This window comes from Cibotium barometz, chromosome 43, assembly GCF_041138505.1.
Source record: "Cibotium barometz isolate CiBa-2024 chromosome 43, ASM4113850v1, whole genome shotgun sequence".
NCBI lineage: Eukaryota > Viridiplantae > Streptophyta > Polypodiopsida > Cyatheales > Cibotiaceae > Cibotium > Cibotium barometz.
The window spans coordinates 25339869-25409868 of record NC_141088.1 but is presented as its reverse complement, the minus strand read 5'-3'; the positions used below and the strand labels follow the sequence as shown (position 1 = coordinate 25409868).

The 70000-nt window shown below is 40.0% G+C and overlaps 1 protein-coding gene and 1 pseudogene across 2 annotated transcripts; both read right to left on the bottom strand.

Moving 5' to 3' along the window:
* Positions 1 to 15523: 15523 nt before the first annotated feature.
* On the bottom strand, positions 15524 to 18677 carry LOC147613722 (uncharacterized). The gene is made up of 6 exons (XM_086781688.1): positions 18405 to 18677; positions 17734 to 18328; positions 17381 to 17451; positions 16378 to 16483; positions 16143 to 16275; positions 15524 to 15871 (listed from the first exon to the last, which is right to left on the bottom strand). Exons 2-6 carry the CDS (start codon positions 17955 to 17957, stop codon positions 15695 to 15697), a joined length of 711 nt encoding a protein of 236 aa, XP_086637814.1. The 5' UTR covers positions 17958 to 18328; positions 18405 to 18677; the 3' UTR covers positions 15524 to 15694.
* Positions 18678 to 39781: 21104 nt separating this feature from the next.
* LOC147613721 (aquaporin NIP1-1-like) lies at positions 39782 to 56742 on the bottom strand (annotated as a pseudogene). The gene is made up of 5 exons (XR_015263175.1): positions 56616 to 56742; positions 43619 to 43833; positions 42756 to 42942; positions 42009 to 42070; positions 39782 to 41030 (listed from the first exon to the last, which is right to left on the bottom strand). The product of XR_015263175.1 is annotated as an aquaporin NIP1-1-like (transcript).
* Positions 56743 to 70000: the final 13258 nt, after the last annotated feature.

Sequence of the window (70000 nt, the reverse complement as noted above, 5' to 3'; positions counted from 1 at the left end):
AGCACTCATGTATAGGGAAGTGTCTAGCTATGTGGACGAATCCACAAAAGGGAGTAAGCCCAAAGCTTTGCGAAAAGCTTCGAACTTCTCACGAGGCAGAGCCTTTGTGAAAAGGTCTGCAAGGTTATCCTGTGTTGGCACATAAGCCAAACTGATCTCTCCTGCAGAGAGTCTCTCCCTGACATAATGGTAGTGCACCTCAATGTGCTTCGTACGAGCATGGAACACTGGGTTCCGCGCAACTGCCAATGCGCTCTGACTGTCAGTGAAGATGGTGGTGGCAGATGGCTGCCCAACACCCAAATCAGCCATAAGGCGTCTGAGCCACACACACTCAACCGTAGCTGTGAAAGCTGCCCTGTACTCAGCTTCACAACTAGAAGTGGCCACAGTAGGCTGCTTCTTGCTCAACCATGATATGCATGAGCTTCCAAGCATGAAGCAAAAACCACTCGTGGACACGCGTGTGTCATAACAACCAGCCCAGTCAGAATCTGAAAAAGCATGTAAATCTGGCGGCAATGATCCCCCCTTGGGATAAAACAACCCAAGATGCCGAGTACCACTCAAATAGCGAAAGATACGCTTCACTGCCTGCCAATGCTTAATTCCTGGGCTATGCATAAATCTGCTCACCTGTGAGACTGCAAACTGAATGTCTGGCCTTGTAATGCATACATAAATGAGGCAACCAACAGCTGTCTGATAGAGTGTGACATCAAAGTGATCTCCAGCATCATGAAGACTCAACTTCAAACCTGTCTCCATTGGAGTAGCAATAGGCTTGCAGTCTTCAAGGCCAAATCTCCGCAACAATGTTTCAATATACTTTGTCTGACACAAAGCAATACCTCCATCACACTGCTTAAATTGTATCCCCAAATAATGATGCAAATGCCCCAAATCTGACATCTCAAAAGAGGCATTCAAATCAGCCTTAAAATCAGCAATATGACTCTCATTTGGTCCTGTGAGCAGCATGTCATCGACATAGAGAGCAATGATTAGATGTACACCATCCACACGTTTAACATACAAAGTGCTTTCTGTTGGACTATTCTGAAACCCATGTGCAGTCAAATATGCATGTATTTTTTCATACCAAGCTCGTGGAGCTTGCTTTAAACCATATAAAGCTTTTTTTAACCTGCACACTTTGTTTTCCTGCCCTCTTTGAACAAAACCACGAGGCTGCGATACATACACCTCCTCATGCAAATCTCCATTTAAGAACGCAGTCTTTATGTCCAGCTGATGTACATTCCAACCATTATGAGCTGCTAATGCACAGATGCTACGAACAGTGGTCATACGACATGTGGGAGCAAAAGTCTCATCAAAATCAATGCCCTTCTCTTGAGCATAACCTTTTGCAACAAGCCTAGCCTTATGGCGATCCACTGTGCCATCAGGCTTACGCTTCAATTTGTATACCCACTTAGTGCCAATGGCCTTCTTGCCAGGGGGCAAGTCACATAAAGACCATGTACCATTCTTCATAATAGCATCGTATTCTGCTTGCATAGCAGCCATCCAATTTTCTGAACTTTGTGCCTCATCAAATGAAACAGGCTCACTTTCATCGCACATACTAGAAACAGCCAATGCATAACAATCTGACGCATAAGAGGCACCATGAGAGCCAGAACGAGTGCGACTAGACAAAGGGGCATCCAACTTGCTGTCACGCAAAGTCTGCACCAGCCATCTAGGCATATTCTTAGAGCCCTCAATCTCTTGTCTCTCATCCTCAAGTGCATCATGCACATCTGCATCAGATATAGGCTGATCTGTGCCATCATTAAAAACCTGCATAGGCTGAAAAACTGCCTCATGAGGTATTGCACTTGACTGTGCACCACTGAAAAGAGGCAACAATGTATCATAGACATCACGTGAGCTGATATCTGTCTCCTTAGTACATGAAACCAAGGGCTGAACTGCATCTTCCACAAATACAACATCACGGCTAACCAAAATGCGCTTTGTCTGTGGATGATACAAACGATAGCCTTTGCTCTCAGCACTATATCCAACAAAAATACATTTGACAGCTTTGTCATCCAATTTTCTGCGATGTTGCACAGGCACTAATGCATATGCCAGGCAACCAAAAACACGTAAATGGCCAACAGATGGCTTGCGGCCATGCCAAGCCTCATATGGAGTGACAACCTGTAATGCTTTGGTGGGACATCTGTTTAGTACATAAGTGGCACACATGACAGCCTCAAGCCAAAAACCATGTGGTAGACTTTGACTCTTAACCATACATCTTGCCATTTCCATGAGAGACCTGTTTTTTCTCTCAGCCACACCATTTTGCTGTGGTGTATACGGCACTGTACATTGGTGTTTTATCCCACGCTCAGCCAGAAATGCATTAAATTCTGAAGACATATACTCCCCCCCTCGATCTGAACGGAGGGTGCCCATCTTACTTTCTGACACATTTTCAGCCATAACCAAAAACTGTTTGAAGCACAAAAACACTTCGGACTTTGCCTTCAAAGGATATACCCATGCATGCCTGGTAAAATCATCAATGAAAGTCACGAAGTAAAGGTAGTTTCCAAATGATGGAGTTTGCATGGGACCACAAACATCACTGTGAACAAGCTGCAATCTGCGTTCAGCTCTCACTGATCCATCTTTGGGAAAGGAAGCACGCTGCATTTTACCCAATATGCAGCCCTCACAAACATGCTTGACAGGTGCCTCAAGCTTAGGCAAAGAAGACACCATTTCAGATTTCTGCAGGCGCAGCAAACTTGCAAAATTCAGATGACCAAAACGTGCATGCCACAGTTTTGCATTTGAAATAGCCTGCGTATCCATAATAGCACATGCTGAATCCTCTACACATTTGCCATCCATATTGAGCTTATACAGCCCTCGACATAGTGAACCAGATGCTACAATGATGTCACCACAAGAGAGATCATGAACAGTACATCTGTCATCCACAAATTTTACAACCAAACCTGTTTTGGCAAATGCGGAGACTGACAGCAGATTCTTTTTGATCCCTGGCACATACAATGCATCAAAAAGTGTAAAGGTGTTGCCATTTGCAACATTCAGCACAATCTGTCCAACTCTTTTAACGGGATAAGAGGAGTTATTGGCACAAGTGACAGTATTCCCTGTGGGAGCAGACTCAAGGAAAGTGAATAAACTGCGCTGCGAGGTGATATGCTTAGTGGCACCACTGTCAAAGTACCATACATCTGAATCTACTGCAGACATACATGTGTCATGCAAAGATGGGTCATAACTGCACTGCGCATTGAATGCCCATTCTGTATCTAGCACAACATTAGCAGATTCATTGTTAGAAGGAGAGGCATCTGCAACAGCCATACCAGCCTCTTTCTTCTTAGCCTCTTTCGCAGCCAGCTTAGGACACGCTTTGATGACATGATCATTTCCCTTACAGTACTTGCAAAATGTCTTCTGTTTGTCACCCTTCTTCTCATCTTTGTCTTCCTTCTTTGGTTGCGCAGCAGTTGCAGATTTCTGCTTACTAGAAGAAAAGCCAGCTTTACCTTTCCCGCTTCTCTGATTAGCAACGAAAGCTTGATCTGCGACACGCATAATATTCCTGTTTTGCCTTGACTGGTCTTCTTGCAGCAAAACAGAAACTAACTCCTCAAATGATAAGGCATTGGGATTGCCTTTCATCATCAAGCGAAGAGTGGAAGCAAAACCCTGATAAGAATCTGGTAGACCATTCAAGACAGTCTGCACAAGTGAACTGTCTGACAGGATTTCATCTGCAGAAATGAGCTGCTCTTTGAAATCCTTGATCTTTGTCAAAAAGCTATCCATAGAATCACCTTCGTTCATATGCTCACTCTCCAACTGTTTTCGGAGGTAAGCAACACGAGCCTCATTTCTTGCCTGATACAATGTGGCAAGTACATCCCAAGCATCCTTAGAAGTCCTGCAGGAGCGAATATGTGGGATAATGGTACGTTTGACAGACAGCGCAATCAAGGCATGAGCCTGCGCATCTCTACCATCCCAACGAATCTGCTCTGCTGAAAGTGGTGGTTCTCGAACAGCTGCTACAGCACTTGTGCCTGCACCATCATCAACAGTACCTGTTTCTGATGTGTTTGCAGCATTCCCAGCCACAATAGGACGTGCATCAATACCCTGCACAATGTTCCATAACCCCTTTGCTACCAATACATGTCGCATCATATATGCCCACAATGGATAGTTGGTGCCATCCAACTTATCCTCAGCAGCCAACATGCGGAATACATCATTGTTGTCAGCCATGGCCAATGACTGTACTACTAGATGTAAATGCTGTCTGTAAGAGGTAAACCTGTATAAAATCGACCTGTGCTATGCAGCACAGCCCAAAACAGACGAATGGGCACCTGTCCTGCAGATTTCAATCTTGACAGAAAATCTGCACAGTAGGACGATATTGCCTGCGCAGTACTTGGAATGCAAAAACGGAGGGCGAAATGACCTCAGATCAAAATTCTGAAATGACCGAGCCCTACGGGCTCGCCCAAAGCAGATACTAACCTGCAGACGCTCGTGAAACCTCGTCGCAATCGGAGGAGATGAAGCGGCAGGTGCCGGTGATGCTGCCCGGGAGGAGGAAGCCTGCTCTGATACCAATTGTTGGAATTAGGGTTGCAGGAATGCACACACAACTTCAAGAAGATGAGGAAGCTTGAGCACAACACAGTAGTGTATTATGAGTGCCAAAAATGAAAGATAACAAGCCCTAGAAGATAATGGGCGTATATACAATGCACGGGGGAAAAAACCTCCTAGTGAGGGAAAAAGTGCCCCGGCGGTCCTAAGTGTGTTCACACACATCACTACTATAATATGGTAACATTCTGCACCCAACAAGTCTTGATATTTGTGCAGATCCCATACTTCAAACTGCACGTTTAGACCTCAGAAATGGTTTCCTTCGACCTGCAGCAACAACTAGTTTGGGTTAGGTTGGAATCTGATTATACTATCACTCAATGTTTAATGAAACCAGACATTATCCTACCCATAAGCTCAAGTAAGCCTTTTGTAGCCTTGATATGTATGCTTTTGTTGCAACTCCACTTATGAGATGACCACGATCATATCCCAAGCGAGTAGCATAAGCAATAGCGTGTTGATCACTCAAAATCCTTCTTTTGTAACACACTTTTAACAAGCTTAGCTGGTCTTTGGATAGTAATGGTACTCCAGCTTTGGATGCCAACATTGCTAGATCCTTGCTTATAGATTCTACTTCTCTTTTTTCCCCTCTTGATTGGACATACTTTAGCTTATCACCATATAATGGTAAGTGTGAAGATGCAGAAGATGAGTTTTCCACTTCTTCTCGCAAAAATAGGGAGGTGAATTGGAGCCATTCTTCCAGTACATCTTGAAAATCGATAAACATATTATGGCCATGTGTGATAGGAGATTGACCTAGCCGATTAAGCAAAATAATAGACCTAATGTCATTTGTATTATTTAGATTTAAAAGGTAGGGTAGAAGGTCATTGCACAGTACGTAGTCGTGCCCTCCTTGAAAACTTTCAGGGAAGAGACAGTTGTCTTTTGGATTAACACATCCCTTGAAAGGGCTATCATCAATAAGCAATGTATTCTTCTTATTGCAAATATCTTGGAACTGATTCCAAACCTTGAGTAAAGGTTTAAACATAGCCTCAACAGTAGGCTTATCTGGCCTATACACTTTTCAAAGATTATGGATATAACATTCTTCTTGTCCCCACACCATAAAGAAATGATATTTCTTATGTGCATACTGTTCAAGAGTGTTTACATAGGCACAAACATTCTTGTGTAGCATGGTGGACCAAATACCAACATGAAAGTACTGGCAAATCTCATCTAAAAATTCAAAACACCCGGGGCGAATAACAACTGTGGTGCGATCAATATCAATTCGAATACAATTTGTTTGTGGATGCCTCTTCTCTTCCTTGTTGAGTAAAACTCCATTAAGATCAAGTATAAGTGCATGTTTCTTTATGGTGATTGCACGAGGAATATTTTCTGCATACAATACAGAAGAATGATAACACTTTAATGTGTTTATATACTTAACAATATTAAAACAAGTGATCCTATATTATCAATGAGAGCTAATTACAACAAAACATCCACAAGTTTACTTTCGTTTCATGCTCCCATACTCATCTATGACGATGGCTCCTAGACTTGATTGCATTTCCCTATTGATTGGTGAAGATTGAAATACTAATCTATCTCCATCTCTCTCAAAAGAATATAAACTTCATAGAGGCCTACTCTTTTGTGTATCGGAACGTAGCTCCTCAACACGTTGCTCTATTTCTTGCGTACTTAACTTGTGATTGTTAGAAGTAGCTATACCTGCAAAAATAACTCTCGCTGAGAAACATACTTTTTAATACAAAATTGCTGAATAAATCATCTTAAATAACATCCTATTGAAAAAGATATACCTTTAGGTTTCTTGGCACCCTCTGCCACCACAGAGTCCTTGATTTCAACTATTCTCTCTTTATTCGTAGCATATGTAGCCTCATCAATTTCTTCAACACCCTCTGCCACAGAGTCCTTGATTTCAACTATTTTCCCTTTATTTGTAGCATATGTAGCCTCATCCATTTGTTCAACAATCTCTTCTTGTCTCTCCTTGGTTGCAGAAGTCTCTTGAAGCTCTTCATTAACTTTATCTTTATTCTCACTAACCTCAACATTAACTTGCAAATTAGGAATGTCCTTAGTCTCTTTAGTCCTATCACTTGAAGGCCTTGAAGATGTTTGCAAAGCTGAATCATCGATGTGATCTACCTCCACCATGTTGTCTTCATTATTTCTAGCATTTAAATCATGAGAGTTGATCTCTCTAGTAGGGCTTTCATGATGATGTTCTAGTTGAGCAATGTTATCTTTGTCTTTCCCTTCTTTATATATATCTGTAAGATTAAAATAAAATGCTATTACTTTTAGGATTTAAATAATACACCAAGGCTAATACAATACTAGTCATTTTTATATCTACACATATATTTTGTATCCAAACTTAGATTACTAAACTTCGACTGATGTACCATAATGAATTAGGAACCATAACATAAGAGTCAAACTTGAGTTTGAGCCTCACTTACAAGGGCAATGTAAAGATCGCTCAACTTGAGATTGTGCCTTGTGTTGGAAGACATCCCCAAGGTTGGACATAAGTGGGAGGTACGGTTGAAACTTAAGTTTGAGCCTCACCGCTACACTAGGATATGGAGTAAGTGTAATTTCTTAATAGTAAGTGTGCGTCATCATTTGTATTAGGCTCAAACTTAATTTTGAGCCTCACTGCTACACTAGGATATGGAGTAATTTCTTAATAGTAAGTGTGCATCATCATTTGTACTAGACGTTGGCATGAAATAAAGGATAAATAGAATAGAAATATTCACTTTAATAGAAAAATGTTAAAAGTGAATCCAAAAAAGCCAATGTATTAATCAAAAGACAAATAATTATTTCAACAAATCCACACTTTGAACAAAACCTATGCTAATATTAGTTGTTGATAAGCTCCTTTCAATGATCACCATTCGTTGTACATTCATAATAAGCACTATCAATGCACTTTTCTACCTTTCTTTGGTTGAGAGCTTGATGGGCTATGAGCATGGAAAGCCTTGTTGACATCTGTATCCCCAATCTTCTCAATGGCCATAGCAACCCCAACATTTGTAGCTTCCATGGCTTTTGCAGAATCCAATATATCATCACCATTCCCACCTTCATCATCATTTTCATGCCTTCCAATATCTTCAAAATTGTCTTCGGCATCCTCATTGAATAGAGCATCATTCCCTTGGTCCTCTTCATTCCTTTTCCCTGCATCTTCAAAGTCTATAGCATCCCCAACTTCTTTATCATCATCTGTGTCATTTTTGTTGTCAATATCATCACCTTCCTCTTCGTCCTCTGTACTTGGTGGATCATGTGAAGATTTTGAAGGTTCTCTTTTTCTGCATCATCTAGTGTTTGCTTTTTTGTGCCGCCACTTGCACCACACCACTCTTGCAAGGACGGGTGACCATCTAAAAGAGCAGAGCACTTTGATTCTAATGACATCGCTTCCAAATCATCTTTGCATAAAGCAATACATCGTCTCTTCTTTAGCAAGCTCTCCTCTAGCACAACTCCACCACAATATATCTCTACAACATAGCTCTGTTCAGGACAAAACCCTGTGATGAGACCATCAATAAAGCCTTTGTCGATGAATTCTCTATTTTGGCCACTAGATCCTGAGATGAATACATTTTTTGTGAGAACCTTATCAATGGCCTCAAACTCGTCAACCTTGCTGATGAAAAGAATAACAGTTGCAATCTCAACTGTTCCAGATGTCCAGGCATCATCTTTTTGTGTGTGGATCACACCAAATTCATAGTGCACCTTTGTTGACTGGCTAGAAATCCCTTCGATAAGCATTCCAATGGTGATGAAATCAACAAAACACACAAGAATATATTCATATTGTGAGTTTAGTGTGTTCAAAGCAAGTGCCAACTTGGAGAAAAATTCTGACGAGAGCTGCTCCTTTGTACCATGTAGGTCCATGATTGCCAGCTGAAATGGTACATGCTCTTCACTACAAAAGGCTATAATCTTTGTCATATCAAAACCCACCCCCCTAATTTTCCAAGGAATAGACTCTTGTTGAGATACAATACCCATAGGTGCTCTATATAGGTGATTCAGTAAAGTTACTACACTTTTTGGAAGTGAAGGATTTTTTTTGAACGATTGAGAGCATCCCTAACAAAGGACTGGCTGTAACTCCTCAATTGATTATACTCATACTCCCCTAGCTTATATGTCTCACACACCTGTTCCCAAGTCATCTTTTCCCTTGTCAGATCAAAATAGAAGGCAGTTATTGCATCTTTGAGAACTCGATCTGTTTTTAGCTTCCAAGCCATCTCCTCCATATCCATTCTTTGATGGGTTTGCTTTCCCTTTTTAAGCAATATTCTCTCGTTAAGAAGTGATGTTTGAATGTCCAAAACTTCACTCTTCTGAAGGCCTAAAATGCACCTAAACAACGTTGGGCCTAGTTGGACTGTTCCTGGTGCCTGCTGAATTTGCCCACTCTTCAAAGTTGGAAGTCTGGGATTTTGATCAAGACCTTTAGTTTGGGTTTCTCCCTTTGTATTTGGTAGCAAGCCTTTTGCATAAAGCCTCATGATCTTAACCCAGTTCTGCCATACATCATCATCACATAGAAGCAAGTGTAAATCATTTTTGACAAAGTTCTTATGTAATGTGTGCTCCGTGGTCTCCACAAAGGCCTGCAAAGTTGCAAAGTAAGAAGTTAGCCCCCTCACTATAGATATCACAAAATATTAGGAGGAATTATGCATCTATGGGTTTTCAATCATTTGGAGCTTATGCTCAAACTTGAGTTTGAGCCTCACTTGCAGTGCTAAACTAGTATATAATGGTGATGCTCGATCTTAGGTTTGAGCATCACCTCCGTATGCAAATCTAGCACTTGCAAGTGAGGCTCCAACTTAAGTTCGAGCCATAATTAGATATGCAAGTGCTACACCATCACAGAGAGGTGAGGCTTGAAGTTCAATTTCAAACCAAACTATTAAGTTTATGTAGTTTGAGAAGAAGCCTTACATGCATCTTTCTTATGCTACTGCTATACTTAAAACTATAGATCTATGAAGAAGTAAAGAAGAAGTAATGTAGGTCTATGATTTACCAAGATATAGCAAAGAATCAAAAGAGTACCTTCCAAGACTCGTCCATCTTGGGTTGATTGACACCAGGCAAAGGTTTACTAGGATGACCGTTTGCATGCCATTGTGCTCGAGCTTGTAGAAGTTGATCGAGGAATGGCTCCTTTTCATTGACTTTGCAACAGATAAATTCGCATCCTTAGAAATGTCACGAGAAATCTTGGGCGGGCAATTTACAATTATCTTAGATCTCCTGAACCTGAATTGCTGACGCAGTGGAGGGGTCACTTTAGCCATATTTAGAGCTTGCAAGCTTTTTGCAGCACTAATGGAGTGTTGACCAGAGATAATCCAATATTCAACTTTATGAATATCTTCTTTTGCGAGTTTATCAAGGGGTTGTTTTGTAGCATGATTACAGGGCATCAAAATTGCAAGTATCTCCTCTTGCTTTGGGTCCTCAATAAAGTCTTGGGTCAAAATACGAACCCAATCCTTATTTAACCTTCTATACACATAGTTTAAAGGAGCAGGATAACATTTCATCACATCAATGCTGAAGACCTCATTTAGACCAAAGGGATAATATCCCTTCTTTATTTCTAATGAGATAATTGCTTTGCTACCCTTGTTTAGAGTCTCAACCTCCATTAGCTCGTCATCGGACGCATCTATCTCCTTTGAACCACTTGCTGGTTTTGTCCTTTGAATCTTTAAAGAGATTTCTTGAACCTTTGTAGAGTGCTTTGCCTTTCTCTTCTTTGCAAGTGCTTGCTCCTCTTCTTGCACCTGAGAGCCTGCCATGTCTTCAGCTGCTATTGTGCTTGCATCTAGGGCTTTTATTTTGTCACCCTCCTTTTTATGTTTTGAGAAGTTGCACCAGCATTTGTAGATGCTTCAAGTGCACTCTTCACTATGGCCCTGCCTTTTTTCTCCACAATTTTCCTAACTTGAGTGGTTGTCTCCTTTTCAGGTATGGACTTTTTTCGTGAATCCAAAGCCTTCTTTGCATGCCTCACTGCTTTCACCAGGTCCTCCACATTATCCACCCCTGAGTCTTCTTGATTGGAAAAGTCAATGATCTTCAATCCTAACTTTACAATACAATTGTCCTTTCCTAGTTTACTGCCAGTCATGTCTGCTGGGTGAAAAGTTTCCAATGATAAGCAAAACTTATTTGCTTTTGTAGTTTCTCCTTCTGGCAATACAGTGCATGTGAAGCATGGGTTTGCTCTTGCATCCACATCATCCTTAGCGCCTACCACAATCCCCATATCTCCATATGATGTATCACCTTGAGACAAAAACAAATGGAGGACTCCTTTGAAGTTTGCACTAGCATTGTAGCTATCCACAAACCATTTTACTCCTTCTTTGTTACTCAATTCGAAGGTTTTATCCACCTTAATTCTAGGAGTGACACTTTTAGCTTGAGTTGTTGTTTCGAGAGCATCCAGAGTAAAGATTGGTGCACCATGTGGTTGCGAGGTAGCGGGCGCTCTGCTAGCTTCCATTCCTGTGAAGCAAAAAAAAGTTTCAAAACCTTAGAAAAAAATGGATTTAAATGCTACATATCAAATCAAAACCTATCAAACTTAAGAAACTTAATGCATGCTACAAAAAGTTTTCTTGAATAGCAAGAGCCTCACTTGCATTTACTTAATCTATACAGAAGCTCGACTTAAGGTGGAGCCTAGATCCAAGTTGTGCACTAATATGCTAGGGGTACGCTAGCATAGAGAGACAAGGCTCAAACTCAAGTTTGAGCCTTAAGGCGAAGTTCCATGTATGGGAGGCTTGAACTTAAGTTGGAGTCTTAAGAGGCCAGAGTACACTAGCATGGAGAACAAAGGCTCAATCTGAAGTTCAAGCCTTAAGGCCAGTGTACACTAGCATCGAGAGCCAAGGCTCCAACTCTAGTTCGAGCCTTAAGGCCGAGGTGTACACTAGCATCGAGAGCCAAGTCTCCAACTCTAGTTCAAGCCTTAAGGCCAGTGTACACTAGCATGGAGAACAAAGGCTCCAACTCAAGTTCGAGCCTTAAGGCCGAGGTGCACTAGCATGGAGAGCAAAGGCTCAAACTTAAGTTCAAGCCTTAAGGGGCCGGGGTGCATTAGCATGGAGAGCAAAGGCTCAATCTGAAGTTCGAGCCTTAAGGGACCGAGATGCACTAGCATGGAGAGCAAAGGCTCAAACTGGAGTTCGAGCCTTAAGGAGCCGGGGTGCACTAGCATGGAGATGAAAGGCTCAATCTGAAGTTCAAGCCTTAAGGGACTGGGATGCACTATCATGGAGAGCAAAGGCTCAAACTGGAGTTCGAGCCTTAAGGGACCGGGATGCACTAGCATGGAGAGCAAAGGCTCAAACTGGAGTTCGAGCCTTAAGGGACCGGGATGCACTAGCATGGAGAGCAAAGGCTCAATCTGAAGTTCGAGCCTTAAGGGGCCGGGGTGCACTAGCATGGAGAGCAAAGGCTCAAACTCAAGTTCGAGCCTTAAAGCTAGAGTACACTAGCATGGAGAACAAAGGCTCAATCTGAAGTTCGAGCTTTAAGGCCAGTGTACACTAGCATCGAGAGCCAAGGCTCCAACTCAAGTTCGGACCTTAAGGCCCGTGTACACTAGCATCGAGAGCCAAGGCTCCAACTCAAGTTCGAGCCTTAAGACCGCTGTGTACACTAGCATGGAGAACAAAGGCTCAACCTCAAGTTCGAGCCTTAAGGGGCCAGGGTGCACTAGCATGGAGAGCAAAGGCTCAATCTGAAGTTCGAGCCTTAAAGGACCGGGATGTACTAGCATGGAGAGCAAAGGCTCAAACTGGAGTTCGAGCCTTAAGGAGCCGGGGTGCACTAGCATGGAGATCAAAGGCTCAATCTGAAGTTCGAGCCTTAAGGGACCGGGATGCACTAGCATGGAGAGCAAAGGCTCAAACTGGAGTTCGAGCCTTAAGGGATCGGGAATCACTAGCATGGAGAGCAAAGGCTCAATCTGAAGTTCGAGCCTTAAGGGGCCGGGGTGCACTAGCATGGAGAGCAAAGGCTCAAACTCAAGTTCGAGCCTTAAGGGGCCAGGGTGCACTAGCATGGAGAGCAAAGGCTCAATCTGAAGTTCGAGCCTTAAAGGACCGGGATGCACTAGCATGGAGAGCAAAGGCTCAAACTGGAGTTCGAGCCTTAAGGAGCCGGGGTGCACTAGCATGGAGATCAAAGGCTCAATCTGAAGTTCGAGCCTTAAGGGACCGGGATGCACTAGCATGGAGAGCAAAGGCTCAAACTGGAGTTCGAGCCTTAAGGGACTGGGATGCACTAGCATGGAGAGCAAAGGCTCAATCTGAAGTTCGAGCCTTAAGGGGCCGGGGTGCACTAGCATGGAGAGCAAAGGCTCAAACTCAAGTTCGAGCCTTAAAGCCAGAGTACACTAGCATGGAGAACAAAGGCTCAATCTGAAGTTCGAGCCTTAAGGCCAGTGTACACTAGCATCGAGTGAGTTCTATGTTTGACTCCTTTCAAATTTTCCAAACCACTTGGACCTTCTCGAGGAGCGACGATGCGAGGAGGAACATTCTCCTTGTTCGATTCAGACACGTCGCTAATAGAAGGTAGGGGAGGTCTATGAGGTGAGCCGGTTGCAAGAGGTTTAGCTCTTCTATGACTGGGCTGACATTGCCTTGCACAACCAGATGGCTAAGACATGGTGAAAATGATATGCAAACAAGACATTTGAGACTATATGTTGGAATTCAGCTCTATGTTATATGTGTGAAGCATGCTTAGGATTCCTCTTAAGTGATAAGGCAACCCCTCTTGTATAAAGCCTCTAGCTTGAGTGGAGTGAAGCATGGGCAGGAGAAGTGAATCGAAATAGTCAGTTATGAGAGATTAGTTGAAAGACTAATTTGAGAAAGTGCAACGATTGACACGTCTCTCAAGAAAATTCATGAGGAATATCCAGAGTCCCTCCAGGACTCTTCTACTGAAGTTCCTGAGAAGTCTCTTTAAGGGTTCTGATGAGTCTCCCAATAAGGTTCTACAGGAATCCCTCGGCAAGCCTTTGGGGAAATTTCTCTTAACCAACCTTTCACTCCCAAATCCACATCTCCCTCTTATCCTTTTCTCTTCCATCACCCCTCCATAGCTCATTTAGGGATCATGGGACTACATTAATCTTCTGAGAGAGCCCAAAACTCCCAAATCCACATCTCCCTCTTATCCTTTTCTCTTCCATCACCCCTCCATAGCTCATTTAGGGATCATGGGATTACATTAATCTCCTAAGATAGCCCAAAACTATATGAAAGCATGAGCACTTGTGCAAAAAGATTCATGTGGAGGGACAAGGAGTATTTAAACTAGTGGTAAAATCACCAACTCTGTTCTAGGCGACTATTGAAAGAGAGGAAAGGGTAGGCCCAATGGACCTCCTTAGGCTTTGTCTAGCCTTACCACAACAGGGTAGCCATACACAGGACTAGTGACAACAATTCCTAGGAAAGACGTGTGTTCATAATAACCAAGTTAACAATAAGGGAGATCTACATACAAATTAGTGACCAGAGAAAAACATGGAAAATATATTGCACGTATAAAAAAAATTCAAGGAACTTACCCTTAGTGGATGCAATCGCAGATGCATACCTAATATTGAAATCCTCGAAAGAATTATGTTGAATCAGTGGAGATGGAAAGACATATTGCAAGTGATTAGAGAAGGCTTGTACAAAATCATCCAGAAGTCCCAATGGTCACATGCATGGACAGAATCTACCTTGATACTGGTGGCAAGGGAAAGAATATGGCATGAGCGTTTGGACACACCAACTTAAATCTTCTCAGCAAGCTTCACCACCACCAATTGGTAAGTGACTTTAATGACACCAATAAAAACGCACATCATACGTTCAATAAGGTGAGGCATACAATCACAAAGAAAGCTAGAAATATTGCATGTGGATCTCTGTGGACCAAAACAGACTTCACTAGGGGGAGCAGACTACCAATTTCTAATCAGTGAAGACTTCTAGGTGCACAAGGATGCTTTGACGATGACGGAAGGGGTGTCAAGCTTAACAAAGATAAGAATCCACCAAAGGGAGGGTTCTGATTTGAGCACACTTCAAGCCTTTCTGCAATGATCCCACCCTACACAACTGGACAGGGTCCCACAGGAAAAACAGAGGATCAGAGTATAACATAATCTTATAGAAACACCATTTGAATTCCAACATCGCCTCACTTGCAAGCAGACACCCCCAACCCAAATGAACAAGCAGCCATGGGTATAGATCATCAATCATAGGGTGCCTAATGCACACGAGCTTTCATACTCACTTTGACAGAATCAACGCCATAAGCACTGTCAAGCATCCTTAAAAAACCAACAAGATGGTTCCATTCAAAGCAAGGATCCGAGAACAGTGCATTAGCCAGCAAATGTCTTCACTACAAGATGAAATCCAAATAGCAGGTGTGATATCAATGAAAAGGAACTTCTGTGCATTTCCATGAGTGGCATTCTTATGTACCCATGTAGCCTAGTAATGGTGGTGATGATGGAGCTTTGCTGAGAAGGGCACAACCTCAGTAGCATAAGAGATGGTACTGTTGCATGAAATGGTGCACTGGGGGTGATACTGCAGATGGCAACACAATGACAACCCTTGGTTGCCCTATATGCCACCTTGTAAAGTCAATTCGCTCTTTTATGTTTTTTGTGGTGAATTTTAATCCATAACTTAGCACTCAAACATAGCAAAAACATCAAATAAATGATTCCATATAAAACAAGCTGAGATTTCAAAAAAAAAAAAGTTATTGCTTTATAACCTTTCTTATACAAAGGTTGTCACCCATTTTCTTTAGAAGGGTCTGTCAATGACCCAGAGGTACATAGAATCAGCTAAAGCTAACCTACCCAGTGGAGCCTAGAATCGGATACAGTTTTCACTAGTGGTTTGCACTAACATGTTTGGCAAGGTAACCTCTCCTGCTTGATGTAAACAATACCACTAACTGGTAGCTGCGGTTGCACCAAAGGAGCTGTGCCAAACCTTCCTATCAAATACTGAAATAGTGGAAAAAAGATGACAAAAAAGAAGACAATGCAAATAGGAGCAAAGATGGACCATCCTATGACCTGCATCACATCAAGAAATGGTTATACTAAAGAGCATACAGCTGTATATTCATTACATGTCAGCTGTAAATTATACATGTATACATACATAGGTGCACATAACACACACACACACACACACACACACACACACACATACACCAAATACACTAGCACACGGGTGGTGTGCGTGGGTGCGCGTATGGACATGTGAGTGCACATGTACACATGCGTGTGGATGGAAGGGGTGTGTATGTTAAAGGTGGGCATGTTTTTTGGGTGGGGGACTTACTGCATGTAAAATTCCAAACAGCAACGCACGAGAACCACGACCTCTTATCACATCCCATAATGATTTAGAAGTGAGTGAGAAATGACGTCCACCAGTTACCAACTCCCCAACTCGCAAAAACACGACCACCAGACTGCTTTTCAAAAAGATTTATAAAGAAAAATCTATAAGCAAATATCTCCAAACACACCATACATTATTTCAATTTAAATCACAGAAAATGATTGCGACATACCCCAACTGAAACGGTGTTACTACGAAATTTGCTAGCATGAGGGTTGGCCAATGGCACTTTGACCGCAAAAGCACAGCAGCAATTGCGCAAAATCCAACAGTTACGCCTGGAGGGGGGGAATGAGTTTGTACAATAAGCAGCTTCTTCACAAACAAGTGAGCAGCACGAATAGCAAAACTAGAAGGTATGTACATAGACAATTTAGGCTGGATCTAGCATGCGGGACTCCAATGCTTGTATTGATTGATTTGAAGTTTACAAGGCAAAATGCTTTTATGGGCGAAATGCCAGATCTTTCTCAACACTCTATTCACTGGGGCAGTGACACTTGTCTATAACCCTCGCTTGCTTCATACACTTCAAACTCCCCGGTCTAACATAATTTGTAAGACTCTCCAAAAAAGCACATTTCAGGGCTGCTAATCTCAGCACCCAATCTCAACCAACCATGCACTGCACGTTTTACACTGTTCCCAAGACTTGAACTACTCACACTGGAAAGCTTATGGCTGTTGCTATGCTCAATCACTTTTTGTTTATGCTTCCCAACGCTTAGTCATGTGTAAGGGTTCGTAACTATAATTGAGATAAGGGCAGTAAAATCCACAGAAACAAATGGCTAGGAATCCATTTGCATTTAACAAGCACCTTGATAATAGGGTAAAGACATCAAGGAGGGACCAAGCCATCTTGGATAAGCATCTAGAGAATATATTTCAATTGGAATGAACCTGTAAGCTTACACACTCCCAACTCGAGCTCCCTAGCCCATGAAAAAAAATTAAAAAGATGTTGTATGCATGACTACTTATGTCTAGCCTTCAGATGGATTAAAAAGAGGCACTTCTTTAAGTTAACTTGAATGCTGATCATGGAAGGAATCTCCTATACATTTAGGACTTGCTAACAAACAAAAAAGACTCAGGATTTCTATGTGTAGCTAGCTTTGAACGTTGTGCAGTAACAGCGCATTTAGAACCTTAAAGAAAACATTAATTCTTACCGCACACAGGAAAAACTCCAATCGTTAATCCAAGACCTGCTGACAGGGAAAGCAGCTTCGGTTCTAAGCCCCTACAAGAGAAACATAAGAACTCTTAGAACCTTCAACATGGAGAAAAAACAAAGGTTTAAGGCATGCATCCTGGTTATAGAAAAAAGCCATCACATACATGCACCATCACTAGCATCTTGATACCTACACTCATAAACCCAGAGAACATGGGGCCATTTGGTCATCTAAAATGATAATTCTTGTCCATGTAGAGAAAAATCTATATTTATGAATGCAAAAATGGCTTTACACATTATGTCCCATACATGATAGGCAAAGAGAGATAAAAGAAAAAAATGCACCTTTTGAGGATGACAATGAAGGGATCCAGAACTCTTCTTCTACCCCATTGCACAATCCAGGTCCGGTGCCAGAGTCTTTCATTGACAATGACAAGCTCGGTCTTGGATTCCAAATCACATTGTGTATTCACAAGCCCCCTTTCCTTCGTGTGGAAGTCAAAAGAGCACTTGGAAAGAAGTTCACATTGCTGCTTCTTTGTGAGAAGCAGGCTCTCAGAAGACATGATTTACCTTTATTAATGCATACTAAGGGGGAGGCATTCCTTTTATTTGATTAAGCTTAAACACATGGAAAAATCAAGTTTCTTCCACCTGGTTGGGTGGAGTAAGCACCCCTTACTAGCTACTCTAGGGCATATATAAAAATTGAGAAAACTCAGAAAAACCCACATCACATTTAGAAGAATCAAAACCCACAACACATTTCAAAGGATGTATAACCCTGGGAAAAAACCGCAACAGAGCCACAGACTTCTTGCAAGTTATATAGCCTTAAAGGAGATTTCTGCAAAGCCCACACATTTCAAAGGGTGTAACCTTAGGAAAACCGACAGCAGATTTTCTGAGGATAAAGAAAGCCTTAGAAAGGCAAATCCTGCACAACACACATCACATTTCAAAGGATGTAACCTTAGGGAGCGAACCCACACATGTCGGTAGAGAACGCATACCGAATTTCACAGGATAAAGGCTGACGGAGATGCGAGAAAAACCTACTTCAAGGCATATAGAGAGCCTCACAAAGGGGGAAAAAAAAACACACACAGACACACACACCAGACCCAAAGCACAGGGTCCTGTGAAGAAGGAAAAGCAGAAAACGTAAGAAAAATGGAAACACTTGGGCCTCACGTACACGCTAAAGCAAAGCAATGAAAAGCGACAGCCCAACAAGAACGTGCGTGACGATATTCACAGTGCCATACATTATACTGTTTAAATATGCTCAAATGGCAATACCTCTCGATTTTGAAATTTGAAATTCGAAAGCTTGTTTGCAATGTGCATGAGCCCAGATCTTATTAATGAGAGATTTAAGCCCAATTTAGGGCAAATTAAAGGGTTCAGGCTTCAACTTTCAAGCCTCTTAAAGAGCACTAGCGGCTAGTGAACACAAGTTTTCAGGTTTACAATACCTGTAACTTAGCTAGGGTTTTCAATTTCGAGCTCTGAATCCCCTGATGTCGCCATCTCTGTTGTTTTTTCTATCTTCCGTTCTTGCCTCGCTGCCTACGGTCTACCCCCATGAATGTGGGTAAGTGAAAGAAATCGGTCCATACCTAGGTCCCATGGATTCTTCTTTTCAAGTCATAAAATCTGGATTTGGTGTGGGGTTGTTACAACAACCACTTTTGACAGTTGGACAGCCTGAAAACAAGCATCTTCACAACTTAAAGGTTCAATCTCTCATGGTTACATTTGGAATTTCATGGCATAGTGTTTGGGATATATCATACATATATATATAGTGGTTATTCAAATGGTGTCCCCTGATGAGAAATCCAAGTTTTTTAGGGCCTGTTTCATTGCACAGTAGTTTCATTGTTTGCACTGCCCAACTTCCTTTATTATTACAACATATGTCATACATAAAATGCTTAGTACTTCTGTATCCAAAGTCCAATGATCATCCCAATTTGTACATGAAAAGAACCCATTGCATAGATCTGGATTGTTGAAAATTTTAAATAGCCTGAAAAAATGGTGATGTTGAAAATTTTAGGGTTGGTTTGGAAAAATGTTGATGCTGAAAATTTTAGGGTTGATCCCCCCCTTGAAAAAAATTTCCAACTGGTTGTGAATTAAATGGGATAAAGAGAAAACTACGATCCATTAGCACTCCGCACCTAATCTCTCATCACTCAATCTCCGTAATGGAAAAGGGCTATTCGCCTCACAACAACTGGTCGCTTCCCTAACACAACCATCTCTTAAGTGGAACCAACCCTTAGGCTAAGGGCACTTTTTCACACTTTGAAAAACTCAAAATCGGATTTTGAGCTAGATTTGTTGCTAAAGAAGTTGTAAGATTGGTTGTTAAAGAAGCCTTTACTTTTTTTGACATTTACAACTAGCATTAAGGGCTTCTTTCCACGCTTCCTAAACTTTCCAATTGATTACGAATTAAGATGAAGACAAAATAGGCCACACAACTAGTGGTTGGTTGCAAGGCTCGAAAAAAAATGGCATTCTAGTGTACTTGTACCAGCTAGAATTAAGAAAAATCGACTGAGATTTTAAGTAGCCTTATTTTAAGAAATGATTTTTTATATATTCTAGTTATAAAACCGCTCAGATTTTTCCTTATTCGATTGGTTGAAAAATATGTTTTTTTCGAGCACTGGTTGGTTATAAACTCGATAGATAGGGTTTTGATATAAACTCGTTGTTCCCCCCACATAATCATGACCAACATGAAACTAGGCCTAAAAGTTTTGCCATTACTTTGACCTCTTGAAGTCTCTTGGCTCATGTTGGGTGGTTGCTAACTAAGTGGAGTGAGCTTAACTACTCAACTAACAACCAAGATGAAAATTTAAAATTTTCACCTCCATAAAGTGGAAACGAGAATCTTTCCATGGAAACCAAAAAGTGGGAACCAAATCTTTCCATGGAAATCAAAAATTGGTTTTTAATTCACGTGCGGTTGATTCAAGGGATGCAACCGCCACATACATGAAAGCAAGCCCTAAACCTAAGGCCAAATTCCTATGCAAATGATAGTTACTGTGGCCATCTCTAAGCTCGATACTTGTTAAGCTTGTATGCATTCATGCACGTCTTTAACTAAAAATCAGATCATTTTCTTGATTTAAAAAATCTTAAGGCTTGTTTACATGCTAACAAGTTATGCGAAGCAATTATAGTCACCTTTTAAAGACAACTAGTCTAGCAACCAAAGGTGCATCAATGTGCATTAAGTTTTGATGATGAGTTGTAAAATATAGATTCTTCTTAAGCTAAAAGCTCTTTTAACACTAAATCCCCCCCCATAAAGATTGTAATCATTTTGGCCACAAAGTTTTGCAGAGAAGACAAAAAGGCAAGCTTTGTTTCTAGTATTGGTAGCAATGGTAGATCTAAAAAACCATTGTTATAATCTCAATAATAAGGTTTCCATAGCCCATGGATGTTTACAGCTCATCACCTCAAGTTTTCATTCCACTCCTAGAAGAGAGTAACTACATGCTGTCGACTTCAGCCCCCTTGCTCGAGCCATTGTCTACTCTAGCCCATCAGCTTCAGCTTTGCTACAACCCACCCGAAGCAATAAGATGTGGCCTAAGTTATATTATTTGTCTTGACTAAATTTTTTATGCAAACTAGATTATGGTATCTCCATATTTCACGAATAGTTAGTCGTATAACAAATTTTATTCAATTGTTTCATATGAAAGCTTTTTATACAAAACAAGTTTTCATACGAAAGTCCTTCGTTCGAACGCTTTTCATACGAAGACATTGCATACAAAAAAGATACTCTTTATAAGAAATGATTGCTCAAAAGCCTTTCATTTGATTTCTTTTTCGATAAAGTGAGAGATAGTGAGAGAGATAGAGTGATTGAGAGAGAGAGAGAGAGAGAGAGAGGAGGTCGATTGCGGCCGTTTACGTAAATTTTCAGCCTACATAGTGTTTGTGTTTGCCCTAATTTCGCAGTGGGTGAGAGAGAAGCAATTCCAACAGCTGTGTTGCTGTGTTGAGGTTTTACTCCCCTTTCAGAGCCATTTGTGTAGAAAGATTTTCCATCCGGGCAATGAGAATTCGTGATTGTGGTGGCCACACACAGATTTACAACCCGTACAATGTTTGTGTTTGCTCTAATTTCTCTGTGGGTGAGCCTAAAGTGGTTCCACTAACTGTGTTGTGGTTTTACCCCCCTTTTGGAGCCATTCGTGTGCAGACAGATTTTCCATCCAGACAATGGATCATCTTCTCTTTGTTTGGAGGGCTAAAACATAACTCTTCTCCTTCTTTTGATGGAAGCATTAATTTTCAGTGTTTAGTAGTGGAAATGAGTCAGGGAACCATAGATATGGATTTTGTAGAGGCACATGTTTCAATAGAAGATGCAGAGAAGTTTGAGGGTGAAGGGCCTGAGCTTGAGCCTGAGCCTGAGCCTTAAGATTAGGCTAAAAGGTAGAGATTGATCGGAGGTGAATATGCAGGGAAGGAGGCTGGTCGGATGCTTCAGGATACCTTGCTTCTTGATGCACCTCAGGGAAGAGAACCATGAGGTGTCTTTTGACTTTCGAGTTGCACAAGCTAATTAGATTTTGTAGGAGCTTTCTCAAACGTATTGAGAAGGCTCATAACATAGGAATTGGGGATGAGGTATGCCCCAGGTGCTAGTCCTGAAACTATCCCACACCTATTTATCTCCTACTCTTGCAACTCCGAGGCTCTCAAACTCCTAGCCACTTTATTGGCCCCTACCCACCCTAAGGAACTTAACTAGAAATAGCTGTTGTTAGGAGAAACTAATGGCATGTCTTCTGAATTATGGAATGTTATTAGGGCTGCCCTATGGACAGTTTGGGTTGGCAAGAACTTGTGGGTCTTTCAAAATATACAAGAAGGTGATGTGGTGCTTGGCCTAAAACAATGTGTAACTGTGTGGATGAGGAGTGCTTTGAAGAACTCCAAGATCAAACTGATGAAGGAGATTGCTGACCTTGAAGTTATTCAAGTGGAAAAGATGGAATTGGGCCTAATCAACATAACCAATGATGCAGTTAAAGTAGAAAAGGATTTAGAGCTCAAAAAAAAAAAGACGGCATGGCCTTGAGCATAAGGGACAATAAGTCGATTCAATACATCCTAGAACTTGTTGAAATGCAAGCATCATTGTAACTGCCAACTTAGGATTGCATTCAGTCTAACCGCCGCACCACCTACTGCTGCCAACCTAGCTAACTCTCCAATCCAGAACAAAAACAACATAACATAATCAATTTTTAATAGCATAATTAACCAAGCTAATCCTTATTCTTTCACATTACAATCTCCTTCAATCAAGAAATGAACCAATCTAAATCAAAATTATTTATTGACCGATACATTTCCATTTACAATATGTCCACACACTAATAAAGCCAATAGTACTCCTCATCTTCTAATCTCCAAATACGAGGCAGCATGAATCAAATAAACATGAAAAAAAGAATGATTATTATGTTAATTAACATTAGACTCTCTATCAAAAAAGCAATGCAAATTAAAAAAACAACACACGCACGTGACATCCCCTCCTATTGAGCTTGATGATGAGAATCCAACTTTTTCTGCCTTTAACTTTGGATGACTGTCATTATCCCTTTATTGCTCTGGGATTCTAACTTTTTCATACTTCTTCCCTGATAACTTAACTGAATCTCCTGTTTAGCCTCAAATTCCACTCCTCCATGACTATGCATCTATTCCACTATTGTCCCCTTGCATGCATACCCTTTTCCCTAAATGCACTAACTTATGATTGTTGACGACTCAGATCGATCAAGGCGGCACCTAACTGAGGTTGTCCTCCTTTTCTCGAGAAGCCATTGAGGTACTCCTTTGAGGACCTAACTTCCATGGGCTAAATGCTGAGGATTCGCCTGATGCCATTCCTAACCTTCCTAATGTTGCTTTCCTTTACCTTGCTTGGACCTGTACACCCCTTATGACAATGCCCTTGAGAACTGTGAACAATGCTCTTATGGTGCGAGTATGATGCCCCTAGGGTGGAGGTTGGTCCTCGCACGATGAAGGTAGGGTGGGTATGCTTACTAGTCCTTGTAAGACTACTAGTTCGGATATGATAACTTTATCTATTATGATGTAGTCATTACCTTGTTAGCTCTTCTCTTCTCTTTCTTGCATGTTTACTAGTGGATTCTTGCATGCTAGATGATTGTCCTACTTGAACAGACTTTCTAGAAGGTTTCTCCCTCTCATTAGCAACTTCTTTCTCAATCTTGATAAACAATCCTAAAATGGGATTGATCATGGTGGTGAAGGACATAGATTAAGCAACATAATTAGGGTGGATTAAACCACACTAAGAACTCCATAAGAGAGAGAGAGAGAGAGAGAGAGAGAGAGAGAGAGAGAGAGATTGCACACTCAACACTCAATTCTATTGCATATCTCAAGTGAACCATATAATGATATAGGCTTTCTAGCCTTATCCCACTTTACATATCATCATCGATGTGGCAACTCCTTTTCCAATCTTTTGGTCAACACTCACACACCATACAATATTATATGTGGCATTCTTATCTTGCACCTCTAGGGTGCGTTCACATACTCAACCATAACCCATTCATTTTACATTGCACATTTCAACACCCCTCCTCAATGTAAACTTGGGTGTGTTCATAACATCTCTCCAATTAATTTTATCACTCACCTCTCACCCCCAACAAATTTGGCATTGCCAATCTCACCACTCCCCTCAATGCAAATTGGAGTGTTCAACAAGTGTGTGTGCATGTGTCTACCATCCTAGACACGAAGTCCATTTTGAGCCGACTCGCTCATAGTGGAACCGCTTAGTTGGGAACCAACCCATGAAGTGCATTGCCTATGCGTGCACAACCACATTACAAACCATTTTGGGCACCCATGGGCTCGGGCAAGGGACCCTCATAAAATCTGAGTGAGAGAAAATACAACCATTTTATGCGTGCAAGCAAGGGAAGGGTACCCACAAAATCCAAGTGATCAAAAATACCAAGGCTTTTGTAAAGCCAATATTTTCCTGATATTTTGAGGCTAGAGAGAAAAAACAAATGTAGTAACATGCACTTTCACATTTTCCAACTTTCAAGTGGCCATTGTGGTGTGAAATTGATAAGGGTTTAACACCTTATTCTTATCTCCTCTTTTTTTTATGTGAGGTGTCCATTTTGTTGCCAACAGCAGGTGAGCTCCTCCAATCTCTCATCACTGCTTGCCAACGACTGGGAATCCCTACAACATGTGCTGTTGCATATCTGCCTTGCTTCTTGAAAATATCGGCCCTTTTTGCCATTGGACTTGAAGTGTCAGCCATGGGAGCTTGCCATTCCCGCCTCTCTTTGCCCCTCTGCTATGGGAGAATGAACGCCTTGTTGAGCTGAGCCTTCATAATGCCCACCACGCTTCTGTTGTGCTTTCTGGTTTTGCTCAAGGCCCCTTGTTGAGTGTGGCCTAACCTTCTTCAAGTCTTTCACCAAATGTGTGCTCGCTGCCTACCATTCGCTCTACAGTAAAGGTTTGCTGCTCTCTGATGTGCTTGCTTTTTCTCTAGCAAATGGCCTTTGTGCTAGTGGAGCTTCCTTGCAACTTCCATGAGCTACTCATGGCTACCTTGTTGCTTCTTTCTTCCTCGTACTCAAGCTTGCTATGCACTCCTTCTCTGGTATGACCTTCCTCCTTGTTGTGGGATTTTTGCCATAGCTAAAGCTCTAAGACATGCTTGTGCTCTCTTTCCCATGCTCTATAAATCTGCTACCCATGTGCTCTATTCTCTACTCATCTAGCTTAGTCTTGAGCAACTATTGCTACTAGATCATCATAAGGTCGCAACCTTCTTTATCTTCCTCACGTGATCATGAATTTATAGCTTCCATATCTGATGGTTCTCCTTTCTATGCCATTTTCAAGGCTCTCAATAGCTTTGCTCCTTTTCTCAGATGCCAAATAATTTTAGCCACAAGCCTTTCTTTGCCTTCTATGTTGTTGACTGCATAGACTCATTCCAATTTGTCTCATATGTCTTGCTTGAATCTCTTTCAAGCCCTTCTTTCCAAGGTTCCAACAGCCATCACTATGACCATTGTGAGCTCCCAAATGACCTCCATAACCTTGCATGCTCTCCTCTTTGTATGTTGAACCTTCAAGGGTGCTTTTCACATGGTCTATCAAATCAAAAAACGGGTGCAAAACCATTATGAAAGTCTCCATTTCTTCCACACAAGTTTACTCATATTCCTTAAGCAAACTCAACTAGCACAACCCTCTCTTTGGTGTGCATAAACATGGGCCCCATTCTCAACCCACCACTTATCCCTTATTTGGATAAGCCTGCACCTTCATAGTCTTTGCCCATTTTGCAAAGAATCCATGGGAGCTCTCATCCCATAAATCAGCAACCCTTCTTTACACTGAGCATTTTTCCATGCTCAAACCAAAAAATCAATGAGGCAAAATCCAAAATACCTTCACAAATCTTTTCTTGACAGCTTCCTTGTTGACACCAAAGACTCCATAGCCTTCATACTTGCTGAAATCTCCATTTTTAGCTTCTTTGGATAGCACCATAAACCAAAATCTCCATGGGCATAATCTCTCTCCAAATGCAATACTAATGACAATGAGTGTGCTAATTTTTTTCATAATAGACCTAAAATAATACTTAATCAAATAAACACATAACCAATAAATCTTTACATAAATATTCACCATGACCAAGAGCCCACCCAAGCTCTGATACCATGTTAAACAATCCTAAAATTGGATTGATCATGGTGAAGGACATAGATTAAGCAACATAATTAGGGTGGATTAAACCACACTAAGAACTCCATAAGAGAGAGAGAGAGAGAGAGAGAGAGAGAGAGAGAGAGAGAGATTACACACTTAACACTCAATTCTATTGCATATCTCAAGTGAACCATAAAATGATATAGGCTTTCTAGCCTTATCCCACTTTACACATCATCATCCATGTGGCAACTCCTTTTCCACTCTTTTGGTCAACACTCACACACCACATTTTACATTGCACATTTCAACAAATTTTCTATGAGAGAGAACCACCACGATTGCCATCTCTTTTTTCCTACATCTAAGCATAGAGAGCTCTACCTTCACCCTCCTATAAAAGAAACATTCTAGTGTGACAACAGCATGAGAGTATGATGGATGGGATAGTGCACCTACAATTCAATAGTCGCATTGCTGATCGAAGGAAATACCCAACAAAATATAATTCGACAAGACTAAGACAAGCTCTTCACACACACACACACACACACATGTGTGTGTGTGTGTGTACTTATATATGTATGTATATATGTATATGTTGATTGAGAGAGAGAGAGATGCATTCACAACAAGGGCTTTGAGTTTGAAACCATGGGTTGCTTAGGTGGGTGGGTGGGTGATTTTATGGTTAAGAGTGTGAGATTTGACACGAGTCCATATTTTCAAAAAAAGATACTAATACTTTTGATATGTTCAAGAACAAAGCGGTCATATTTCAAAATATTTTGACCTCTGTACAATGGTAAGTCACATTTAAGGATAACTTTGAAGGCCCATAGCGTGTGTGTATTGTATACTAAGGAGGACCCCACAAACTTCCACAAACAAGTAACACTTTGTTATTTAATATGGTTTGAATGGAGAAAAAGGGTTATCTAACACTTTTTCATTTCACAAACAAGCAAAATTGGACCCACCAAAAGTGCATCATGGATAATTTCTCCAAAAACGTTTGGGATAACCCACCATGTGACAAGGAGTGAACATCCCTCCCACTGGGCCCAAGAAGGTACCTTCCAAGTTTCAACAAAAAAGTTGTTTCCTTCAACACAAAGAACCTTGAAATGACTAGCTGTTCACCAAATGCATGGAAGGCATGTGTAATTTTTTGCCAAGAAAAGAGAATGACTTTCTTTTTTGAGGTGATAGTTGTCTAGAAATGTTTGTAAGCCCCCCCTTAGGAGGTCACACTCATGCTAAGTGACAGAGTAGCCAATTAAATTTTCATATATTATGATTTGCTAACCTATCCTTACCATGTATTTAATGCATAGAGAAGGAAATCTTTCTTAGTGCATATTGTGTGTAATTAGAATTCATGTGGTGAAGACAAACTTCATATTCAATCTAAAAATCTTGTAGACTCGTCATCTCAAAAACATATGCGTAATTACATATTTGGTGATGAAGGTATTAATTTAAGGATGAGAAAGCATGATATCGTAACTTGATGACATTACAAAGATGAGGATAAACTTTGCGCGGTGACGATGAGTCAATCCCAATATCATTGGTAAAGAAGTTAATGATTATCGTGTTAAATGTGGCATATGTATGGTTGGAGAGATTAAAGTAAGGTAATGATATATATGAAGAATTATAAGGCATTTGAAGCCCATGAGTGGATGCGGGAAGCCTTTGAAGAGAGTGATATTTGAAAAGTAAGGAGGATAAAATTACGTGGAAAATAATAAACAAGGTAGTTAAGCAAGTGAAGGTTAATAAAATGTTTGAGTTAAGCGAGCAGTAGTGTGGTTATTTAACTAGATAAGGGAAAGAGTAATTTATGAGTGTGGTTATTTAACTAGATAAGAAGTAAGGGAAAGAGTAATTTATGAGTGATGATATATAAAGGAAAAAGTAGTTGTGTGATTTAATTAACTAGGTAAGAAGTAGGGGAAAGAGTAATGTTATGGGTGATGATATATGAAGAGTAGGAGGCTTAGTTTAAGTTAAATTAAAACTTTTATCCACCACCACGGCCAGAGCCTCTCAAGGATTTGTTGTGGGAGAAAACGGGATGCTTGAAATTCTCTAAGAATTTTGATCAAGTTGTAGGATCAGGCCCCTAAAAGGCAGCCTACAATGGGGCCCACTATGTACACCACAAGCTCTTTAAATTGTAGGTTGGCCCGATCGACCTCGCCGAATTCATTGATGCGCCGCTTATTGGCCTGCCAATAAAAATAAAATCCCCAATTACATGTTCATTCCTCCTTTTACAAAAACCGTTCGAAAAAACAAAATCAAAAATATCTTCTTCTTTTTTAATCAGAACAAGAGATAATGTGTTATTAAAAAGACTCTATCATATCATATACATCAAGCTTTTTAGAGAAGCTTAACTCAGTTCCTGGATAGTGTTTTTCAGATTAGTTAAAGCCATAATGGCTTGTGCAAGTTCTTCTTCTTCAACCGATAGTTGATTCCCCACCTCATTCCATTCTTGTTCTTGGCTAGCCTGGTTTGCTTTGATGCCATTGATTTTCTCTTCATATTCCTCCCAGGCTTCATTTATTGCAAGTATCTCTTTGACTTCGATCCGAGATTTTTGGGCTCGGCAAACAGTCCTATCCACTTTTAAAATCATCTTCATCTACACATACAGAGCACTCTTCAGGCCAAGGCATTTGAGTGATACTGCATTTTGAAACACTGCATAGTTTCTCATATTCCACACACACCAAAGATATTCAGCTCTTATTACATTCCATATCCTTGATGAACATCCAATAAAATCACCAAGAAGAATTTGCTTCCATGTTAACTGAATGACATTGACCAAGGAGAGGCATTAGTGAATCAAATCCAAAAGACTTTTATTAAATTTGCAAGAGACAAACAAATGAGGGATGCTCTCTTCTTCTTGTCTGCATCAGGGGCATAATCCGTCGCCGATTCCCAAATTTTTTTTGGCTCTAGAGCATGTCAAGATACCTTTATGCATGATGAGCCAAAGTAAGATTGATTTTTTTTGGGGAATAGTTTTTGACCAGATTTTTGAGTGAAAAGTGGAATTCCCACTGTTTTCTATCCCAAAGGATGTTCCATTTATAGTTTAATCTCACATGCATGAGCATTCCATGGAAGTGCAGGGGGGGATGGGTAGCAATGAGTTAGAATGTCCCCAATTAAGTGCATCTAGGGTGAGGGGGTTTCTGTACTGTATGAGCATTGCCTTGTCAGGATCCCAGTGGTTTATCCTCGATTGAATGAACAAGAGATCCTCTCAGTTAATTTTGTATAGCATCCTTAGTTTTTTTGCTGCATACCATGTTTGAGTTGTGAAATCCCAAATATCCTCCCAGCATTGAACTCCCTTTTTTGAAAGTTTGTTGGATTTCCTCAAACTATCAGTGTCCACACTATTATGTAGACAAATGGAGAACCAAATAGAATCCTTACAAAAGAAGCCAACTGCTTTCTTGGTGTTCTTTGAAAGGCAGAAGAGACCTTTTACTCTGTTCCATGAGGACCAAAAGCTCCTCACCAACTCCAATCCAAAGGGTTTGATCATAATGCTACTTAGGAACAGAGGCACAAATGGAATGTTTCTCCATTGTGGTCTCTTCGTCATCTTATGTGAGCACTCAAATTCCTGTGAATAAGTATTGACTAGTCTGAATTTGGTTGGGACAAGCTTCTTATAATCCATTTAGCCTGCCAAGTGAGTGGCAAGGTCTTCTATATTTGGGATCCCAAGTCCTCCTTTATGTTTAGGTTGTGTACAATAATTCCAAGCCACCTTAGGGATTTTATACATGTTCGCATCTCCTGACCAGTAGAAGTTCCTACATAATGACTGTAGCTCTTTGATATTTCTCTTGGATGGTGTCCAACACGATAGGAAGTAGATGGTTGTAGGTATAAGAATGTGCTTGAGCACCAGGAATCTTCCTGCTAAGTTCTGTTGGTATCCCTTCCATCTATCAAACTTTGCTTTAACTTTTTCCCCAACCCACTACCACTGCTATTTTGATGAGACTCTGAAGCCCATTGGAATGCCTAGCAGCCAAAAAATATGACCCTCTTTTAAGATTTGACATCCCTATTGAACAATCCAATCTGGAAGGTCATTGATCATTGTTTTGATCCCTATTTTTTGATGATTGATTCGGGACCCGGAGGCCATGCAGAAGATCTGAAGGCATTCCTAGAAAGTTCTGATAGATTTGTCATCATTATGAATTAATCCATTGGTTTCATTTGCAAAAATATTTAGGCACATTTGACCCTTGTTGTGAGGCAATTCAATACCTTTCATATCCCCTTTCTGCATTGCATCTTGTACAAGCCAGCCTAGAGCATCTGCAGCTATCGCAAAAAGGAGAGAGGCTAGAGGGAACCCCTGTCTTGTTGGAATTAGGGTTGCAGGAATGCACACACAACTTCAAGAAGATGAGGAAGCTTGAGCACAACACAGTAGTATATTATGAGTGCCAAAAATGAAAGATAACAAGCCCTAGAAGATAATGGGCGTATATACAATGCACGGGGGAAAAAACCTCCTAGTGAGGGAAAAAGTGCCCCGGCGGTCCTAAGTGTGTTCACACACATCACTACTATAATATGGTAACAAATCCCCCCTGGAGTGATGCGGTGAACAAGAGCTAGCACTCATGTATAGGGAAGTGTCTAGCTATGTGGACGAATCCACAAAAGGGAGTAAGCCCAAAGCTTTGCGAAAAGCTTCGAACTTCTCACGAGGCAGAGCCTTTGTGAAAAGGTCTGCAAGGTTATCCTGTGTTGGCACATAAGCCAAACTGATCTCTCCTGCAGAGAGTCTCTCCCTGACATAATGGTAGTGCACCTCAATGTGCTTCGTACGAGCATGGAACACTGGGTTCCGCGCAACTGCCAATGCGCTCTGACTGTCAGTGAAGATGGTGGTGGCAGATGGCTGCCCAACACCCAAATCAGCCATAAGGCGTCTGAGCCACACACACTCAACCGTAGCTGTGAAAGCTGCCCTGTACTCAGCTTCACAACTAGAAGTGGCCACAGTAGGCTGCTTCTTGCTCAACCATGATATGCATGAGCTTCCAAGCATGAAGCAAAAACCACTCGTGGATACGCGTGTGTCATAACAACCAGCCCAGTCAGAATCTGAAAAAGCATGTAAATCTGGCGACAATGATCCCCCCTTGGGATAAAACAACCCAAGATGCCGAGTACCACTCAAATAGCGAAAGATACGCTTCACTGCCTGCCAATGCTTAATGCCTGGGCTATGCATAAATCTGCTCACCTGTGAGACTGCAAACTGAATGTCTGGCCTCGTAATGCATACATAAATGAGGCAACCAACAGCTGTCTGATAGAGTGTGACATCAAAGTGATCTCCAGCATCATGAAGACTCAACTTCAAACCTGTCTCCATTGGAGTAGCAATAGGCTTGCAGTCTTCAAGGCCAAATCTCCGCAACAATGTTTCAATATACTTTGTCTGACACAAAGCAATACCTCCATCACACTGCTTAAATTGTATCCCCAAATAATGATGCAAATGCCCCAAATCTGACATCTCAAAAGAGGCATTCAAATCAGCCTTAAAATCAGCAATATGACTCTCATTTGGTCCTGTGAGCAGCATGTCATCGACATAGAGAGCAATGATTAGATGTACACCATCCACACGTTTAGCATACAAAGTGCTTTCTGTTGGACTATTCTGAAACCCATGTGCAGTCAAATATGCATGTATTTTTTCATACCAAGCTCGTGGAGCTTGCTTTAAACCATATAAAGCCTTTTTTAACCTGCACACTTTGTTTTCCTGCCCTCTTTGAACAAAACCACGAGGCTGCGATACATACACCTCCTCATGCAAATCTCCATTTAAGAACGCAGTCTTTATGTCCAGCTGATGTACATTCCAACCATTATGAGCTGCTAATGCACAGATGCTACGAACAGTGGTCATACGACATGTGGGAGCAAAAGTCTCATCAAAATCAATGCCCTTCTCTTGAGCATAACCTTTTGCAACAAGCCTAGCCTTATGGCGATCCACTGTGCCATCAGGCTTACGCTTCAATTTGTATACCCACTTAGTGCCAATGGCCTTCTTGCCAGGGGGCAAGTCACATAAAGACCATGTACCATTCTTCATAATAGCATCGTATTCTGCTTGCATAGCAGCCATCCAATTTTCTGAACTTTGTGCCTCATCAAATGAAACAGGCTCACTTTCATCGCACATACTAGAAACAGCCAATGCATAACAATCTGACGCATAAGAGGCACCATGAGAGCCAGAACGAGTGCGACTAGACAAAGGGGCATCCAACTTGCTGTCACGCAAAGTCTGCACCAGCCATCTAGGCATGTTTTTAGAGCCCTCAATCTCTTGTCTCTCATCCTCAAGTGCATCATGCACATCTGCATCAGATATAGGCTGATCTGTGCCATCATTTAAAACCTGCATAGGCTGAAAAACTGCCTCATGAGGTATTGCACTTGACTGTGCACCACTGAAAAGAGGCAACAATGTATCATAGACATCACGTGAGCTGATATCTGTCTCCTTAGTACATGAAACCAAGGGCTGAACTGCATCTTCCACAAATACAACATCACGGCTAACCAAAATGCGCTTTGTCTGTGGATGATACAAACGATAGCCTTTGCTCTCAGCACTATATCCAACAAAAATACATTTGACAGCTTTGTCATCCAATTTTCTGCGATGTTGCACAGGCACTAATGCATATGCCAGGCAACCAAAAACACGTAAATGGCCAACAGATGGCTTGCGGCCATGCCAAGCCTCATATGGAGTGACAACCTGTAATGCTTTGGTGGGACACCTGTTTAGTACATAAGTGGCACACATGACAGCCTCAAGCCAAAAACCATGTGGTAGACTTTGACTCTTAACCATACATCTTGCCATTTCCATGAGAGACCTGTTTTTTCTCTCAGCCACACCATTTTGCTGTGGTGTATACGGCACTGTACATTGGTGTTTTATCCCACGCTCAGCCAGAAATGCATTAAATTCTGAAGACATATACTCCCCCCCTCGATCTGAACGGAGGGTGCCCATCTTACTTTGTGACACATTTTCAGCCATAACCAAAAACTGTTTGAAGCACAAAAACACTTCGGACTTTGCCTTCAAAGGATATACCCATGCATGCCTGGTAAAATCATCAATGAAAGTCACGAAGTAAAGGTAGTTTCCAAATGATGGAGTTTGCATGGGACCACAAACATCACTGTGAACAAGCTGCAATCTGCGTTCAGCTCTCACTGATCCATCTTTGGGAAAGGAAGCACGCTGCATTTTACCCAATATGCAGCCCTCACAAACATGCTTGACAGGTGCCTCAAGCTTAGGCAAAGAAGACACCATTTCAGATTTCTGCAGGCGCAGCAAACTTGCAAAATTCAGATGACCAAAACGTGCATGCCACAGTTTTGCATTTGAAATAGCCTGCGTATCCATAATAGCACATGCTGAATCCTCTACACATTTGCCATCCATATTGAGCTTATACAGCCCTCGACATAGTGAACCAGATGCTACAATGATGTCACCACAAGAGAGATCATGAACAGTACATCTGTCATCCACAAATTTTATAACCAAACCTGTTTTGGCAAATGCGGAGACTGACAACAGATTCTTTTTGATCCCTGGCACATACAATGCATCAAAAAGTGTAAAGGTGTTGCCATTTGCAACATTCAGCACAATCTGTCCAACTCCTTCAACGGGATAAGAGGAGTTATTGGCACAAGTGACAGTATTCCCTGTGGGAGCAGACTCAAGGAAGGTGAATAAACTGCGCTGCGAGGTGATATGCTTAGTGGCACCACTGTCAAAGTACCATACATCTGAATCTACTGCAGACATACATGTGTCATGCAAAGATGGGTCATAACTGCACTGCGCATTGAATGCCCATTCTGTATCTAGCACAACATTAGCAGATTCATTGTTAGAAGGAGAGGCATCTGCAACAACAGCCATACCAGCCTCTTTCTTCTTAGCCTCTTTCGCAGCCAGCTTAGGACACGCTTTGATGACATGATCATTTCCCTTACAGTACTTGCAAAATGTCTTCTGTTTGTCACCCTTCTTCTCATCTTTGTCTTCCTTCTTTGGTTGCGCAGCATTTGCAGATTTCTGCTTACTAGAAGAAAAGCCAGCTTTACCTTTCCCGCTTCTCTGACTAGCAACAAAAGCTTGATCTGCGACACGCATAATATTCCTGTTTTGCCTTGACTGGTCTTCTTGCAGCAAAACAGAAACTAACTCCTCAAATGATAAGGCATTGGGATTGCCTTTCATCATCAAGCGAAGAGTGGAAGCAAAACCCTGATAAGAATCTGGTAAACCATTCAAAACAGTCTGCACAAGTGAACTGTCTGACAGGATTTCATCTGCAGAAATGAGCTGCTCTTTGAAATCCTTGATCTTTGTCAAAAAGCTATCCATAGAATCACCTTCGTTCATATGCTCACTCTCCAACTGTTTTCGGAGGTAAGCAACACGAGCCTCATTTCTTGCCTGATACAATGTGGCAAGTACATCCCAAGCATCCTTAGAAGTCCTGCAAGAGCGAATATGTGGGATAATGGTACGTTTGACAGACAGCGCAATCAAGGCATGAGCCTGCGCATCTCTACCATCCCACCGAATCTGCTCTGCTGAAAGTGGTGGTTCTCGAACAGTTGCTACAGCACTTGTGCCTGCACCATCATCAACAGTACCTGTTTCTGATGTGTTTGCAGCATTCCCAGCCACAATAGGACGTGCATCAATACCCTGCACAATATTCCATAACCCCTTTGCTACCAATACATGTCGCATCATATATGCCCACAATGGATAGTTGGTGCCATCCAACTTATCCTCAGCAGCCAACATGCGGAATACATCATTGTTGTCAGCCATGGCCAATGACTGTACTACTAGATGTAAATGCTGTCTGTAAGAGGTAAACCTGTATAAAATCGACCTGTGCTATGTAGCACAGCCCAAAACAGACGAATGGGCACCTGTCCTGCAGATTTTAATCTTGACAGAAAATCTGCACAGTAGGACGATTTTGCCTGCGCAGTACTTGGAATGCAAATAACGGAGGGCGAAATGACCTCAGATCAAAATTCTGAAATGACCAAGCCCTGCGGGCTCTCCCACGGCATATACTAACCTGCAGACACTCGTGAAACCTCGTCGCAATCGGAGGAGATGAAGCGGCAGGTGCCGGTGATGCTGCCCGGGAGGAGGAAGCCTGCTCTGATACCAATTGTTGGAATTAGGGTTGCAGGAATGCACACACAACTTCAAGAAGATGAGGAAGCTTGAGCACAACACAGTAGTATATTATGAGTGCCAAAAATGAAAGATAACAAGCCCTAGAAGATAATGGGCGTATATACAATGCACGGGGGAAAAAACCTCCTAGTGAGGGAAAAAGTGCCCCGGCGGTCCTAAGTGTGTTCACACACATCACTACTATAATATGGTAACATGTCTTATAGATTTCTTAAGCTCAAAAGGTGCAGATAATTTGCCATTAATCACTACTCTTTCTCAAGAATTCCCAAATATGTTTGCAACCTTTTGGATGAACCGAGGACCTAACCCCATATCCTTTAAGGATTGGAGGATGAAGTCCCATTCAAGCCTGTCAATCATAGGCTTTATCAAAATCAAATTTGAAGAAGGCAGCATGGAAATTGGTCTCTAGTTGGAAAGGTCTTCTTTTGCTCCCCTTTTGTGAATCAATTTAATAATCCCTTCATTCAGGGATATTGGAAGAGCTCCATATTCGACGCTCTCTTGCCACACCCGAAGAAGAGGTGGGGTAGGCACCTGCTTCCTTGAACTGTTAAAGAATTTGGTCGGGAGCCCATCAATGCCTAGGATTTTTCCATTCTCTAGCCCATCAATGCCAAGGATTTTTCCATTCTCTAGCCCACCTCTCCCTAATGAATATTTTCAAATATTGGCTTTGAATTCTTCTCTGAGAACATTAATTTCACAACTCACGTCATCCTGAGATGTGGACATTCGGCTCTCAAGCTCCTTAAGACGGGAGTATTTGTTGTTCCTTCTATGAGCACGAGCTTTGGTCACCTCTTTTTTAACAAATACTAAAAAGTTTTGAGATTCCCTCACTGCTTGTGACCAAGCTCTAGCCAAAGCACGAATGGAGGAAAAGGAATCCTCCCAAATGTGTTTGATTCCTTCCTGAACTGAAGGCATTTGGAACAATTTTGGGTCTGTATGGAACCATCCAAATTTTATCCTTACACATGATGATTTGATAATTGCAACAATGGGGTAGTGATCTGAAAGAACAATGTTCTTCATGACTTTTACAGTTGAGCTCAGATATTTCTTACTAAGGGCATCTATGAAATAGTGTCTATTCAATCGAGCCTTCCTTGTTAGTAGCTCTGATCTACCATTGCTCCAAGTGAAGTCATTTGAGGATGCCAAATCATGAAGGGAATGAAACAATTTGCATTCTTCCTAGCTTTTCTTTTCTTGGCCTGTGATAGTGTGCCCCATTTGTTTGTATTTGTCTGTTTGAGCTTCCACCATGTTAAAGTCTCCAAGAAAGAGAATTGGTGGTTGTATTACCATCAAGGATGTCCACAACTCCGATTTGGACCCTGTAGGGCTCGAGTCATAAACTAACACAACAGTAAACATGTCTTCCCCTATATCAATTCGTACAACAATCCACATGTGTTTGGGCTCAATGTTAACCTATTTAATGCATATAGCTAGAGATTCAACTATGCCCATGGCTGTTCCTCCACTACCTTGCTTATGATCTGTCACAAACCAACGGTTGTTCTTGGGCACTGTCAAAAGATTCCTCTACAATATGTCTCCCACAACCTTAATTTCTTGAAGGCATATAATGGCAGGCTTTAAATGTGACTGCCATAACCAGTCTTTTATCACTCTCGGTCTAATTTCATAAGTGAGTCCTTTAGTATTAAAGGGCAAAGCTGTTAAGTTGTCTAGCATCATGTTCTGGGGGTTTTGGAAGGAGGTTACCTAGAGGGCTTAGGGGTCTTCTCATTGGGGTCTGGGGAATGCATTCCTCCCACTTGAGATTGCCTTCTTTTGGAGGTTCCTATGTCACTAAGGTTACTATTCTTATCCCTTGTTTAATTGTAGCTAAAGAGGGATTTTTGGTTCCTTCCCCAGGACTCTTCATTTGCTTACAAGGGGAGGAGTTGCTTTGTATGGAACTCTTCCTGGAAGTCCATATCATCCACTTCCTTAGCAAATGTACCTTGTCTATTTGCTGCCTGAGAACTCAGAACAAATTCCTCCACATCACTTGATGACTCTTCCTCAAGGTGGGAAGGATCAGCAAGGTCCATGAGAAGGGGGAAAATCTATTATTATGTTTAACTTTGGAATTACCCTTGGGATGCCAGCTCCTACTACTGAAGGATTTGTTCCTCCTTCCTACATTCTGAAATCCTTGATTATCCGGCTCTAGGGTCATTTACTCTTCTGGCTTAGAAGAAGGAGGAGGGGGAAATTTAATAGGACAGTTTCTAATATAATGATCCTTAGCTCCACAATGGAAGCATGTATTAGGGATATTTCTTATGTATTATCGGATGGTCTATTGAGTATCCATTACTTGCAAAAATGGATAAGCTCACTGGAAGTTCTTGAGTAATATCTATCTCAATTAAAGCCTGGGGTGCCATCTCGGGTTGAGGTCATCAATAGGTCTTATCCCTAGCAACCTTCCCAACGGGTTAACAATAAGCTTCAACAATGGATAAAGATGCAACTGCAGATTCGGGAGCTCTACCCAAATAGGAACTATCGAGGGTTTGGGACCCAAGGGAGAGAAGTCCGAAGACCATTTAAAAACAGACAATGGAGAATTTCTGATTATCCATTGTCCTGCACCAAGTACGTTGAGAGCCATTTGTTCATTTTTAAAAAGAACAATAGTAATTATTGGGAAAAATTTGAGTTTTCTCGACTTCCCAACCCCTTATTGTCCAGTTATTCCTAATCCATGTACGAAGAAATTCTACTGGTGGTGGACAAGGGCCAAAACATAGACCCACAACTGCCCATGCCTGGTAAGAAGAACTCCATTCATTAACCAGATTTTCAGGTAATAAAATGGGGATACTCTTACCAATTCTAGATTGCTTATCTTGGACTCTATCATGTTGGTCGCCTCCTGTTTTGTCGTTCTTGGCTGGAGTCTCAGAACCTTGCCTTTGGTCACTCTGGAGAGGGCCTCATTAATTTGACGAATCTCATCCATATCCACCGTCATTGTTTCTTCGCTCCGCAAGGACGATCCCGATGGCTCCTCCGTCTCCCGACTCCATTTCCACCTTGGGGGTGATCCCCATAGAATCCATATTCAGGGTTGATGGTTGTGAGCGAAAGTCAGGCTGCAGGTTAGGTTGAAAATGGCCAAATGTAAGGTTATCTATCCCAAGAAATAGGGCCATGTGTTGGCCATGTAGTGGAGGAGGTGTCTGCATGATTTCCCTCTATTTTTCGACTGCAGTTTGCCAGACCCCCTGCATGCCTTGCAATGATGTGGCCTCCTGAAAAGACGAGCCTAGAGCATGCACGTCCTATGTTGATGGCCTATTTTGGGACATGCGCCTTCCGAATGAAGGGAAACTTGAGGTGTTTGTTTCGAGGCTGACGGACCCCCTAGTTTCGACATGGGGGTGCCCGAGCTGACGGACCCCCTGGTTTCGACATGGGGGAGAACCCCAGTGCGTGGGAATTAGGTGGCCGTACAGTTAGGCAAACCCTAGCTCTCCCATTGCTGTTGCCTTCCACTCTATTTTTTTTTCAAGTGTTGCATTCACTAGTGGATTCTTGCATGCTAGATGATTGTCCTACTTGAACAGACTTTCTAGAAGGTTGCTCCCTCTCATTAGCAACTTCTTTCTCAATCTTCTATGAGAGAGAACCATCACGATTGCCATCTCTTTTTTCCTACATAAGCATAGAGAGCTCTACCTTCACCCTCCTACAAAAGGAGCATTCTAGTGTGACAATAGCGTGAGAGTATGATGGATGTGCTAGTGCACCTACAATTGAATAGTCGCATTGCTAATCGAAGGAAATACCCAACAAAATATAATTCGACAAGACTAAGACAAGCTCTTGACACCACACATACACACATATGTGTGTGTGTGTGTGTGTGTACTTTTATATGTATGTATATATGTATATGTTGATTGAGAGAGAGACACATTCATAGCAAGGGCTTTGAGTTTGAAACCATGGGTTGCTTAGGTGGGTGGGTGGGTCATTTTATGGTTGAGAAAAGAGCGTGAGATTTGACATGAGTCCATATTTTCAAAAGAAAGATACTAATAATTTTGATATGTTTAAGAACAAAGTGGTCATATTTTAAAATATTTTGACCTTTTGTATGATGGTAAGTCACATTTAAGGATAGCTTTGAAGACCCATAGCGTGTGTGTATTGTATACTAAGGAGGACCCCACAAACTTCCACAAACAAGTAACACTTTAATGGTTTGAATGGAGAAAAAGGGTTATCCATTTCACAAACAACCTAAATTGGACCCACCAAAAGTGCATCATGGACAATTTCTCCAAAAAAGTTTGGCGACAACGCACCGTAGGACAAGGAGTGAACATCCCTCCCATTGGGCCCAAGTAGGTACGTTCCAAGTTCCAACAAAAAAGTTGTTTCCTTCAACACAAAGAACCTTGTATTGACTAGTTGTTCACCAAATGCATGGAAGGCATGTGTAAGTTTTTGCCTGGAAAAGAGAAGGGCTTTCCTTTTTGAGGTGATAGTTGTCTACAAATGTTTGTAAGCCCCCCCTTAGGAGGTCAAAATCATGCTAAGTGACAGAGTAGCCAATTAAATTTTCATATATTATGACTTGCTAACCTATCCTTACCATGTATTTAATGCATAGGGAAGGCAATCTTTCTTGGTGCATATTGTGTGTAATAAGAATTCATGTGGTGAAGACAAACTTAGGCTCATATTCAATCCAAAAAGCTTGTAGACTCATCATCTCAAAAACATATGCATAATTATATATTTGGTGATGAAGGTGTCAATTTAAGGATGAGAAAGCATGATATCGTAACTTGATGACATTACAAAGATGAGGATAAACTTTGCGACGACGATGAGTCAATCCCAGTATCATTGGTAAAGAAGTTCGATTGTCGCGTTAAATGTGGCATATGTATGATTGGAGAGGTTAAAGTAAGGTAGTGATATGTATGAGGAATTATAAGGCATTTGAAACCCATGGGGAAGGAGAAGTGGATGCGGGAAGCCTTTGAAGACAGTGGTAGCGTGGAAATAATAAACGAGGTAGTGAAGCAAGTGAAGGTTGATAAAATGTTTGAGTTAAGCGAGCGGTAGTGTGGATACTTAACTAGATAAGAAGTAAGGGAAAGAGAAATTTATGAGTGATGGATGATATAAAAAGGGGAAAGTAGCAATGTGATTTAATTAACTAGGGGAAAGACTAATGTTATGGGAGATGATATATGAAGGGTAGGAGGCTTAGTTTAAATTAAATTAAAACTTTTATCCACCACCACGGCGAGAGCCTCTCAAGGATTTGCTGTGGGAGAAAACGGGATGCTCGGAATTCTCGGGGAATTTGATCAAGTTGTAGGACCAGGCCCCTAAAAGGCAGCCTACAATGGGGCCCGCTATGTACACCCACAAGCTCTTAAAATCGTGGCTCGCCACCGCTGGCCCGATTGACCTCGCCGGATTCATTGACGCGCCGCTTATTGGCCTGCCAAAATAAAAAATAAATTCCCCAATTACATACATATTCATTCCTCCTTTACAAAAACCGTTCGAAAAAACAAAATCAATGATATCGAGAAATATCGTTTAAAAAAATCTTTAATATCGGGAAATATTTTTTATCTTTATTTTTTATCTTTAATATCGAGAAATATCTTATCGGCCTGCCAAAATAAAAAATAAATTCCCCAATTTACTCCCAAAAAAAAACCCGTTCGAAAAAACAAAATCAAAAATATCTCCCGCATCAATTCTTGCCAATTACAAAAATTGTTTTTTTTCCCTTTTTCAAAGCCGAGCAAGGGAAAAAAAACCCCACATCATAGCAATCCCAGAAAAAAAAAAGAAACGTTTTTTTTCCAGTGAGAGAATGCAATGATTTACAAGACCAAAGAACCTTTGGAAAAAAAAAACCATTTTTCCACGACTTTAATGCACACGGGAAAATACGTGAATTCCCGAATCCCTTTATTAAAAAGTTCAAAGCCACTTAAGACTTTATTAAAAGTTCATCCCCACCCCTTGCCTTCTTTATAGAAAGCTTTCATGTACAGCAACTCTCTTAAGATACTTTCAGTTTTACCCCAAAAAAACCACCATCCATTAGGCACTAATTTTAGATAGATAACTTAAACTACAACTAGATTTAATATTTTTTTACATACATAGGATTTAGTTATTTTTTTTACATACATACAATCACGCTTTAAATTCACAACCCTGCCCTAGACTTCAAAATTTTCAAAATTGAAAACATCGGTGCTATCTTGGCCTTCATTTGAAACCTGCTATTAAGGAAAATATGTTTTTATGGCCTTTATTTGCAAGCTTCTTTTTAGTGGGAGCCTTCATTGCAACCTTCAAGTTTCAAGCCTACATAAAATCCTATGTTTTAATGCATTTTTAATCGATTAGAAATTTTGATTCATCTACTTTCTTTTAATAAAAAATATTATTGCTTTACCCCATGAAGATTGCATCGAGTCCAACCGCTGCGCCTATTGCCAACCCAGCTAACTCTCCAATCTAGAACAAAAACATTACATGATCAATTTTTAACATCATAATTAACCAAGCTAACCCTTATGCTTTGACATTACAATCTCCTTCAATCAAGAAATGAACCAATCTTATTATTGACCAATGCATTTCAATTTACTATGTGTCCACACTATTAAAGCGAAAAGTAATCCTCATTCTAATCTCCATATACAAGGCAACATGAATCAGTTAAACATGAAAAAAGAATGATTATTATGTTAATTAACATTAGAATCTCCATCATAGGGACCCACAAAGAGTAAAAAGAAATTTAATTAATTAATGAGAGGAATTCTTTTTAATTAATTAATGAGAGGACGAGGGAGACTATTAAATTGATCAAACCAAGGTTAAGAAACGAGGACTCGAGGCCAGAAGGAAGGATCAACAAAGGATGATAATTTATGCACCTGTGAAAATCACAGCTCTCACAATCGAATGCATCAATGAAAAATCCTCTCCATAGAAGTTAAAAAAAAAACAAGCAAGCAATGCAGATTTTTAAAAAAGCAACACAAAAACATTACACATAAAAGTTATGGGAGTGGAGGTAGCTAGTTTGGGTATAAACAAAAAAATAATGGGAACTAAGGCTTGGATTAGTGGGGTTAATAATGGAAAGCAGCAAAAAATATGGGTTTTTTTTTGTTTTGTTTTGTGAAGAGCTTACAGCACGAGTATCAATTGCAACAGCTGAGACAACAAACATGAGGATGAAGGAGGCGATGGCTTCAAGTGCAAAGGACTGGACATCAGATCCCGCAGGCAATGTGGCCCCAATCTTGGCCACTGGCCCCACGCAGCGAAAACCCTGCACAAATTGATGCCACCACTTGAGCCCCCACATAACTAGGCACCTGCAAAAACACACATATTCAAAATTATAAATTATAAAAATATCTCAATAATTCAAACTATGGCATTTTTACATTTACCTTTATTACATAAGAACCTCCCCCCCCCCAAAAAAAAAGAAAAAACAATCCCACATTCTCTTTGATTAGGCTCAATATATATATGGCCCAAATTACACATTAAAAGTATAGTCTCTTTGATTAACCCAAATTCACGAATGGAGGTACTTGTAAAAATATTACATTACATTTTTTTTTGTGGAAGATGCGTTTTTTTAATAATTTGTGTAAATACGTACATCCGTGAAAGGCATATTTACCGATCAAACTTTGTTGAAGATATAAACGAACATTAATTGCTCATTGATATTTTAAATTTCATTTTATTAAATCAACCACATAATAGAGGGTGATTTAGTATAATATAACAGCATAGATTTAGGGGAGTGTTGGGGATAAATGTTGGACAGGGGAATGGCTAACGGTGATGGGTCAAATTAAAAATTTTAATTAGAGGGGGCTGAGGGTGAATTAAAAAAAAACTAGCTGCAAAAATAAAACTCAAAAAAAAAAACCAAACGCGCAGTCGCTCACACACTCTCTCTCTCCTCTCTGTCTCTCTCTCTCTCACACACACACACACCTCTCTCTCTCACACGCACACACACACAGAACTAACATGGCTCCATGGGAAATGGCGAACTGTGGCAAAGGCGAGCGTGACTGCAGGGTTCATATGAGCCCCTGAGATGTGGCCAACTGAGTAGATCATTATCATCACCACAAGCCCAAACGAGGCGGACACCCCTACGTGTGCAATCTCGCCGTTGCTCTTCATATTCACCATAATTGCCCCACACCCAGCAAACACGTAGATATAAGCTCCGCCCCCACCTGCACATAATCACAACTCATAAACACATTAAAAAATTAATTCATTACGGCATAATTACTAATAACCTCATGCGGTATGTTCAAGAACAAAGCTTTTAAAAATCTTTTCATGTGCCAAATGCTGTTGATGTTTATATGGAGAGGACCCAAAGTGCTTCAATAGTAAGGGCCAAGCTAGTGTTGTTGATGTTTATATGGAATAGTAAGGGCCAAGCTAATGAAATTTTAGGGGGTTACCTCATGTGTACTCAAAAGGAACCCCTCAAACTATGAAGCTTGGAACTATTAATAAATAGCCCCTTTTTCTCCATAAAACTTACAATACATAAAATACATCTTATGCTTAAAATAATCTAGTTATCACTACCGTACACATTTTTTATGGACCCTTGAGGGAGAAAGAGATACACATCAAATAAAAAAAAGTACGAAGATCTTCCTCTTTTTTCATTTCTACATATGTGAGAGAGGAAGAAATGGGAAAAAAAAAAGCTTCATTGATAAAATATAAAATGGCCCAATTTTTTTCAATAAGGCTAAACACCTTGAGTAATATTGTCACATTAAGATATGTTGTCAAGTGTGCTAAAGGGAAGGGTGTTGAAAGAAAATGTTGGAAATAGAAGAAAAATATGTAAATAGAACTTAAAATTACTGGAAAGATATCAAAAGTCCCAACAATAATTTCAAAACACATTGCTATTGATGATACCATACGTTGAATAAATGAATTGAATAAACAAAGAATGAGCCTCAAAAGCCTAGCGCATTCATTATGCAATGACTTTGGCTCAAAATGCATTAGCCTTAAACTGTAATACTCCAACAAGTAGCTATCATTGAAGACAAAGGCACAAGGTACCTTTTTGAAAAAAAGGCTAAAGTTTAGAACTTCACAATGCAAATGCTTGAACTCAATGATAAAGATAAATTCTACCCTTTGCATTAAAATTCAATGAGATTTGAACTTTACTCTAGGAGTGCAACAAACAATTTTCAAGGTCTAGAGGACATTACCAAGTATTTTTTTAAGAAGATTTCAAGCTATTGTGGTTAAGGTGTTACAAAGATTAGACAACTTCTACCTTCATGCCCAAACAAAGAGAGGTCATTACCAAGTATTATTTTTAGAAGATTGGAAGCTGTAATTGTGGTTAAAGTGTTATAAATATTAGACAACTTCTACCTACATGCCCAAATGAAGAGAGAACTCATGGCCTTCACACCCTTCCCTAAGTGGTTTACTAAATGATCTACTAGATTCTATTCAGAAAAAAAGGAACTCTAATTCATATGGGATTGACCTTAAAGCTTTTTAGCCGTTTTAAAAATAGTAAGAACTATTATAGAACTACCTCGGCATAGAACTATTATAGAACTACCTTAGCATATCTAAGCAAGCCCTTACAAGTTATCGCTACTCATTTCTACTAAGGTTAACTCCATCAAGCCACACCTTGGCTTGTAATTTCACATGTTATGCATGCCATGAAAGAGAAACCTTGAAAAACAATGGGTAGTGTGTAAATAATGTCTAAATATATTGTATTACAAAATCAAGGAGATTGTAAGCCTAAATGAGAGCACCCCAAGATTCCAAGCTTCCAAGCCTATTAATGACTCCTACTTTGGTCAAGCTAGTCTTCCAAAAGTTAGAATGCTGCAACCACCATGTCCATATACAAGAACAAGTAGGAAAAGGTCATTCTACCTTCCAAGGCTAGCATAAATGTTAATTATATCCCAAGAAAGCAATCTTACTATAGATTTGCTAATAAAATAATGAGAACCAAGAATATAAAGTGTGAATTATCATTTAAGAACCACAATGCAATCTTACTGTTGTAGATTTGTTCACAAGAAAGTGATCCTACCTTCCAAGGCTAGCATAATGTTAATTTTATCCCAAGAAAGCAATCTTACTGTAGATTTGTTCACAAAATAATGAGAACCAAGAATATAAAGTGTGAATTATCATTTAACAACCATAATGTGTAAAAGTGGTGTGATAATTTTATCATCTATTCAAAAATGATAATTTAGAACATTAAAGAGTGTAATATTAGTGTTTTATTAAAATTTATATATGCTTATTAAATATCAACTTGATTTACCCTATTAAGCATCCAATTCCCCAAAAACAAAATAGCATATACTCTATGTTTATAATTTGCAAGAGTCGATTAAAAAGCTTGTGTGTGCAACATATTGGTGGGGTTTTTTCTCAACTCTTGTAAGAAGGGTGGGCAAGCAATGTGACTAAGGTGTAGTAAAAATCAAATACCCTACCCTTAGATTAAGGTATAGACTCAGGTATATCCTCATGCCATTACTACTAATTATTAGCAAGAATAAAAAGGAACGATTTGAGGCTATCAAAATTAATTAACTAGAATATATGAAACAATTAATGTATTATAATAATAAATAAGTAAATGATTCAAAGTGTTAGAATACACTTGCTTACAATGCTAGAAATCATTGTAGCAGAGTGTTTTCTAGCACTTTCTACAACATATTTTGGTTCTACAATGAATTCTTTGTCTCTTACTTGACAACGTTTTAGAAAACAATAGTGGTGGTGTTTTAACTGCAAATGGAAAATCTTTTAGGTGTAGAAATGTACGATCTATCCTTAGTCTTCCTTAGTTTCTTATATATATACTTAGTCCCATTACACCAATTGCAGTCCTGGGCAGTGGGCAGTAGAAACCCATCCTTTTTGTACCTCTTCCAAAACAATTCTAACTAATTGTCCTTCCCTATGGTTCAGATTGAAATCAAGCTGTTCAGGTTTTCTGCTGGTTTATATATATATATGTATATATATATATATATATGTATATATATATACATATATATATATATATGTATATATATGTATATATATATATATATATAATTGTTGATTAAAAAAAATTATAAGATCTATTTTTTATTTTATTATATCCTAAATAACCGATGGGTGTTAGTTCAAAATTTATTGTGTAGAAATGTAAGATTTATTTTTCTTTTATTACCTCCTACATATGTGTTACGTACCTCATAGCAGCTACGGGGAGAGCGCTTTGCTTTGTTGCGCAAGCAAAAATGGCGAGAGCTTTGCTTTGTTGCGTATAACAAGGACAAGGCGCAGTGTTGTCAACAAGAAGATGGAGGCTGCCCCCAAGCTTATGCCTCCCAGCAAGAGAGTTTGCTCTGTTTTTTGCTATGGCCGCCTTCTTGCTCCTCCACACAGTCGTGATCTCCTCAAGCTACAGATCCAATTTGGATAAGATTTTCTTTTTTTTGAAAAATTTTTTAGAAAAAATTTGAGTCAGCCTGCTGTATTGTTACGGCTCCCCTTTAGGCGACCTGTACCCACCTCTCTCCACGCAGCCAGCCGACTCCCTTTTTCAAAAGCAAGAGAGAGATGGAGAGGGAGGCGTGTCATGTGCCCAGTGTGTATCTACCGTGTGCTACACGCACACAAGACTAGCTTCGAGGTTTGGGGAAGCTTGGAGCTAGGTAGGCTGATTGGCGAGCTGAGTTAGGGATAGACTAACGAGCGGGCACCCAAGTATGGACCATGTGCAAAGACGAGAACCCAAGCTTTGATACCAATGTCATACTACGGTAGCGGCAACTTGACGACAAACGGAGGGAGGAGGAGAGCTTTGGATCACCACCTAGCCATAGCCTCACCCACACATGACATTGTCCATTTGTCTGTGTGAGACTACGCCCAGGTGCCCTCTCCCCTGAACCACAGCTCGCTCACCATCCACACTCGAGTGTGGATGGTCTCGGAGGCCGGTCGAGCTCCCCGTACTACCATGAGCTATGTAACATAATGGGTATTAGCTAAAAATTTATTGTGTTACGTAGCTGCTATGAGCTACGTAACACAATGGGTATTAGCTACTATGAGCTACATAACACAATGGGTATTAGCTGCTATGGGTATTAGCTGCTATGAGCTACATAACACAATGGGTATTAGCTCAAAATTTATTGTGTACATTTAACATGCCACCATAATCCTTATGTATAGTTGTCAACCACATTGGTTTTAACATTGCCGACATTAACTAGCAAATGCGGACACACCAGCAATAAGAATATAAAATGTAGACCGCATTGGTTGACATGGTTGCAACCACCAATTAGCTAAGGCAAACATTGTGGACACACTTTAAGTGAATGTGAACACTTATGGCATTGTATATATACTAATTTCTCTCAACTTCTGGCCTTGTATGTATAAGGCCATGAATGAGCCAAAGCTATAAGGAGCTACAATATGATGTCCACAACAACCAACGGATGGATGGACGGGGCACCCATGATAACCAAGGTGTTTATTCTGCCATTACCACTTCTCAAGTGTGTGGCGAAAAGTTTGTAGAGATTCCTAGTAGAGGGACTTCAATAATGTATTATGATGGCTTCCACTATAATTGTATGAGGCCATGAATGAGCCAAACCTATGTCATGGGCACCCACGATGGACACACTTTATGAGCAAATGTGAACACCTATGGCCTAGTATTATATGAGGCGACGATGAGCCAAAACTATGTCATGGGCACCCATGGTGGTGGACACACTTTATGTGAATGTGAACACCTATGGCCTTGTATATATAAGGTCATGAATGAGCCAAAACTATGTCATGGGCACCATGGTGGACACACTTTAAGTGAATGTGAAACCCATGGCCTTATATGTATACCAATTTCTCTCATCTCGGTCGTGCGCTTGTAAGAGAGTGTGTGTGAGAAGTGAGGAAACTTGGGATTTATCCATGGAGATGGAGTAGTGCCAGAGTGATAATGGATGTCAAAGGAGTGAAGGAAGGATCTCTCCACACACAAGGGTAGCATCCTATGAGCTTCGCTCACGATTGACTTATCAAACCAATGCCTATGACACTAAGCGATTAGAGGAGATGTGTGAGCCTCTTTTTGCCTTAACATTAGCATCGCCTACTACGAGGGATTTTCAGACTCTTCTTTTATTTTATTATTTCATTACATCTTCTTGGTGATACCCATAGGCCACTGTTTATTAGTGGGTAACCACAAAAAACATGCAGTTATGGAGTCTTTAGTTAACGATGTGTGATTATAGAAGAGAGGTTTATATGTGAACGCCCATGGCCTTATATGTATACGAATTTCTCTCATCTTGGGAGTGTGCTTATGAGAGAGAGTGTGTGTGTGAGAGGTGAGGAAAGGGAATTATCCAAAGCTGGAGTAGTGCCAGAGTGATAATGGATGTCCGAAGGAGTGAAGGAAGGACCTCTCCACACACAAGGGTAGTGTCCCATGAACTCTGCTCAAGATCGACTTATCAAACCAATGCCTATGACACTAATCGATTAGAGGAGATGTGTGAGCCTCTTTTTGCGTTAACATTAGCATCGCAGTCAATGTAATTCTTATTCTTCCAAGTGAATATAAGAAGTTATTCCTCTAAAAGTGTCGTAAATTTAATTTTCTTCATTTTCATAAAGTGTTGTGGTTTTTTAAGTCTAGTGTGTTTCAAACCCTTTAATATGTAAGAAAATAATGATAAGTATAAGTAAGTATAAACGTAAATATAAATATAAGTATATATTTAAGTGTAAATAGTAATATAATTAATTATGCTAGAAATATAAATATATTTTTATGATTTGTTATATTTTAATGAAGTGTCATTAATTTTTAAGTCTATAGATATAAGTTTAAAAATAAATATAACGTTAAGTATATATTTAAGTGCAAATAATATTATAAGTAACTATGTAAATAATATAATATAATAATAATAATAATACAATATAACAAGAAATAGAAGTATGATTATTTATTATATTGTAATGAAGTGTCCTTTATTTACTAGAGTATAAACATAAGGTATAAAAATAAATATAAGTTTATAGATATTTGTAAGTATATAATAAACACAAGTATAAATTTATTAAAAATATGAAATTTAAGTGTAAGTATAAATATGAGTATAAGTTATAGATCAAACTCATTTATACTATCTATTCTCTAGCTCTCCCTTTGTGTGCTAGCTCTCCCCACTACCCATCATGGCCGCCTCCCCTGCTTTCACCGTGTGGATTAGTAGCACTCGCTATGCTCACCTTGGGGACTAGATCTACCCTAGGTTTTGCAAGAGTTTAGACCTCAAGGCTATCATCTCCACCTTAGACCCAAACTCCACCTTGCTAGCTGCATTTTGTGATGCAACGGACAACTTCACCTACTTTATCTCAAATTCCACCTTGAGTTGGATTCCTTTGGAGTTCCTCTTGAGCATGAAGAGTGGATCTAACCACAAGAAGGCGGTGAACAGAGCTCTAGCTCATGTCGGCGGACAAGATTTCTACACTACCGCTGACCCAACCTCCTATGAAGAGCACATCCCACTCGATCTCATTGAGCAGGATATTGCTTTTGCTATTTACATCTTGAACTCTAATGTTCAAGGGCCAGAGGATGATGACATCCAAGATCTCCCTCTAGTGCAATACATAGACATAGAGCCAAAGGAGACCACTCTAGACCCTATCGTTGAGGCCGCGAGAGCTCTCACATGGCGCTTGCATCCATCCAACCTGCTGAAACCCAAAGTCACGACCCACCACTAGCTTCATTGAGTGCCATCACCATCGAAGGGGTGGAGTACCTCCTCATGCAAGATGTGTTTGTTGGAGCTCTTGGACTTGAGGGAGGAGGAACTATATAGTATACTTTGTGCGAGATGCTAGTGATGATTTCCTTGACTTTGATTACTAAGAAGCCCTACCCCAAAGGTTGATGAGATAGGGCGATATTATGAAAGTAGTGTAGATGATATCTCTGTTATCATTGCCGTCCAGAAGTAGATTGAGGATGCAGATCCTCAATATGAGATCACAGATGAAGAGTTTGAGTGCTTGCAGAATGAACGCTTCGGATCTCGACCACAACATGCGGCACATGTGGTCCAGCCGGACGATCAGATGCATTCCAAGAGCAAGTCTGGAGGCACCCTTGCAAAAGGAGTTGGAAGAACCAGAAAAGGTATCTTCTTTTACTAGTTGCTCCCAAGATTTGATATTTAGGGCCTCTAGGGCATGTAGACCCCACATGTATGATCCCATGCCCATCAAAGGCTAGGAAGTGTACTATCCGAAGGCTCACGTGGGAAGCCCTGAATCTGTAAAAATCAGGGCTTCCCATGCCAGCCTTCGGACAGTGCACTTCCCAGCCTCTGATGGGCATGGGATCATACATGTGGGGTCTACATGCTGCCCTATAGGCCTCTGATGGGCATGCTGCCCTATAGGCCTCTGATGGGCATGGGATCATACATGTGGGGTCTACATGCTGCCCTATAGGCCCTAAGTATCAAATTTGGGACTATTCTTTTAAAAAAATCATCCTCTCCAATGCATTGCATGATCGATACCTGACATCAATTTTATTTTGCAAAAAATTATGTATCTTGATGGATTTGCATTGAGGAATGGAAGATCTGGTGGCCAAGGAAGGGTTCAGGACTCTGCACTCAAGTACATTGGCAAACTTGCCAATGATGTGATAGTCTTCCACAAAACTTGCTCTCCGGGATATGCGGAGAACTTTTCGAAGATTAAAGCACTTACAAAGGGTGGTGCATTCAAAGTTATTCCGACTAAATCAAGTTTGAAAAAAGTTATTCTACTTCAATACTCAAAGTTACTTTACTTATTCTCGACTCAAAGGTCAGGGCCTTTTTTTTTCTGCGCGGTGGCCCATGGCATTGTTAGTTTTCACATTTTATAAAAATATAAACAAAATATTTTATATCTATTATATAAGTAATATTTTTTAATTATGTAAAATTTAAGAATAGAGTATTTAAATTTTATTTTAAAATATTTATTTTCTTTTATAGAATGTAATAAGAAAATATACTATATTTAAAATAAAATAAAAAATAAATATTTTTTTAAGAATTTGATCAATTTTACTTTGAATTACTCAAACAATGATTCTTTGTAAGAATCAAAATTTAAGAAGCAAGAAATGATTTGCTCAATAAAATTTTCACTTCAACGATTAAGATATATTATTTATGAAATAAAAAATTTTATAGCTTACGAATGACAAGGTTTTCACTTCATCAAATGTAAACAATATTATTTATCTCATCCACATGAAAAAGCTGCCACTTCAATAAAATGAAAGATTTACTTAAATAATTCTATCATATCTTACAAATGAAAAAATTATGTTTCATTAAATGAAAGCATAATAATTATTTAATATTCTATATTGATAATAAAAATTTATTTAAAAATAATATAAATAAAAATACACATATTTTAAATAAAAAAGCAAGCTTCATCAAATGAAATAGGAAATAAAAAATATAAATTATAATACTATAAAAATAAATAATGTATTTCAAATAAAAACGTAAGCTTAATCAAATGTAAATATTAAATTTATTTACCAATCCTCCTTGATTTATTTGATGTCTTGAGAGAGAGAATCCTTGATCAAAACATACACGTATGACTTCTCATTTTAACTTTATATAATTTTTGACCTAGATAATTATGATTCGGTTTGAAAATTCGATTAAAATAAATATTTCGTTCGAAAAAATGTTTAAACCAAAATTTAAGTCTAAAATCGAATTCCTCCAAATTCATGATGTTTTTTCGAATTATTCGATTGAATTTGTTAAGAATTTATACAATTTTTCCTTTTTACTTTAAATTTCGTATTTGAATTAATGTAACCTAGCACACACTATGTTCACATAAAGCACTTACAAGCAATGGGAGTAGAATTTCACATTGTTCCATTATTAAGAGAAACAATACACACATTGATCCCAAAATAATTAAGAGATAGAATGCACACACTAATCCCAAAATAAGCATACTGGATAGCCTAGAATATTCACACCACCCTGAAACAAATCAACATCTAGATTATCCTAGATTAGGCTAGCTTAGCCTTGGATTAGCCTAGATTAGAGAGATTAGCCTAGGTTTAGAAAAAGTAAAGAGTGATTTATCAAGTGATTAGCCCCAAATATGGCTTATTTTGGTATATATACATGACCACCCTTTTCATACTAAGAATAATATTTTCCATGGGCATGGTCTATTGGACTTGGGCCCATTATTACATATGAGACCATCATTACAAACCATCTCTACCCAAGAGATTTCATCCTCGAACCATTGATATGTACAACCACAATCCACATGGATGAAGTATTCATGTCAAACTTCAACCTCATGCTCACACCATGTACGGGAGGCCAAAATTGCATGTATATGGCTACAAATTGCTCCAAATTCCTTCAAAACATGCCATAACGTCCACTCCATAATAACACATAAGCCTCATGAATCTCCCTTACACTATGCATCCAATACCAAAGGGTAGAGGGCTGACCCAAGCAAATTTACAAGAATTTCCAGCAAGCTAATTCACTGTTCTTGACCCTCATTGGACTTCCCGAATGCATCCAACAACCCTTCAAACCCTTCCAATATAGAGGTGGGCCTCGCCATTTGACCAAATACTCCACTAATGTACAGCTGCGAAGAACTCTTTCTCTTGTACCCAAAATTGCTTCCAGCACATATTCAATCATACCCTCCTTATTCACTAGATGAAGCTCATCTTGCACAAATACCTCCGGCCCAAGGTAAGCTTTGAGATGTACATGGAACATATCATAAATCTTTGAGATTGATGGAAGTGCCAATTGATAAGCAGCTTCACCAACACGCCTCACCACCTTGTATGGCACATAGTAGCGATGAGCTAACTTGGTATTTGTGTTTCCCTTGAGAGTACCATATCTTGTCTTGGGAATCCTCAAGAACACCTAATTACCCTCCTTGAACTCCAATGGTCTCCTATGAGCATTAGCATAGTGTCTCATCCTTTCTTGAGCTTGCTTCATATATTAGCTTTGCATTATTGCAAGAGTGCATCCAACTTTTCCATATCCTCTTTTGCATTAGGATTTTACCTCCCTTTGCTTTTGAACCATCATTGGCATATTCACTTTGTACCCACCATAGAGTGCCTCAAAAGGTGACATGCATATGATCTCATGATGCATACTATTATGAGTAAACTCGGCAAGCGGCCACTCATCCCAAACACCTTATGTACCATGGCAATAATGCCTCAAGTCAGCCTCCACCCACTTATTCACCATCTCCATTTGTCCATTGGTTTTTCGAGGTGATCTCAAACAATTTCCTCCAAAATGTACTCATAAACTTCACATCTCAATCACTAACAATTTGTTGTGGCACTCCATGTAGCTTGAACACATGATCCACAAACTGTTTTGCAACCATAGATGCTAAAATTTTGACCTTGGGAGGAATAAAATGTGCTACTTTTTTCAAGTGGTCCACTACCATATATGCTATCCCATCCCCTCCTTGTGTGAGGTAGCCCTATGATGAAATCCATAGAAATATGCATCCATTTTCCATCAAGAATGGGCAAAGGTGAAGCAAACCACCGGGCTTATGTGTGTGATCCTTGTTTTGTTGACAAGGTAAGCAACTTGTCACAAAAGCATACATATCTTTCCACATTCCTTTCTAATAAAACTCTTCCGCACCTTCTCGAAGGTCTTGAACCGGCCCATGTGCTCTGATAATGGAGAAGAATGAATCTCTTCTAACAACCTCTTCTTGTAGCTCGATGTAAGCACAAGGTAGACTTTACCTTTATAGTAGATGAGTCCATTAAAATGCAATAAATCATCATGTGACCTTGCTGTAATTTTTGCCACATTGGTACACTTCCTCATCCAATAGGTACTCCTCTTGGATATCCAATATCCAATCCTTATGTACCTCCAAAATCGCCATGCATATGCATGTCCATATACATAACAATGCATCCGCCACAATGTTGTCTTTCCCTTTCATGTAAGAGATTTCAAAATCATAGTTTTGTAATGTAGTCACCCATCTTCTTTGCTTGGAAGATAGTGTAGGTTGAGACAAAAAATACTATTTAATCACGATAGTGTAGGTTGAGACAAAAAATACTATTTAATCACTCTTCACAAAGAAGTGACTACCATACAAGTAATGATGCCACTTCTTTATTGCATGAAGTATTGCTAACATCTCTTAATCATAGACATGCATAACCATCTCTTTCTCATCAAGATTTTGGCTCTCAAATGCAATTAGTCCATGATCTTGACATAAAATACCCCCAATGCCTCTTCCACATGCATTGTCTTGAACCGTAAATGGCCTTGTGAAGTCCATCCATACAAGTATGGGTGCTAATGTGAGCATTCTCTTGAGCTCTTGGAGCTCCTATCGACTATGGCATCCCAAAAGAAAGACTCTTTCTTAGGCTTATCGGTAAGAGGAGAGGTAATATGAGCATATTGCTTAATGAACCTCCTATAGAATGATGACAAGCCCAATAATGCCCTTAATAATTGAGTGGTATTTGTAGGTGTGGGCCAATTCTTAACACATTCCACCTTCTTGGGATCCACCATAATGCCTTCCTTGCTCACTATGTGTCCAAGATGCTCAACCTTTTGTGACATAAATGTATACTTTCTCTCCTTTGAATACAACTTGTTGGCTCTTAAGGCATCCAAAACACCCCTTACATGTAGTAAGTGCTCTTTCTCCCCTTTACTATATATCAAAATATCATTGAAGAATACAAGCACCCATTTGTAGACAAAGGGTCCAAGAACTTTCTTCATTAGGGCTTGAAACATTGCCGGTGTATTGCACAACCCAAATAGAATAACCAAATAGTGGTAGAGACCCCTCTCTTTGTCTAAAATTCTGTCTTTGATTCTTAATTAGTGATACCCCGATCTCAAATCAATCTTGGAGAAGAAACATACACCCTTGAACTCATCAAGCAAGTCATCAATCCTTGCAATAGGGAATCTATTCTTGATTGAAGATTTATTGAAATCCCCATGGTCCACACACATGCAAAAAGTGTCGTCCTTCTTCTTGACAAAGAGTACGGGTGATGCAAAAGGTGATTGGCTAGGAGCAACCATCCCATGTCCATAAGCTCTTGCACTTGCTTTGCTACTTCATCCTTCTCCACTTTTAACAATCTATAGGGTGGTTTGTTAATGGGCTTGGTGTGCGTCTCAAGCTCTATTGCATGATACACCTCCCGTTTTGGTGGCAAGTACTTTAGCATTTGAAACACATCTTCATACTCCTTTAACGATTCCTTCATACCTTTATGCATAACCTCACTCTTTTCCTCATTAATTTCTTCCTTACAAAGCTATAAAACATATAGGCATCCCATTTTCTTAAGCCCCCTCTAGAGTTGTGTTGCATTGATCATCTTAATACTCACACATGAGTTCCGGTCAATGTAACCTCATGATTTCCATGCATGAAACTCATATACCCTTGCTATAAATTCATGTGAAATAACCAAAGAGTTGCCAAACAATCACATCCCAATATGATGTCAATGGGACCCATATCCAAGACAAGTAAATCAGCCTTACAAGTATAATCACTTGTGAGTATCAAACTCACATCTTTGCATACCAATGTGCAAACCATCATTGCCCCATTAGCCACTTGAACTTCATGCCACACATGTAAAGCTATGGGCTCTAATTTGAGACTATACATGGATTTTGTGTTACCAAAACATGTGCCACCCTTCCATTTATGCATGACTTCAACCTTATCCTTGTCACACGAATATGAACACACATAGGCAATGGTAACCCATCATCATAGTCAACTTCACTCTTTTTTGATCTACCCGAATTAAAAGGAAATTCACTGCTATTCTCTACATTCCCAACTTCAGTGTTGGCATCTTCAAAACACTCCTCATAATCATCCACATCCTCTTTTATGTCTTCATGGCAAGGTTCTGTGAGAACCATGCTTAGGGTCGTCTTCTTGGCCTTACAAACCTTCCAATGATCCTCGTTCCATTTGTCACCACACTTGAAGCATAAGCCCTTGCCTTCAAGTCAAGCGGTCTTCACCAATAACCTTACTCTTGTTATATGCTTTCACATCAACTTGCTTCCCATAAACATTTGGAGGTCTAGGAAAAGAGTTGCCAAATCTGAAATTTCCTCTTCCACCTCTTTCATAAATGGTTGGGAACCTAGGATGTGTGAAATACAACGCCACTTAAAGTCTTGCCCATAGTTGAAGTGCCAAAATCAGCCCTAAACCCATGCCTTGCTCCGCTTTCATGTGTATACTTTGTCTTATAGATCTCTACAAGAAGCATGGCCTCCTTAATGGTTCCAGGTCTTTGAGCATCCACATCAATCTTAATATTGTTTTTCAACCCTTCGGTGAATTTTCTAAACTTGTACTCCTCACTCAAGCCTTCCACATGAAGTCAAAACTTCATAAACTTGTGCACATAATCTTTGACATTGCCCATTTGAGTGATATCATCCCATTTCTCCACCATCCTTGATCTATTAAGGGCTAAAACAAATGTTCTCCTCATCTCATTCTTGAAGTCCATCCAAGTAGTGATTAAATAGCTATGAGCATTTAAGTTCTGTCACTAAGCATTCAAGTGCCACCACCAAGCATGGGCATAGCCTTCTAGATGCAAAGTTACAAATAACACCTTGGCCTTACGAGGGCTAAGCTCAAAGTAAAGCTCCATTTTATCAATCCATTCTTCAAACTCCTCATTAGTTAAGCCGTCACCTTTGAACTTAGTGAATGTTATCTTGTCCTTCACTTTGTTAAATTCATCTTCATCACTACCTTGATGACAATCATGTGATCTATGCTTAAATGGTCTAAGATGATTGCCCCCAAACTCATTGAAATGATATGGCCTACCATGACTAGATTCCATTCCATTGGGATGATGACCCATCCCATTGAATTGATGATCTCCCATCTCATTCAAATAAGAACCACTCATATGTGAAGGAATCCAATTTCCATCCACTCATATGTGAAGGAATCCAATTTCCATCCACCCTTGGTTCTTCCAAAACTATGTCTTTGCCTTTATCCAAACTTCTCCCTTGCATTAAAGAGACACCATGCATAGTCATTCCCAACATATTTGTTCCACCGTGATGCATCAATGACGGAGGCAAGTTTTCCTTTCCAAGAATAGAAACACGAATTCTATCACCATGGTGCATACTAGCTTGAGGAGTATGTGATGCATTTGCATGTGAAGCTCTACAAAAGGTCCATAAGGTTGTGGCTCCATTGGTGGAATGGCGTTTGGTGCATATAGATGCAACATAGGTCCGCCATAAGCTTCTTTGCCCTTGTTTGCATCTTGCCTCCAACCGCCGGTGAGTCCATCATGCAACTCCGTGCTCATAGAATCAAACTTGACCACCATGAATTGAAATCTTTGGTCCATACTATCAAGCATGCTTTGCATGAAGTACATCATGGTGTTTATATTCGTGTCGCTGCCATCCTTAGGCATTTATGAAACATTCCAGCATACATCATATGTGGAACATCAGCCTCGATATATGTGGAACATCAACCTCTTGATGCATCCCCTCATTGAAATTGCCATTAATCTATTGATGCATAGCTCCTTGGGCATCTTGCCTTATGTCTTGCGTTGCATCCAATATTCCCACTTCATGCTCAAGGGCTTCCTTTGAGTATAGCCTTCGATATCATCTTAAGATGTCAATTGACCTTTGGAAAAGCTCCCGAACTCCAAATTAAGTGATCTTTAGCTCTATGGAGATCCGATTTGGGAGTTCTATGGCTCTTATACGATGGTCTCAGAGTGTACTATCCAACTATGAAGTCAATTTTGGTTCAATCTAAGTGGATCAAAATTATAAAAAATAGGGCATCTGATACAAAACACGACCTAGTCCGTTACCCAGGTGTCCGAATGAAGAGGTTAAGGGCTAGAATGAGAGCTTAAGGGATGGGGAATCCAACCCTATATTCACTTTTGCTTCAATCAAACACCTCTTCTACTAAATTAGGATTTTTTCCTCTCTACAAAACTACTACAAAACTGTTAAGAATGCCAAAAATCCTAAATCATGCATCTGAAGCATCCCCTTTGTTCATGGCAATAACCCATTGCTTAACAACGCATCAACCAATATCCCTCAAGTGTTCCCAAGAAAAGTTTAAAATTTTTTGGCATGACCTTTGAGCATCAATTACAATATCTCAATGTAAAAACATAAGCATATATATTGTATTGTCTTGCATTATCATTGCCAATGCCAATCAATGTGTGTCGATGGAGCGCTAATCTACAAACCAAGTCTTCCCACCCTCTTACCAAAGTTTAAATAATTGCAAACAAGAGAGGGATAAAAGGGTATCCCTACCTGACCGATCTCGTCAAATAAATGGGCTCAGTCACCCCACCATTAATCATAAGCCTAGCCACTGCATGTTGGCTAATAGTATAAATCAAAGAAGACATGTGAGGGCCAAATCCCATAGCCTAAATAAGTTTTGAAAGAAAAGACCAACTAATGTGATCATAAGCCTTTTCAATATCCAGTTGAATCATGACCACCTCTTTCCTTGAAGCCCTTGCATAATCAATTCCAATTTGTACATTCAATATATTATGCAAAATATTCTGACCTTTAATAAATCCATGAATCAAATTAGGAAGAATCTTTGTAACCTGTTGGCCAAGACCTTTGCAAATATCTTATACATGGCCCCCATCAATGTGATTGGTCTCCATTGACGTGGATTAATTGGGGATGGAACTTTAGGCAATAAACGTATAAGCCCAATCTTCCAACTTGCAAGCATGATACCTGTATTCCACACCTCCTGAAATATAGAAGCAAGAGGGACCTTCAACTCATCAACATACTTCATGAAAAGCTCATTGGGGAGTCCATCACATCCTGGACTTTTCCCTTTAAGCAAATTCTTCAACACATCTTCCACCTCATCCACAGAAACATCTATTTCCAATTCATTCTCATAGAAACATCTGATACTTGGTGAGACGAACCAAGTGAAACAAAGACTCTCTAGCTACAATGACATTAGGAGATATGACCTTCTGCGGACCCAACAAATGGTGATAAAAGTCCATACACACATCTAGAAAGTAGGATCAATAATCAAACTCCTTGCCCATCTTGCATCTTGACATGCATGCTTTTGCTGCAAACAAGCAAAGAACATATGTGGCTGACAATTAGAATCCATTAGGGCATCCATTCGAGCCATAAGATTATATCTCACATATTGATTCTCGTGCAATTCTACAACCTGATGGGACAATCAATCAATAACTATCTCAATGTCAGGGCAAAAACCGTCCTCTTGAACCACCTGGTTCAAATCAACCAACAACAATTCTAGGTTCTGCAACCCCATACTGGTGAGCAAGATTTTGAATATTGAACATACAACACTCCAAAGCTAACACCCCAACAGACATTACATGGCCTCAAAAGTTTTGTAACGCCTACAACATAAATTGATGGAAAACAATATGCTCCAAGAAAGTCTGGTTAACCTTAAGAGGAGCCTTTTCCAATAATGGCCTATAAGCATCCATAGAATAGCTATGCATCTCCAATACCAAAGGGAAATGATTTGACAAAATATGATTATATTCCACCTGCATGGACAATATCTCTGGTAGAAACAAATCATGTTGGCAAATATACATTTGGTCCAAAAACGAGCTCTTATACCCATGTACTGTTGTAGAGGGATTTGATTACAGGGAAAGATATTGGACATCCTGAGAGGCTGGGGAGAAATCTTACATTCTACCCCACTTAAAAAATACGAGATGTCCTCATCTCATAAAACTAGAGAAGAATTCTTTTCCTTAAGATCCAACTGATTCTGGGTTCCTTATTGTCTAGAGAACCCAACAGAATCCTGGGATAAAGATCTCTTATATAAAACTCATCATCAAATAATAATTCACTTAGATCGTAACATTCAATCCTTATCACAATAATGGTCCATTAGACCGAGATTTCTATCTGAACAGTCCGCCATGGAAATTTTCAATTTTATAGGGTTTTAATTTGACACCCCTTAACTTGATTCACTGGGTCAAGTGTTAACAGCAGCAATCTGCCAGCACAATCCCCTAATCTCATAGTGATTTGCTGAAGTCATTAACATCATTCCAGCTATGAACATTATCACAGGGACTCGTCCCATTCATCCTTATTGTGGTTTTGCTTAGTTATTACAATTCAGCCAGAATTCAGAAATCTTCATTTTTCAATCAGAATCCAAATCAACTCATCAGTTCTCAATCAGAATTTAAAATCATATCAACCACATTTGAATTCATCATCTAGATAGTATTAATGCAGTTTTCTGCAGAAATTTCGACAGTGCAGTTTTCTGCAAAACAGGCATACGTACTCTATTGTGGACCATGCTACATAGCACGAGTTGTTTTCTGTTCAATCTTTGCTTCATTACAGGTAGCTTTTGCATCAGTTTCAGTCAGTGGCCATGGCTGATAACAGCAATGATGTATTTCGCATGTTATCTGCTGATGACAAATTGGATGGAGACAGCAACTACCCACTTTGGGCATACATGATGCAGCATGTTTTGGTTGCAAAAGGAGTGTGGAACATTGTGCAGGGTATGGATGTACGTCTAGGTTCTGTGGATGTAGGATCTGTTCAAGATGTTGCAGGTTCTAGCAGCTCTACTGTTGTTGCTGTTTTACCCACTGCTGAACAAGCTCGTTGGGGATGGTAAAGATGCGCAGGCTCATGCCTTGATTGCACTTTCTATCAAACGTAACATTACCCCACATATTCGTTCAGCTAAAACAGCAAAACAAGCTTGGGATATTCTAGCTAGTTTGTATGCAGGTCGTAACGAGGTAAAAATCGCTTACCTGCGTAAAGAGCTAGAATTGAAGATTATGCAGGAAGATGATGACATGAATGTTTTTCTTGCTGAGATTAAAGATCTCAAAGAACAGTTGATTTCTGCAGGTGAGATTATTCCTGATCATTCTCTTGTGCAGACTGTTCTTGATGCTTTACCTGAGACATATCAGACTTTTGCTTCCACGTGGAGACTTCTTACTAAGGACAGACCTGATGCTGTCAAGTATGATACTTTAGTCAACAAGCTCTTGCAAGAAGCGCAGTCCAGGCAAAACAGGGCCAGGCAGCGTGCAGTTGATCAAGCATTTATTGCTGCCCAGCACAGCAGAGAAGAAGTGGTAAGGCAGTCCCTTCCACTGTTTCTTCTCCTATTAGTAGGTCTGCAACTTCTTCTCCTTCCACAGGTAGCAACAATAAGTCTGAGAAGGCTCTTGATAAGGCAAGAAAAAGACCAGGTGCAACTATTGTAAGGCAAATGATCATGTTATTAAGAATTGCCCTAAGCTAAAGGCTAAAGAGGAAAAGAAGAAAGAGTCAAATGCAGCCACAATAGCGGATGCTTCTACAAATGCAGATTCTGCAAATGTTATGCAGGAAACAGAATGGACGTTTAGCGTGTATTGCCAGTATGACCCATCTATACATGATGCATGTTTGGCAGTTTCTGTTGACTCTCATGTTTGGTATTTTGACAGTGGTGCTACAAAGCACATTACCTCGCATCGTGATATGTTCACTTGTCTTGAAGCTGTCTCTAATGGGAATACTGTCACATGTGCCAATAATGCTTCTTACCCAGTGAAGGGCGTTGGTAAAATTATGCTTACTGCTGCAAATGGCAGCGCTTTCACACTTTCAGATGCTTTGTATGTGCCAGGGATAAAGAAGAATCTATTGTCTGTCTCTGCGCTTGCTAGACTTGGACTTGTAGTCAAATTTGTGGATGACAGATGTACTGTTCATGATTTGACTTCTGGTGATACGATTATTGCATCTGGCACCTTGTTTCGTGGACTGTATAGGCTCAATTCTTATGACAAGTGTGTGGAAGATTCAGCAAATGCACTTTCTGATGAAAAGGTAGTTTCAGATGCAAAACTATGGCATGCTCGTTTTGGTCATCTGAACTTTGCTAGTTTGCTGCGTTTGCAGAAATTTGATATGGTTGCTTCATTGCCCCCTTTTGAGGCACCATTGAAACATGTTTGTGAAGGCTATATTTTGGGCAAAATGCAGCGTTCTGCGTTTCCAAAGGATGGTTCTGTGCAGGCCACTCGCAAATTATAACTTGTACATAGTGATGTATGTGGGCCTATGCGAACTCCATCATTTGGTAAACACTTGTACTTCGTGACTTTCATTGATGATTACTCAAGGCATGCATGGGTATATCCACTAAAGGCAAAGTCCAAAGTGTTTTTGTGCTTCAAACAGTTTTTTCTTATGGTTGAAAATGTATCCAATTGTACTGTGGGCACCCTCCCATTCTGATCGAGGTGGGGAGTACTTGTCTAAAGAGTTTGATGCATTTCTGGCTAGTCGTGGGATAAAACACCAATGTACAATGCCGTATACCCCTCAGCAAAATGGTGTTGCTGAGAGAAAAAATAGGTCACTTATGGAGATGGCACGATGTATGGTCAAGAGCCAAGCTTTGCCACATGCGTTTTGGCTTGAGGCTGTCATGTGTGCTGCATATGTACTCAATAGGTGTCCCACTAAGGCCTTGCAGTTTATTACTCCATATGAAGCTTGGCATGGCAGGAAACCTTCTATTGGTCACTTGCGTATCTTTGGTTGCTTGGCCTATGCTTTAGTGCCTATGCAACAATGCAGAAAATTGAATGATAAGGCTGTCAAATGCATTTTTGTTGGTTACAGTGCTGAGAGCAAGGGTTACAGATTGTATCATCCGCAATCAAAGCGTATCTTGATTAGTCGAGATGTTGTTTTTGTGGAAGATGCTATGCAACCTTTGTTATCATGTACCAAAGAGACAGGTGTGAGCTCACGGGATGTATTTGATACGTTGTTGCCTCTATTTACAGGTGGGAATTCAAATGTAAGTCCTAATGAGGCAAATATTCAGCCTATGCAGATTTCAAATGACATCATAGATCAGCCTATTTCTGATGCAGATTTACAGGATATAATTCACGAGGATAGGGCTGAAAATGAGCAAGCTAGAGGTATGCCTAAATGGCTGGTGCAAACCTTGCGTGATAGTAAAATTGATGCACCTATATCTAGTCGTACTCGTTCAAGTTTTTAGCATGCCTCTTATGCATCAGATTGTTATGCTTTGGCTGTGTCTAGTATGTGTGAAGAGGAAGAACCTCTTTCATTTGATGAGGCACAAAAATCAGAAAATTGGTTGGCTGCAATGCAAAGTGAATATGATGCTATAATGAAGAATGGTACATGGTCTTTGTGTGATTTGCCTATTGGTAAAAAGGCCATTGGATGTAAGTGGGTTTTTAAGTTGAAACGAAAGCCAGATGGCAGTGTTGATCGCTATAAGGCTAGGCTTGTTGCAAAGGGTTATGCTCAAGAAAAGGGCATTGATTTTGATGAGGCCTTTGTTCCCACTTGTCGTATGACTACCATTCGTAGCATTTGTGTATGACTACCATTCGTAGCATTTGTGTATTGGCAGCTCATAATGGTTGGAATGTACATCAGTTGGATATAAAGACTGCATTCTTGAATGGAGATTTGCATGAGGAGGTGTATGTATCGCAGCCTCGTTGTTTTGTTCAAAGAGGGCAGGAAAACAAAGTGTGCAAGTTGAAAAAGGCTTTATATGGTTTAAAGCAAGCTCCACGAGCTTGGTATGAAAAGATACATGCATATTTGATTGCACATGGTTTTCAGAATAGTCCAACAGAAAGCACTTTGTATGTTAAACGTGTGGATGATGTACATCTAATCATTGCTCTCTATGTCGATGACATGCTGCTCATAGGACCAAATGAGAGTCATATTACTGATTTTAAGGCTGATTTAAATGCCTCTTTTGAGATGTCAGATTTGGGGCATTTGCATCATTATTTGGGGATACAATTTAAGCAGTGTGATGGAGGTATTGCTTTGTGTCAGACAAAGTATATTGAGACATTGTTGCGGAGATTTGGCCTTGAAGACTGCAAGCCTATTGCTACTCCAATGGAGACAGGTTTGAAGTTGAGTCTTCATGATGCTAGAGATCACTTTGATGTCACACTCTATCAGACAGCTGTTGGTTGCCTCATTTATGTATGCATTACGAGGCCGGACATTCAGTTTGCAGTCTCACAGGTGAGCAAGTTTATGCATAGCCCAGGGTCTCAACATTGGAAGGCAGTTAAACGCATCTTTCGCTACTTGAGTGGCACTATACATCTTGGGTTGTTTTATCCCAAGGGGGGATCGTTGCCGCCAGATTTACATGCCTTTTCGGACTCAGATTGGGCTGGTTGCTATGACACAAGAGTGTCCACAACAAGTGGTTTTTGTTTCATGCTCGGTAGCTCATGTATATCTTGGTTGAGCAAGAAGCAACCTACTGTGGCCACTTCTAGTTGTGAAGCTGAGTACAAGGCAGCTTTCACAGCTACGGTTGAGTGTGTGTGGCTCAGACGGCTTATGGCTGATTTGGGTGTTGGCTGCCACCTCTATCTACACTGATAGTCAGAGCGCATTGGCAATTACGAGAAACCCAGTTTTTCATGCTCGCACAAAGCACATTGAGGTGCATTATCACTATGTCAGAGAGAGACTCTCAGCAAGAGAGATCAGCTTGGCCTATGTGCCAACACAGGACAACCTCGCCGATCTTTTCACAAAGGCGCTTCCTCGTGAGAAGTTCGAAGCTTTCCGCAAAGCTTTGGGCTTGCTCCCCTTTGTGGATTGATCTACTTCGGGCATGGCACTCCCCTATACATGAGTGCTAGCTCTCGTTCACACCATCACTCCCAGGGGGGATTTGTTGCCATATACATAGGCAGTGATGTGTGTGAACACACTTAGCACCACCGGGGCACTTTTTCCCTCTTTAGGAGGTTTTTTTTCCCAGCTTGTATATATGCCCATCATTCTAGGGCTAACTTATCTTTTGTACATTGACACAATCTAATACACTTTGTGTTGTGTGCATTCTTGCTTCTTCTTCTGTGTGCTTTCCTGCAACCCTAATTCCAACAATGGCCTCAAGCAAGTCAGGGATTTCATACAATTGCGGTACTTTCATCTGAAGACCCAATTATCAATTTACGAATTTCAGTTTATATGAATTTTATCACACATTTACAACCTTTTACTGCTTCTTCATAAATTTTTGATATTTTTGGCTTCTCATCAGTGGATCCTCATTAGCTAAATTTGCTCTGATACCAGCTGTAAGATCCCTGACCCCACTGTGCAATGAATTTGGGGGTGCTAGTAGTGGAAGTAGCACTTCTTGCACAGGGCAGGGTCCTACACTCGGGGCCTCGCCCACGGATATCCAGACAAGAGACTAATCCATCGGTTCTTCCAAAACTGAACTCGGAAAAACTTCCCTTGCCCGAAAAGCACGGGCGATTCCTCCAGGATAACTTTTCTCTAACGTAGTCAAAAGCCTGAATTAACTGAACTGATTTGACCGAACCCATAAGTCCCATAATCAGATCAGGGAAAAGATTGTACTTGGATCATAGAGACCAACGCTTTTTTCCTCATTGAGAGGCACAGCCGTTGATTCTTTTCCATAGAATAATTTTTATCCAGGATTTACCTCATCTATCGTACTATACAGAAATTAAGTCTCGATTTACGGATCCATCAGTCCAGCCATCGAGTCCCATGGGTTAGCCAACCACCCAACCACTGTAGTGATGGGATCCAATTAGGAATTTGGTTAGGTTTTGTCCTGGGTACCAGGGAATAGAGTTCCCAGGCCCCCTAGCCGGATATTCATGCAAACATAAAACTAGTCACACCACCTACACACCCAATATGAACTTGCCTTTTTCATAGATTCAACAATCTTTAAATCAATCATTTAATGAAACCATAGTGTTACTGATCATAATCCTCTAATTATCTAGTTGAATCCTAATTTCCAATTCCTTTCTTCATCGGTGTACCTATGGCATCATTGGCAACCAGAACGCTCACCACCTGTTCACTCAGGGGTCTTTTCAATAGTTCCTAGCTCATAGTACCCGACAAATATAATCACATAAAAATATCCAGATGGAATCTCCGTTGAAGATCAGCAAGATCAACCAACAGATCCATATAAAAGAGCCATGGACTCATCCGTTGAGGACCAGCAAGGTCAATCATCCGTTGAGGACCAGCAAGGTCAATCAACCAGATCCATGCCCGAATTCAGAAAACAACTCTTACTCCTTGTTCCAATATCTTCCCCGACGTACTCGAGGGTATATTCGGCAACTTAGAGCCCGAGCACCGTATGGTCAAAACCCTCTAGGATCCTTCACAGGTCACCTAGCGCTTCACTCATAGGCCGCTTCCTTGGTCCCTCATCCATTGTACCGGAAGCTCACCATTTGATCAAACCGAGGCTGGTCAAGACCTCGGCCAACCTTGCTACGCGAGACGTTCTCTGATGACTCTCCGTTCAGTAGTTGCAACTTTAACAGATAGGTCTCCACGACCTCATTCACAAGACGGTCAAAATGCTTCCCCAGCATTCTTGACATAAAACAGTCATTTAAAAATAGATTTCACAAACAAATACAGTTCCAACAATATTTCTATCTTTTCTCATTACTCTGCATCCTTTCACATTAGACCCCATCTTTTTATCTTACCACAATTTTATTTTCATCATTGATCCCTATCACATCACATCATTCCTACATCAACTCACATCCAATCGCATCATCCACACATCAATCCACATCATCCATACATCAATCCACATCATCCATATCAATCCACATCATCCATACATCCATCCACATCAATCCATACATCCATCCACATCAATCCACACATCCATCCACATCAATCCACACGTCAATCCACATCATTCAAACATCCATGCACATCAATCCACATTATCCACACATCAATCCACCTCATCCATACATCCATCCACATCATCCATATCAATCCACATCATTCACTCATCATACACACACCAATCCACATCATCCACATCAATCCACATTATCCACACATCCATCCATATCTTCCATACATCCATCCACATCAATCCACACGTTAATCCACATCATTCAGACATCCATGCACATCAATCCACCTCATTTCATAAGCATTCCCATTCTCATCACATCTTTTTCTATCTCATCACTTATTTCCTCATTTTTCCTCATCAGATCTCACCCACTTGTATCTACCCATATATCTCATCACTTCACATACATTAATATCTATCCAGTTTACATCACATCTTATCACATTCATTTCACATCACATCTCATTCATTCACATCCTGATTCACATGCTAACACATTCATTCATGTCCCTTATCGTTCATTCACATTCTGATTCACATCATATCACATCCATTCACATCCCTTATCATTTAGTCATATCTCATTCATTCACATCCCTTATCATTCATTCACATCTCGATTCACATCACATCACATCCATTCACATCCCTTATCATTCATTCACATCCTATATCATTCATTCACATCCCTTATCATTCATTCACATCCCGATTCACATCACATCACATCCATTCACATCCCTTATTATTCATTCATATCCTATATCATTCATTCACATCCCGATTCACATCACATCACATCCATTCACATCCCTTATCATTCATTCACATCTCAATTCACATCACATCACATCCATTCACATACACACATCCACATCCATTCTATCACATACATCCACTTCTATGCTTCACATGCATCCACATCCATACTTATCACATACACATCCACATCTATCCTTCACATACATCCACATCCATACTTATCACATACACATCCACATCTATCCTTTCACATACATCCACATCCATATTTATCACATACACATCCACATCTATCCTTTCACATACACACATCCACAGTTATCACATACACATCCACATCTATCCTTTCACATACATCCACATCCATATTTATCACATACACATCCACATCTATCCTTTCACATACACACATCCACATCCATTCTTTAACATATATCCACTTCTATTCTTCACATATATCCACATCCATCCATCCATTCATTCCCATCTATCTGATTTGCATCCCATCTCATCACATCTATTTACCTCTCATTCTTATCACATCTATCCATCCATTCATTCTCATCTATATGATTTGCATCACATATCACATCTATTCTTAGAATGCAAGAGAATCCTTATTTTTTATATAAAGATTCTTTGCACATCTATTTATGCATAATTTCAATTTTAAGGAGAATAACTCTTTTGAATTAAAAATAATTTCTTTATGCATCTTTCTATGCATAAAATGAAAATTGATGAGAACTCTTTTGAAATAAAAATAAATTTCTTTATGCATCTTCTATGCATAAAATAAAAATTGATGAGAATAACTCTTTTGAAATAAAAATAAATTTCTTTATGCATCTTCCTATGCATAAAATGAAAATTGATGAGAATAACTCTTTTGAAATAAAAATAAATTTCTTTATGCATCTTCCTATGCATAAAATGAAAATTGATGAGAATAACTCTTTTGAAATAGAAATAAATTTCTTTATGCATAAAATCAAAATAACACTTTTAGGATACACAATTGGTGGGGATTACTCTTTTTGAATAATAAAAGATAAAACTTACTTTACCAATTTTTAGAAAATTTTGCCATAACCTCCTTTGTATGGCTGACCATTTTTCAATTTTTCCTATCTTAAAATTACTTAAAATTATTCCCAAATGGTTTTAAGCACTCTAAATTAATCAATTTTCACTCTCTTAAAAGAGAAACAATATGAAAAGTTTAATTCCAACAATTAGATTACTTATCTAGGATAAAGAAGGGCTGATTTTAAGAATCAGAGAGGGGGAAAGCCTTTCCAAGAAGGCATAGCATCTGTTTATTATTTTAAGATAACAAACAATTTAGAAAACCATTAAAAGAATAAGAAAAAGTAAGATTTCTTACTTACATGAAATTCTGGGAGCTTTCCTTTGGCTTGATGGTTTGAGGGATCTACTCTTGTTTGCAACAAGAGTGGCCACCAATTCTTTAGAAGAGGGAATGGTCAAAAACTAGTGAATTATTAAGAAATTCACAGTTCTTGGCTCTTAGGAGAAGCAGAGTAACAGTGCATAAAACACTATTAAGCTTCA

What these genes read in the sequence shown, in the direction of transcription:
- LOC147613722 (XM_086781688.1), bottom strand. Translation starts at nt 17,957, where the DNA reads ATGTCTTCTGAGAGCCTGCTTCTCACAAAGAAGCAGCAATGTGAACTT. An exon ending in TGGAGTTTTTCCTGTGTGCG is followed by an intron (nt 16,484 to 17,380) that starts GTAAGAATTAAT and finishes CCCCCCCTCCAG; the next exon opens with GCGTAACTGTTGGATTTTGC. An exon ending in TGTTTGGAATTTTACATGCA is followed by an intron (nt 15,872 to 16,142) that starts GTAAGTCCCCCA and finishes GATGTGATGCAG; the next exon opens with GTCATAGGATGGTCCATCTT.